Below are 72089 nucleotides of genomic sequence, written 5' to 3' on the forward strand. Positions count from 1 at the left end.
GTTTTCCGTCTGTCACAGTTCTCAGAGGTGGGCTGGAGTGCAGCGACGCTCAGAAGAACATGGTGAAATTGATGGGCCGGCAGTACAGCAGCTCAGTGTAGCCCCCCACCCCCCAGCACTGCCACCCTGCGAACTGTCTGCTCACACCTCCATCAGTTTGGAGATTTCTGCACTGGGTCTAACCTTAGTGTTGCGATCATCAGACCAGACTATGTCTCACTCGTCAGAACACCACGAGAGCCCCGACGCGGTGCCGGCCACGAGGGTGAGGGTCACCGTCGGCTGTAACACCTTCACCGGGATGGCCGAGCTGTGCTGCGCAGTGGGGTGCCGGTCATTGGTCCGTTTCTTGTTCTGCGCAGCGACAGATTTCACATAGTCGGAAAAGCGCTGGGATCTGTATCGATCACTTGAGAGCTGATTTATTTCTCCAGCTCCGATCACTGTTTACACTCTGCTGGGTGATGGGCTGTCGCTCACAGGGGAAGGGCTCAGACAGACAGGGCCTGACCTGGACTCTGGGGTCAGCAGCACCACACAAACGCTCTCTATCTCTCTTTCACACTCCCACACACTCAAACACACAGACACACACACTCACTCGCTCTCTCTCTCACAAAAACACACCAGCTACACAGAGAGGAGGATATAGATATAGATCATGTGTAATAAATACACGTATAGATATACACCCAGATATAGATATAGATCACTTGTTTTGTAACTGTAAATATAGATACAATGTATACATTCAGCTACTATCTAGAAAAGGCATTAGATATAGATATTTGTGAGTGCTCACCTAGTCTCTTAAAACGTTTCCTTAGCCTCCTCAGTTTGATTCCTGATTCCACACAAGCGTCTCAGGACTCACTACAGGGAAACTATTGAGCTATCAAGTGCAACACGTATACACCTTCACAGTTTAAATGGATTGAAATGGTAATTCAGCTGTTGCAACATTTAAAGTTTGTTCTGCCTCTTAAGTAAACGTTAAATAGTAAGTAATTTATGGACCTCATACAATCAACACGAGCACTTCCTTAAAGGATGAATGAAATGACCGGGACCGAGTCCGCAGGGCTGTGCGGGAAAGCGACGCTCGAATCAATTAATCAATCAACAGATGTCGCTCCACCTGAACGGGACAAACGCGCGGACCACTGCGACGCTGCCACGTCCATGCACTGTGATTACAATGAACCTGTCATTATTTCAGCTTCATGCAGCTCGACATTAATGCGCCCTGATACACAGTGACGATGTTGTCATGCCGGCGCTGAGCATTACTGTGATTGATAGAGAGAGAGAGAGAGAGAGAGAGAGAGAGAGAGATAGAGAGATCCTTGTACGGCTGGACGCTGCGTTTCTGAGACCCGGGATGGAGTCGCCCCTAAAGGATGCTCAATAATGGGTCCCCACAGAAATATGACAGTGGCGAGAGCCCGGTGGGTCAGGGGGGGAACAGGAGGGATGCTGCCCGCAGGAAACGCGAGCCGAGTCCGCCTCTGTCCGCAGTGCAGCCCCGGGGAAAGCGCAGGAAATGGAGCCGTGAAGACAGGAGAGGAGAGGAGAGAGATGCTGTCAGCCTGTGAGGCGGCAGGCAGCCCCATCCTCCGCGCAGACAAAAGGCTTACCTAACACCACGGCGGCCACGGTGCTGAGCAGCAGCCAGTTCTTCTTCAAGAAGCTCTTGAAATCGCATCTCTGCTCGGCTCTCTTCCCCATCGCTCGGCTCTTCCGCAGCCAGACGAATAAATAGCAGCGCTAATGGACCGACCCAGACGCGGTGCTGTGGAGGTGTGAGAGCTGCGGGGGCTCCGATGCTGATCCCAGACCGCTGTGCTGTGTGTGTGTGTGCTGTGCTGTGCTGTGTGTGATCTGGTGTGTGTGTGTGTGTGCTGTGTGTGTGTGTGATCTGGTGTGTGTGTGTGCTGTGCTGTGCTGTGTGTGTGTGTGTGTGTGCTGTGCTGTGTGTGTGTGTGTGTGCTGTGCGTGTTGTCTGTGTGCGTCGGTGCTCCGGTGCGACGCGAGTGGCAGGGGAGGGAGCGCCTGGTCGCTGTGCCACTACCTGGCCGCTGGAGTTAATCAATGACGAGCGCCTGTCTCCCGCTCGTCTGCCTCCGCTGCACTTTGGCCCCCAGCTGGATGGGGAAGCTCCCGTTCGGTATTTTTTTAACTCGCGTTAGGCTATATAACAATGAATATAGTCTTGTACATATAAAATACACAGTTCCCTAATTTGACATGTGCGTTGATTTCCTTAGTTTAAAAATGCGTTCAAAACGTGAGCAGTTTATTGTGGATCCCACCTGTAATAGCGTTCACGCTACAGCTCTCCAGCAAAGAGAATTGAATAATTATTATTTGTATTATTATTTGTATTATTATTATTATTATTATTATTATTATTATTATTATTATTATTATTATTATTATTATTATGTATTAGCAGACGCCCTTATCACAGTGCGACTTAAATATAAGAGCATTACAAGAACAATCCGCAAACGGATACTTAAGTAATTATAACGACTATACAAAACAACGGATATCGCACCTTTCATCTGAGCACGCCACAATCCTGTACAAATATAATGATATCAGCCCTGAAACAGCACAGAGGCAGCAGGGGCATGAGACACGGGGACAGGAGGTGCCACTGCGGGACGCCCTTCAGCCGGCGCTGGGCCACTCAGATCCAGTACTGAGAGATCCTGGACACCAGCGCAAAGCTGTCAGGACAGGAGGCTCCTGATCTCCTGATCAATGATGCTGCAGTACCTTCCGTCTCTGGCAGGCTTTATTATCTACCTGGGCCAGGTGGGTTTGTACCGAGCCTTGTGGAACCCCAGAGCAGACGGGCAGGTACAGAAGGGCATTGACGCCTGTTCACCGGCTGCTGGCTGCCAGTGTCTCTCCTGTGAATCAGAGCCTCCTCCCTCACATTGCGAACCCTGGTCCTGGAGGCCCACAGTGAATAAATGACTAGCTCACCACCTGGACATGGTGCTTAACCATCACTCTGGCAAATGATTGGTTCAGTTCAGGAGCCCTCCAGGACCAGGCCTGCCCCCCACGGTGTCAACTCCCAGAGACTGGCTGCTCAGCCTTCCTCCTGCTGTGACAGCCTGTGAGCTCCTGATGGTCCCCCTCAGAGCTTGGTAAAGTAATCAAACACCCCCTCAAAAATCAAAATAAAAACATCACACACCCCCCTCAGGTGGGCGCAGCTGGGTTTGCCACTGTGTAATGTGCTGTGCTGATTGGACAGGCACTCAGATCTGAAACAGGGGGTCAAATCTGAGTGTGTGTGTGTGGGGGGGGGGGGGCTGACTGCACTCACTACACCTCCAAACAGACAAGATCATCAATAATTCAAGCATTAAGTATTAAACTGTACAGTTAACATCTTTTCAGACTGTACCTGTATTGTATTCCCATGTGTGGCTCAGCTCTCCTGTACAATTGCACTTTATATACCATTTTCATCACACTGCTTGCTTTTACATTACTAGCACTAGTAGTATGTTGTTTTTTCATTTCCCCTATGCCCCCTTCCCCTTAGTGCTTAACTATGGCCGCACATCTTGTGTACACTTGTTAGCTATTACAATCTAGGATGTTTATTATATTATGTTTTGAACTGTACTGCATTATTGCACTTTTGTAGTACTCATATTTTGTAAGGGCGACTGCTAATAAATAAACTAAATACTGATGTGTATTTGGATGGTGTGGAGATCAGAAGTGGAGCTGCTAAACGCCAGGGTGCAGAGCAACATGCTCCCCTCCAGGAGCTTTTCAAGGACGTTTTTCAATTCCAGGCTGAATCATTTAATTTGTCTTCCACAGAAAATCATCTGGGACGTGAGGAGCGTCTCACAGCAGCGACAGCGCGTCTGCAGCGCCCCCTGCTGCCGCCGGAGGGCATGGGAAGTTGGTTATGAAGACATTTCTGTTCGGTCCCCTCCCAATATGGAAGCATATAGTGAACTTAATTAATTATATATCATCATGTATTTATTTCACCCTTTCATTGTCGACCATGCAATCATGCAATAAATAAATCATTCAATTGCTATTGGTTCGTACTGGGTTTTGTCCCGCCCCCCCAGGAGGCAGATTCAAGCATCCCATTGGTCCATCCTTTACCGTGCTGCGCTCGACTGAGACTGCTATCGCCTGCGGGAGGCAATTCAACGATATCAAAAGACCAACTTGCAGGGCCAAGAGCAGTTAGTGAGATCTCCAGGGACGACACTGATGGCCGGACTCTGGCCGCAGGTGATGCGCCTGGCGTGGGGCTGAGTGGACGCCTGCAGTGTATATATATATATATATATCAGTGTATATTTCAGCATTTATGTATTATTAAGTCCACTATATGCTTCCTTACCCCCGGCGCCGCCGCCACACGAGTTCAGTGACCGCTAGGATCCGTGTGACCAGGTGGATGTGCGCATGCGCCGGGAGCAATCACCGCGGTCATTGTCAATAGCGCATGCGCACTGCTGCACACAGCGACAGCAACTATACAAATTGTCTACTGAGAGGTGTGTGTATACATTAGTTGCACTTTAGTTTTCACAACTATCACACACACGTGAAGCCATAACAGAAACTTTGAACTTTAAAGGAGATTATAATGGTCAATTATTTGCCATCTGAATGCACACTCAACCACTTGGAGGGGGGCACTAGCAGTAAAAGTTTGGACATTTTTGGAGAACTGCTTGATTCACAGGGGGGTCACCACATTTTCCAGTGGCTGTAAAAAGAAGAAACTGTGCCCCTTGGAAAAAATGCTGACCCCTTCCTTAGTGACAGCAAATACACACCAGAGTCACAAAAGTGTGAGTGTGCATTCAGATGGCAAATAATTGACCATTATAATCTCCTTTAAAGTTCAAAGTTTCTGTTATTGCTTCACCTGTGTGTGTGATCGTTGTGAAAAGCTGTCAGGAATTAAATGACTAAATAAATAAGTAAATAAATATTTAGAAGATTGTACTGCATTTATGTCGCTGAAGTATGATGTCTGCATACGTTAACAAGTTGTTTTACTTGTGTAGTAATAAGAAATGAATATAAACAAGAGTGTCTCAATGCATTTGTTGTGGTCTGTGAAAAATACATGTACATCGTACAATACATATATTTAATTACCTACATGAATCTGTTGCGTTAGGTTGTCTTTTAATTACCAGAAACCCTTACCCGTTGTCAACTTACACAAAATACATATTTTACAGTAAGTGCAGATCAAATACAAATTAACTTCAGTACTAAGAAGTGCAACCTTAACTATGTCATGATGGAGTAGGCCCATCCCTTTGTTAAAATGTTTGGAAATTAACAAAAAGCCTTCCAAACAACCTTACCTGGGGTGGGGTTGTGGAGCGGCCATCATGGGGAAAGTAGGGGAAGCTTACAGAGGCCATCTTGGGAAGGGACTTTAGAGACCTGGGTCGCTTTATCGCTGACATGGGAGGGGGTTCATACTATTGGTTAGTGTTTACTTATTTTGTTTATAGTTTAGATTGATTTTATCATCATGCATCAACTTTATTATAAGTTTGGTAGACCTATTTTGGAAATATGGAAATATATTTTTGTTTATTTTTGTTTGAAATTACATAGTGACCGAAAGACAATAAATGTCCCTGTTTTTGAAGCCTTGTTTGTAACGTTCTGACTTTGGGACCACCACATATGTATCTAAAGTTTGATAACCTACTGTAAGAGTACATATACTTACATCCTATAGTAAGTGTAACTAATGTATACACTCAATAAACAATTTGTATAGTTGCTGCTGTATTTAAACAATCCATTCAGCTTGCACAATTGCACAGACACCCATGTGCTGCACAGAAGCGCTGAACGTGCTCTGTCTGCAGCAGCGCGCATGCGCTATTGACAATGACGTGCTCCTGCAGGCAGATGCTCGCATGAGAAAGGTGCCATGAAATGTCCACCAAATACATTTAAAACAGAAGGAGATTCAGCAGCCAATAGCAGGGTGGGAATGAGAACCAATCGTAATTCAGTTCCTCACGGCCAATCAGAATGAGCTGATGTTTGAGTCCTGGCAGGGATAGTCTCATGGTACCTTTCTCATGCGAGCCTTCACCGCTTCAGTCACGCATGCGCAGTAGTGACCTCTGCGCTGTGCATGGGTGTCAGTGCCCGCTACTTACTGGCACAAACTTCCACGCGTCTGGTAAGAAATACATCATAATAATAATATTAAGAAAAAACTAACAAAAAAACGAGGACAAAAAAGAGGGGGGACATACAATTCCTCATTGTTATTTAATTGTGATGTGTGTGTAGATAAATCAACAAAACCTTGTAACATATTTAGTTGTGGGCGACACCTGGCAGATGAAATTCAATGTGGACAAGTGCAAGGTAATACATGCAGGTAACAAAAATGTCCACTATAATTACACTATGGGAGGAACAGAACTAGATGAAGTAACGCATGAGAAAGACCTAGGAGTCTATATGGACTCCTCACTTTCTCCATCCAAACAATGTGGGGAAGCAATAAAAAAGGCAAACACAATGCTAGGGTATATTGTCAAAAGTGTAGAATTGAGAACAAGGGCAGTGATGTTTAGACTGTACAATGCACTAGTTAGAGCTCAACTGGATACTGTGGACAGTTCTGGGCTCCAGACTTCAAGAAAGATATCGCTGCGCTAGAGGCAGTTCAGAGGAGAGCAACCAGACTTATTCCAGGTCTGAAGGGAAAGTCCTACTGAGAGACTGAGGACCTGAACCTTTTCACCCTGGAACAGAGGAGACTACGTGGGGACTTGATCCAAGTCTTCAAAATCATGAAAGGCATCGACCACATCAAACCAGAGGAGCTTTTCCAGATCAGCAGGGACACACGCACCCGGGGACACAAATGGAAATTGGGCTTCAAGGCATTCGAGACAGAAAACAGGAGACACTTCTTCACACAGAGAGGCGTCACAATCTGAACAAACTCCCCAGCGATGTGGCTGAAGAGACAATTTGGGAACATTCAAAAACAGACTGGATAGGATCCTTGATCACTTAGTTATTAATGGACACCAAACGAGCACGATGGGGTGAATGGGCTCCTCTCGATTGGACACTTTCTTATGTTTCTTATGTTCATATACATGTATACACACTATAGGCTGTGGTTTAGGGTGGAGATGTTTACAAAGCATTTTAACAATTTCATCTGTGAAATTGATTGTATTTTAGTCATCCATATCAGTTACAATACATGCTGAAAATGGCGTGTGTTTCTGTTCACTTTCACGTGTTCTCTTCACTGATGTGTTGTTTGCCGAGTGTTTGAAATCCATTGAATGCTGGGGCTCTCGGCTCTCTAATGGCATCAATCATTCTCTGATGCGAGAAAAACAAAATCGCTTGGACAGCACCTAGACACCTTCTTAAGGTGATGTGAAACATGACTTTGAAAATTGAAACAATAAAATACAGTTGGGTTTTCTGCACATTATCTTGTGTTATGTGTATTGTGTTACTCCGATAGCATGTGATTCAAATATTTACAAAATTGGGCCAGTCCTTTTAGCAGGCAATTCCAAGTTTTGAATTTCAGTTTAAGAGGTTAACGGTCACTTTTCAACCACAACAGATAAAGATTTTGGTCAATTATGAGTCATATTTGTTGCACTTTTGTAAACAAAAAAAATGAAAGCAAACATTTTATTACTAAGATATGGTACTGCTAATATTTATATACAGTTCTAGTAATATTTAAATGAAGCTCATTCTGCCCCACGTGTCTCTGAGGTCAACGGCCGCTGTTGACCTGTGTGAGATTGTGAGTCAAGCTGAGAAAATAGTTTTCCCCCCACATGAAGAAAGGACCATACGTTATGCACACAACATGCTGCTCCTAATTCACCCGAGATTCCCACTGCCGTATACAGGCCACTGATGCCCACTGGCATATGAAGGGTACAATTTATGATTCTCATGCAGGGAGAAGAAAAACTGTAAAATTTAGTGTATGTAAATCTGTACATATGATATATATTACACCCCATCAGTGACAGAGGATTGCGTTTATATAGTTCTCCCCATCGAGCAGCTGCACCAACTTGGAGAACCAAAGCCTCCTGGGCCACTGAGGGGCCACAAGGAGCACCAACCCACCTTTGGCCCTGACCCTCATTAGGAAGGTCAGAAGTAATCAGCGCAAAGGTAGAGAGAACGCCAGCTGGTGAGCCAGCGTGTCCACTAAGCGTCTGAGGGTCTCATGGATGGAGAATCACAGGGGGCAGCACCTGCCCTGCCCAACCAATCCCAAACACGGGCCACCACTCGCAGGTGGAGCCGCCAGTCTGAAGACAGAGGTCTAGCAACAGACGGAGGGCCCTCCTGGAGCCACCAGGATGCTGTGATGGCGATAGCGCCATGGATGCAGCTGCACCCCAGACTACACTGGGAGAGACTGGAGAGGATTGCAGCAGTCCACACTTCCACGATTCGGCTCCAGACGGCTCTTTCCCCAGCTGACGGTGAGCCGAGACCTAGGAGGCTGTCAAGGCGGCCACCTGCTCCCTCGCCTGGGCACACAGCAGCCAGTCCTCCCAGGAATGGAGGACCCTCTCGCCCAGGAGCCTCAAGGGCACAAAGACCTGACTGGGACTGGGCAGGAATGCTGCAGAGGTGGCATTTATCTCCAGCTGTTTCAGCCTGAGGTTAAACTGGGTCAGACCAGAGTCGCAGTGAAACATCTGCATGTAAAAAAAACAGTTTGTAAAGCAACTTTTCATCAAATACCTGTATTCTCTTTATCCTGTGTAGCTCAGCTCAAGATCCCTTGAGATCCTCCCCCCGGCCACTACAGAGCGATCAGGGTCAACTTCTGTCAGGCATGAGCGCCACTGGTGTGCTTAGAGGGGTTCGTAATCATTAAATGGCTGGTGAGTCTGGTCGGCTGCTCTGTTCTGTCTTGCTGCAGCTGTAATCGGGAGCTCAAACAGCGCTGCTCATGACAGAAGTGCCACCAGGCCCTCACTCACGCCGCGGTGCCCACGTCTCTCAGTAACGATGCTGCTCAAAGCCAAAGCACAGAGAACCACGTGGATTTGAAGATTTACAACATCGCTCACTTCTGTGACAGAGCACTTTTTTATTCTTTATGACTCAGGACATAAAAAGATGTGGAAACTGATTCGGGTGTAATTGTTACATTTTTATTTGATACTGATGATGCTATAAATGTCCATTAAGGGCAAATGTGCAGCAGGTTATTACTGATTCGGAAGTGATATATGTCTGTACGCTAAAGCTGAGATATCTTGGTGTATGAGTCCGACTCATTCGTATCGTCAGCAAAGCCACCGTTGATGTAAATCTTTCTCTCCGATTCCTCCTCATCCATCAGAGCCTCCAGAGAGAAGGGCCTGAATGCGTCCCCACTGAGTTTCTGGTCCATCTGCTCCAGCTCCTTCTTGGAAAGCTTATGCACGATCCCGGCACCGAAGGCGTCTCCCAGCACATTGATCATGGTGCGGAAGCGATCTCTGATTGAACCAGACAGATGGACAGACAGACAGGAGACCACAGCAGTAGAGAGAAGGAGAAAGACAGTTTCCAATTGTCCTCAGTTAATTAAATCCAAAAATCAGCCTTTCGCCAGACAATATTCAACACAAATGAACTCAAGATTTCAAGAATTCCCTTGGTTGAGTTGCTTAATTGATTTAATAACTCCCATGTGATCCCAGTATTTAGAAATTGGTGACTTAAGGTGACCTATCAGATGTGGACTGGGGACCAGGACCAGGGTTGGACACCACTGCTTATATATATATACTAAGTCAATGAGCATCTTCTTCTGTAGGAATGTCTGATTTATTGATAGCAAATGCTGTGCTGAGATTTTGAAATGGAAACCCAAACCAGCTGGAATCCCTCCAGTTTTCTCTCTGGTGCTGAATCAGTGTTCAACAACCTCTGGCAAGATATCACTGATAAATAACTACAGTTCATTGAGAAAGATTTATTACACAGGTCACACACACTTGTTTTTAAATGAAGCCTGCACATTTAACACAGCAGGGGGAACGAACTAGACCTCAGAGAGGAACTTACACCAGCCAGTCGACGGCGAAGAGGACCATGACGTCGTCGTAGGGAAGGCCCACTGCGGACAAGACGATCAGGATGGACACTGGCCCGGCAGAGGGGATTCCTGCTGCTCCGATGCTGACCAGGGTGGACGTTACACTGGAACAAAACACACACGGGCATGACGTTACTCTATCCATTGAAAGGGACTTTACTAAAGAGACGCACACATTCATTGCTGAAACCATATTTGACTCCTGAACATGACATTTACAACAAAATGCTGTTTTTGGCATCACTGTTGTCACTGTTGTATCCCAGACATCCCGCAATTCACAAGCTCACCACCAGAAGTCATCATCACTGGAATACTAAACCCTCACATTCCCCAGCAATCAGCCACTTAACATTCCTCGGCACCATGTGCACTATGTTCTATCAGCACTCTCCTTCACTGCCCTCTGCTCCCTCTGCTACACATATAAACCCAGTGTTCAAATTGAGGGGTGCTGGGAGGGGTCAAGGGGGTCTGGGAATAAATATAAATATAAATTTCACTTTTTGTCTAAATGAATGCCCTGACACTAGATGACTTTGTCAGCTACTTGCAATTGTCATCAGTGTTCCAGATTTGTTTTTATTTTCTTCAGTGACGTTCTAAACACGCGCACGTGGGGAGCGCGTCAATTCGTCCCCGTCATGGACCCGCGCCTGCGCACACTCGCAGTGTTGACTCAGTTACAGCAGCGACTGACACAGCGGGGGCTTCTCGAGTTTTCACCGGCTAAGTAAGTGGAAACATAACATTCTTCTCTGATTTAGGATTGTCTACACTGTGTTACTATAACTATCGAATTGTTCACCCTCGTGCTGAACAGCAGCTCGTTTGTATGGAACCCTATTGCTGCCACGCGAAAAATGAAAAAATACCAGTTTGCCACACAACAACAAAATACATTTTTCTTTTTTTAGGGGGATGGGGGGCGTGTTGTTGCCATGAAAAAAATAAATTAGTCCAAGACCATTTGTAGTTCTTATGGGTAACCTCACGATACGACAGAACTGGATAGGAACTTAATAAACTTACTAACATATTACTTGTGAGACATTCTGACACACTCTTCAGGATCAGTGTGTGAAGAAGGCTTGTTAAGCCTCACAAATCCCTGTTGAATGCATTTAAGGTGCATCATTTTATACCCATGTAGCTTCCCGTGTTTACCTATTTCTGCCATCACAAACAATGCCACTTCAAGTAAAGCGGGCATGTATTTCTATTAAAACCCTTCTGAATTTTACGTGGCTCAAACATTGTAATATTTGTTTACACTGAAGATCAAGGTTAAAGTGGACAATGTCCAACACACTTGCAATTCCTGTTTAACGGCTTCACACTCACCTGTGCTGGAACGACTGCAGTTCAAATCTCGAGCAGGGAACTCCGGCTACACTTTTTTGTTTGGTACATGCTTCTAATTAGTATATTTTGCGGCAGCATTTCTTTTTTGTTTAATGACAACACAATTAAATGTATCTGGCTTTTAACTAAAGAGACGCATTTTTAGAACAATTCGCATGAGCAATACAGTTTCAGTTCCTATCCAGTTCTGTCATATTGCGAGGTTACTGGTAAGAACTACAAATGGTCTTGGACTATTTTTTTTCATGGCAGCAAAATGCCCCCAAAATACAAAAAAAAAAAATACTTGCATTTTCTTTTTGTTTGTTTTTTGTGTGGCAAACTAGTATTTTTTTTTGTCGTGTGGCAACAATACACTTCCGTAAGCTTGTAACGTAGCCGCTACTTATTTTTTTAATCTTATCTTTCGGACAGTTGTAGGTAGTTATGCTAATGTTACTCTGAAAAATGCGGTTACATGGAGCAAACTTTGTCATTCTGAATTAAATGATTCAAGTTATTAATTTCTCCTCATTGTGATTGAAGAGAAAAGAATGCTTGGACAGTTAGACACTAATCTTTAATTTAATATCAGCCTATTTGCATGTTGTCTGTTTGGGCTCTGCAAAGAAATGTGCGAGAGAGACCCATGCCGAGACAAAAAGGCCTCTGTGGGACATGCCCCCCCCAGGATTAGGGGACCCCCATTAGATCTAACCCACTGTATAAACCCCTCTGTGAATTCCATTCACTGCTAAGTCTTGTCTTCGTTCCTGTTGCTTTTCTCAGTATTCCCTTTGTTATTGGTTGCCTGTTTACGACCTCCACGTGTTCAGTTGGAAACCTCTCCTCATACTAGTTAACTCCCACTGCGGTTGCAATCCAGTGATAAACTGCCCCTAGGGTAACCACATTTGCCAAGTGCAATTGAAGGGCACTAAGCCCTCCAATACGGGACATTGCCAAAACAAGAGTGCATGGTTAAATGAGAATCACATTTACTGCCAACGTTTAATCTGTTAAATGACAAAAGATATCTATGTAGCCTGTGTGGTCGGAGCCCCCCCGCTTCTGATTTGAACAACACTTCACAGGCACCCCTCATAAGAACATAAGATAATTTACAACCGAGAGGAGGCCATTCGCCCCATCGTGCTCGTTTGGTGTCCATTAATAACTAAGTGATCAAGGATCCTATCCAGTCTGTTTTTGAATGTTCCCAAATTGTCTCTTCAGACACATCGCTGGGGAGTTTGTTCAGATTGTGACGCCTCTCTGTGTGAAGAAGTGTCTCCTGTTTTCTGTCTTGAATGCCTTGAAGCCCAATTTCCATTTGTGTCCCCGGGTGCGTGTGTCCCTGCTGATCTGGAAAAGCTCCTCTGGTTTGATGTGGTCGATGCCTTTCATGATTTTGAAGACTTGGATCAAGTCCCCACGTAGTCTCCTCTGTTCCAGGTGAAAAGGTTCAGGTCCTCAGTCTCTCAGTAGGACATTCCCTTCAGACCTGGAATAAGTCTGGTTGCTCTCCTCTGAACTGCCTCTTGAGCAGCGATATCTTCCTTGAAGTGTGGAGCCCAGAACTGTCCACAGTATCCAGTTGAGCTCTAACTAGTGCATTGTACAGTCTAAACATCACTGCCCTTGTTCTCAATTCTACACTTTTGACAATATACCCTAGCATTGTGTTTGCCTTTTTTATTGCTTCCCCACACTGTTTGGATGGAGAAAGACCTAGGAGTCTATGTGGACTCCTCACTTTCTCATGCATTACTTAATCTAGTTCTGTTCCTCCCATAGTGTAATTATAGTGGACATTTTTGTTACCTGCATGTATTACCTTGCACTTGTCCACATTGAATTTCATCTGTCAGGTGTCGCCCACAACTGAATATTATCTAAATCCCTCTGAATAGCCTGTGCTGCCAAGATTGTATCTGCTGAGCCACCTATTTTAGTATCATCTGCAAATGTGACAAGTTTGCTAACTATCCCAGAGTCCAGATCATTAATATAGATTAGAAAAAGCACAGGCCCTAGTACTGATCCCTGTGGAACTCCACTAACAACCTCACTCCAGTTAGAAGCAACTCCTCTTATCGACACCCTCTGTTTCCTAGACATCAACCAGTTCATAATCCATCTACTTACATTACCCTGAATGTCTACAGCTTCCAATTAGAGGATCAGTCTTTGGTGTGGAACCTTATCAAAAGCTTTTTGGAAATCTAAGTATATCATATCATATGCTTTCACGTGATCTACAGCTGCAGTTGCATGTTCAAAAAATTCTAATAAATTAGTAAGACATGATCTGCCTCGTCTAAACCCATGTTGACTATCTCCAAGAATATGGTTTTCATTAAGATGCTCCTCTATTTTCTGTCTAATCATTTTCTCCAACATTTTACAGGTGATGCAGGTGAGACTGATTGGTCTGTAATTTCCTGGCTCAGTTTTGTCCCCTTTCTTGTGGATTGGTTTGACATTTACTGTCTTCCAGTCAGTTGGCACATCCCCTGTTCTAAGTGTCATTTGGAATAATTGAGTTAGCGGCCTAAAAATATTTCCCTCATTTCTTTAAGTACTGTTGGAAATATCCCATCTGGCCCAGGTAATTTGTTTGTTTTTAATTCTGCTAGTCCCTTTAGTACCTCCTCCTCATTTATCCTGATCTCTATTAGGGTTTGACTGGACTGATTGTCAACCTGTGGAATGTCATCTGTTTTTTCTTTTGTAAAAACCTCTGTGAAATACTCATTTAGAACATTTGCCACATCTTGTTTGTTTTCCAAGATACTTCCATTTTTGCCCTTTATCTGTTTCACTTCCTCCTTTATGGACCTCTTTCTGTTGTAATATTGAAAAAAGCTCTTTGCATTAGTTTTCCTCCAGAGCTATGTTTCTTTCTATTTCCCTCTTTGCTTTCCTGATCCCTTTCTTAAGATCTCTTTGCAGCTCAACATAGTCTTTGTATTTTGTTTAGTCTCCTTCCCTTTTGTATGCGCTATACAACATTTTCTTTCTCTTGATATTTTTTTGCATACTTCTATTAAACCATTTTACCCAGTGTTTGTTGGTCCTCAATTTGCTATGTTTTGGTACACATTTCTCCTTAAAATATAACCATCCATTTTCTCTGACTCTGTATCCAGTGTGCTCCAGTCTACCTCTTCTAAGTGCCGCCTCATACCTTCAAGGTTTGCTTTTCTAAAATTCTAGACCATTGTTTTAGACTTGGCCCTTGTTTTTTTAAAGAATGCCTCAAAGCTAACCATATTGTGATCACAGTTTGCCATTGGTTCTCTAACTAGTGTCCCCCTGACTCTATCTTGGTCAACCATTTCTATTTCTGCTTCTGTAGTCCCGACTGGGCTTTCCCAGTCTATGTTTTGGAAAATGAAATCACATCCTTGCTACATGCAGTCCTGATTACACTGTACAATGCAACATCTTTCTGAATATCTGAGTTGGGTGGCCTGTAACTCACTCCTACCACTAATCCTTCGGATCTTTCAAAGTTTTAACCCACAGGCACCCCTCCTAAGGGTCCACACCACTGCAGTTCCACTCAGTAGAGCAATAAGCTCACCATGCTAAAAGACCAGGTTTCCAGACACAGGAGGCTTAACACTGTACTGAATTTTTACAGAGGGGCTACGTCACTTGTAATATGCTCATATATATATATATATATATATATACACTCACCTAAAGGATTATTAGGAACACCTGTTCAATTTCTCATTAATGCAATTATCTAACCAACCAATTGCTTCAATGCATTTAGGGGTGTGTTCCTGGTCAAGACAATCTCCTGAACTCCAAACTCCAAACTCCAAACTGAATGTCTGAATGGGAAAGAAAGGTGATTTAAGCAATTTTGAGCGTGGCATGGTTGTTGGTGCCAGACGGGCCGGTCTGAGTATTTCACAATCTGCTCAGTTACTGGGATTTTCACGCAAAACCATTTCTAGGGTTTACAAAGAATGGTGTGAAAAGGGAAAAACATCCAGTATGCGGCAGTCCTGTGGGCGAAAATGCCTTGTTGATGCTAGAGGTCAGAGGAGAATGGGCCGACTGATTCAAGCTGATAGAAGAGCAACTTTGACTGAAATAACCACTCGTTACAACCGAGGTATGCAGCAAAGCATTTGTGAAGCCACAACACGTACAACCTTGAGGCGGATGGGCTACAACAGCAGAAGACCCCACCGGGTACCACTCATCTCCACGACAAATAGGAAAAAGAGGCTACAATTTGCACAAGCTCACCAAAATTGGACAGTTGAAGACTGGAAAAATGTTGCCTGGTCTGATGAGTCTCGATTTCTGTTGAGACATTCAGATGGTAGAGTCAGAATTTGGCGTAAACAGAATGAGAACATGGATCCATCATGCCTTGTTACCACTGTGCATGCTGGTGGTGGTGGTGTAATGGTGTGGGGGATGTTTTCTTGGCACACTTTAGGCCCCTTAGTGCCAATTGGGCATCGTTTAAATGCCACGGCCTACCTGAGCATTGTTTCTGACCATGTCCATCCCTTTATGACCACTATGTACCCATCCTCTGATGGCTACTTCCAGCAGGATAATGCACCATGTCACAAAGGTCGAATCATTTCAAATTGGTTTCTTGAACATGACAATGAGTTCACTGTACTAAACTGGCCCCCACAGTCACCAGATCTCAACCCAATAGAGCATCTTTGGGATGTGGTGGAACGGGAGCTTCGTGCCCTGGATGTGCATCCCACAAATCTCCATCAACTGCAAGATGCTATCCTATCAATATGGGCCAACATTTCCAAAGAATGCTTTCAGCACCTTGTTGAATCAATGCCACGTAGAATTAAGGCAGTTCTGAAGGCGAAAGGGGGTCAAACACAGTATTAGTATGGTGTTCCTAATAATCCTTTAGGTGAGTGTATATACACTGAGGGAAAAAAGTATTTGATCCCCTGCTGATTTTGTACGTTTGCCCACTGACAAAGAAATGATCAGTCTATAATTTTAATAGTAGATGTATTTTAACAGTGAGAGACAGAATAACAACAAAAAAATCCAGAAAAACGCATTTCAAAAAAGTTATAAATTGATTTGCATGTTAATGAGGGAAATAACTATTTGACCCCTTCGACTTAGTACTTGGTGGCAAAAGCCTTGTTGGCAATCACAGAGGTCAGACGTTTCTTGTAGTTGGCCACCAGGTTTGCACACATCTCAGGAGGGATTTTGTCCCACTCCTCTTTGCAGATCCTCTCCAAGTCATTAAGGTTTCGAGGCTGACGTTTGGCAACTCGAACCTTCAGCTCCCTCCACAGATTTTCTATAGGATTAAGGTCTGGAGACTGGCTAGGCCACTCCAGGACCTTAATGTGCTTCTTCTTGAGCCACTCCTTTGTTGCCTTGGCTGTGTGTTTTGGGTCATTGTCATGCTGGTCAATGCATGCTATGCATCTCAACCATTTCTATTTCTGTTTCTGTAGTCCCGACTGGGCTTTCCCAGTCTATGTTTTGGAAAATGAAATCACATCCTTGCTACATGCAGTCCTGATTACACTGGAATACCCATCCACGACCCATTTTCAATGCCCTGGCTGAGGGAAGGAGGTTCTCACCCAAGATTTGACGGTACATGGCCCCATCCATCGTCCCTTTGATGCGGTGCAGTTGTCCTGTCCCCTTAGCAGAAAAACACCCCCAAAGCATAATGTTTCCACCTCCATGTTTGACGGTGGGGATGGTGTTCTTGGGGTCATTCCTCCTCCTCCAAACACGGCGAGTTGAGAGCTTGATTTTGGTCTCATCTGACCACAACACTTTCACCCAGTTCTCCTCTGAATCATTCAGATGTTCATTGGCAAACTTCAGACGGGCCTGTACATGTGCTTTCTTGAGCAGGGGGACCTTGCGGGCGCTGCAGGATTTCAGTCCTTCACGGCGTAGTGTGTTACCAATTGTTTTCTTGGTGACTATGGTCCCAGCTGCCTTGAGATCATTAACAAGATCCTCCCATGTAGTTCTGGGCTGATTCCTCACCGTTCTCATGATCATTGAAACTCCACGAGGTGAGATCTTGCATGGAGCCCCAGACCGAGGGAGACTGACAGTTATTTTGTGTTTCTTCCATTTGCGAATAATCGCACCAACTGTTGACACCTTCTCACCAAGCTGCTTGGCGATGGTCTTGTAGCCCATTCCAGCCTTGTGTTGGTCTACAATCTTGTCCCTGACATCCTTGGACAGCTCTTTGGTCTTGGCCATGGTGGAGAGTTTGGAATCTGATTGATTGATTGCTTCTGTGGACAGGTGTCTTTTATACAGGTAACGAGCTGAGATTAGGAGCGCTCCCTTTAAGAGAGTCTCAGCTCGTTACCTGTATAAAAGACACCTGGGAGCCAGAAATCTTGCTGATCGATAGGGGATCAAATACTTATTTCCCTCATTAACATGCAAATCAATTTATAACTTTTTTGAAATGCGTTTTTCTGATTTTTTTTGTTGTTATTCTGTCTCTCACTGTTAAAATACACCTACCATTAAAATTATAGACTGATCATTTCTTTGTCAGTGGGCAAACGTACAAAATTAGCAGGGGATCAAATACTTTTTTCCCTCACTGTATATATCTACACTCACCTAAAGGATTATTAGGAACACCATACTAATACTGTGTTTGACCCCCTTTCGCCTTCAGAACTGCCTTAATTCTACGTGGCACTGATTCAACAAGGTGCTGAAAGCATTCTTTAGAAATGTTGGCCCATATTGATAGGATAGCATCTTGCAGTTGATGGAGATTTGTGGGATGCACATCCAGGGCACGAAGCTCCCGTTCCACCACATCCCAAAGATGCTCTATTGGGTTGAGATCTGGTGACTGTGGGGGCCAGTTTAGTACAGTGAACTCATTGTCATGTTCAAGAAACCAATTTGAAATGATTCGACCTTTGTGACATGGTGCATTATCCTGCTGGAAGTAGCCATCAGAGGATGGGTACATGGTGGTCATAAAGGGATGGACATGGTCAGAAACAATGCTCAGGTAGGCCGTGGCATTTAAACGATGCCCAATTGGCACTAAGGGGCCTAAAGTGTGCCAAGAAAACATCCCCCACACCATTACACCACCACCACCAGCCTGCACAGTGGTAACAAGGCATGATGGATCCATGTTCTCATTCTGTTTACGCCAAATTCTGACTCTACCATCTGAATGTCTCAACAGAAATCGAGACTCATCAGACCAGGCAACATTTTTCCAGTCTTCAACTGTCCAATTTTGGTGAGCTTGTGCAAATTGTAGCCTCTTTTTCCTATTTGTAGTGGAGATGAGTGGTACCCGGTGGGGTCTTCTGCTGTTGTAGCCCATCCGCCTCAAGGTTGTACGTGTTGTGGCTTCACAAATGCTTTGCTGCATACCTCGGTTGTAACGAGTGGTTATTTCAGTCAAAGTTGCTCTTTTATCAGCTTGAATCAGTCGGCCCATTCTCCTCTGACCTCTAGCATCAACAAGGCATTTTCGCCCACAGGACTGCCGCATACTGGATGTTTTTCCCTTTTCACACCATTCTTTGTAAACCCTAGAAATAGTTGTGCGTGAAAATCCCAGTAACTGAGCAGATTGTGAAATACTCAGACCGGCCTGTCTGGCACCAACAACCATGCCACGCTCAGAATTGCTTAAATCACCTTTCTTTCCCATTCAGACATTCAGTTTGGAGTTCAGGAGATTGTCTTGACCAGGACCACACCCCTAAATGCATTGAAGCAACTGCCATGTGATTGGTTGGTTAGATAATTGCATTAATGAGAAATTGAACAGGTGTTCCTAATAATCCTTTAGGTGAGTGTATATATATATATATATATATATATATATATATATATATATATATATAAAACGAGCCCTGTTATACCTGCAAACACTGTGGAATGTAAGTTTGCGACAGAGAAAGTTTGTTTCTTGTTAGAGAAAATAGCCATCTTATTTAGGCAAGTCACGTATCACCACGTCTGGGAACTAGCTAGCGTGTGCACAATTTAGACTGCCTGCCTGTTTTGCCGTACTGTTTGACACATTTCCGTTAATTAACAATGGCAACTTAACCAACACAGACATAAATGGTGCAAGGTCTAGAATAATTATTATATAATTAATGCAGAAATTTAGAAGACCCTGATATTTTGTTGAGGGAAGTTTGTCCGTAAAATGTCACGGTCATGTTTATGCTTCAACTTCAACACATTGAGTAATTGTTGCAGGACGTGGGTGAAACGCTCAAAATTCAGGACTTTCCCGTGATATGCGGGACTTCTGGTCACTAATTGCCCTGCATTTCTGATTACTCTGGCCAAGATCTGGTAAGCATAACAGTTTAATTGTTCATGAAAGCTCATCTGTTCCATAGAAAGAAATACACAGTTCTTCTCCTGAGCTCCAAGGCCCTGCAATGTCTGGCTCCACCAACACTGATAGTGTCTCTACACTCCCACCCACCACCCTCACCACACCCACTCTCCACATGTCCCTCATGCTCCCCTGCATGATGTGGGGGCTTTTCAATCTAGCTTAAAAAAGGCCTTTTCTAAAGTGCTTGGAGAAGCTTGTAAAAACAACTTATAAAAAGTTGTTCTTATTATTAAGTAAGAATAAAGCTAGTGCTAAACATCATAAACTGGGAGACTTCAGGGACTCACCTGATGGTCACGATCTGGCCAATGTCCAGCGCATAGTTGCCCAGCTGTGCAATGAAGACGGCCGCCACGGCCTCATAGAGGGCAGAGCCGTCCATGTTGATGGTGGCACCGATTGGCAACATGAACTGTGTGATCCTCTTGTCAATTCTGTTGTTCTGCTCTGCGCATCGAATGGTCACTGGCAACGTAGCCGAGCTGGAGATTAAACATCGGGCACTGTCACCATTGTCACCACTGTCGCATTTTAAATATATTTTTCTGTTTCAGACAGAAAATAAATAAACTTTCAATGGAACATCAAATCTTGTGATGTGGGTGACTGCTTTCCATTCTAGTGTATTGCAGTGCATTCTAAGTCACAATTCCTAGGAGGACTGTAGATTTTGCAATGGCAGGATCTTCTAGTGCCTATGTGGTACCAGTTATAATTAAAAGAATAATAATAGTCATAGCCTTATTAATGCGGAGGGGAGGGACAGGATGGGAGGTCTGATCATCACACTACACTTATGCGGACAATGGCAGACACTCATATCAGGGCGTGACCGTGTTTGCTGACAACAGTCCTGCTTCACCCACACACAGGCGCGTCACCCAGGGGCCCCAGCGTACCTGGAGGAGATCATCAGAGCGGTGACCATCGCCTGGGACATCCCCAGTGCAAACTTGTACGGGTTCTTCCTCACGAAGATGAAGTACAACAATGGGAGGACGATAAGAGTATGAATAGCCAGTCTGGGGAGGCAGTGGAAAACACACTGAGTAAACCCACCCTGGGAGCATTCATCCTACACCTTATTAATGTGGGGGGGAGAAGAAGAAAGAAAAAGAAAGAAAGTGCTTTGAGTTTGACAGGTTACCTGTCCTCTGACCGCGCTCTCGTTACCTCCTGTCAGAGCTTCTGTTTCTATAATGTCATGACAGACAGGAAACTACAGACAGACAGGTCAGAGAGGGGGGTCTGCACTGCAAAGTAAAGAAACCACACAGGGCAATGCAAGGTACTGCAAGCAGGGGTACCTGAGGGCCACAGTAGGAATTTGTGGGTTAACTGCCAGCCTTGTACTCATCGATAGAAGTGTTTCTACTGCAACAAACATAAACATCAGGATGTGAATGAAAATCAAAGTGTCGGGTACTTAAGTATGTATGTAAGTAATTACAATTACAATTAACCTTGGCAGCACAATCCATGCAAGGCAAGTTTCAGCTAGGGCTGTGCTGGTAAACAGTATATCGCCTCACTGCGATTAAAAATAGTTTACCTTCAATACTGGCTATTGTAATGATTCAATGAGCAAGCGATTATAACGTTAGGTTATTATCATAACCCTGGTTCCCTGAAAAAGAAAGACAGCCATTACTGAATGGGAAGAGCCCAGGGTGAGCCGCCTGCAGCACTTGAGTGCCCAGCGTAGGGCGCACCTGGTCTGCAACATTCAGGCAGTAGAAGCTTCCGAAAGTTTGTCGACCAGTCCAGGTCGCAGCGTTACACAGTTCCTCCATTTTATGTAATGCCAGGTGTGGAAAGAGCACACCAGAAAAGAACAAATAAAGACTGAATAAGAAGGAAATAAGTAAAGAGGACAGGTAACTGGTGGAACAGAACGTCACCAGGACACAGGTAGTGAGAGCACGGAAACAGAATGAGGGAAGATCACATGACCTGTACCCTGTGCCAGCTACACAGAGCATAAGAGCCACAAGGTCAATAATTTCAGACAGGTGTAAAGTCCACAATAATCCACAGCACACAACTATTTAAAGTGAGAGGACAAATACAAATGCAATAAATAACACAATAACCGAAAATTCAAAATCCTAACAAAAATAATGTTTAAACAAAAAATGTTCCCACCAAAAATAAATAACTGGAGTAACAAAACAAGGTGATCTCAAAACAAAACACATTCAATTTTAGTTTAAATGAAGATTTCAATGTTATTCCCCCCCTAGTTGAGCTCAACATAAACCATTATAATCAGCCATACAAAAGATTAACAGGCTAGCAATAATAAATAATAATAACAAAGTAGTGACAGTTTTCAGACAAGACATACGAAGTTGGGAAATATGAGAAGAACGGATTACACAAATAGAGTATTGATAAGAATGTAGCGAAAAAAGAGGAAAAAATAAAGTAAGCTTCTAGAGTAGAGTAATAAGAAAAGTAGCTGGACTATGGAATACAGACAAATAGAGGAGGAAAACAGTTACAAACAGGTTATAAAGAAAATAGAATGTGCACTATGGAGAGAAACAAGGAAGATGAAAAGAAATAGAAAATAGCAAAAGAGCCCAGCTTCCCAGAAAACTAAACTGTAGAAAACACTGGCTAGAAAATAAACAAGGCAAGAATAGGAACGATAAAGGGATAAATTAATAGCAATAACAATAATAACAGCAAATAATAAACGCTAATGGCAACGAGGTGCAGGGAATGGTAAAGGTAGTCAGAGAAGAAAAATACAAAAAGAAAAAATCAAACCAGTCACCCAATCCTCTTCGAAAGACTAGTAGCAATGCCAACCGCAAGCACCATACGGCAGTCCTCTTCAAAATACTAGTAGCAATGCCAGCTAGCAACATAGAGGCGTCCTCTTCAATCCGTACTCATTATTAAGGTCCTGGTAATAGCCATAACGCACCTCTTAGAAAAGAATGGGAAAAACACTTCAGAAAAAACACTGCAGAAACGCCACCTCGCCTTCTTGCCTGCACATCCATGGACTAAACAGTCCATCTCAGAAAAAGTTCCCTGTCTCCCATCTCCACTGACTTTTAGTTCCTCCTCTCTATTCCTTTGCCCCCGTCCTTTGATTCTTGGTTCTCCCCCCTACCTTCTTATAGGGAAACCCTAGAGGCCAAAAGCAGCGTAGTAGGTACATTTATTAAATAAAAAAGATGGAAAGATTCTCTCTCTACTCCAGACTGTTACACTCCCCCCAATGGAACAAGATGAAACTAGAGGCCAAGACGCACAAGGGTGCCTAGATAGGTAGCTCACTGTCCAAAAATCCTAGAAATTCTTCATCGCTGTCCCCAGCAAAGATGTCTAGCACTTTTTGGCGTTCTTGGGCATCGAGTTTGGCTGCTGAAGGATAACAGGGTTTAATCTGAGAGACATGGATATTCCGTAAATCCTCTCCAGTTTCCTCCATCACCACTTGGTAATTTATGGGACCCAACTGCTGCACAATCCTATATGGGCCTTTCCATTTGGGAGCAAGTTTGGCCGAGAACTTCTCTGAAGCTTTAGACAGGACATGGGATTTGATCCACACACAATCCTTGGTGATAAACTGTACCTCACAGTGTCGCTTGTTGTAATTGTCCTGCTGTCGATTCTGAGCTTTCTCCAGATTGCCGAATTGGCTTAGTGTGGAGAGGAGTTTGTAACTGGAGTTTTTGTGACTCAGGAGGAATACAGTTTCCTTCAAGAATGAGCTCTGCTGGGGTAAAACCGGTAGATTCCTGGACTGCCGAGTTGATGGTGAACCGGAATTCCAGAAGAAACTGATCCCATTTTCGACGTTTCACTCCTACATAGGATGACAGCATGGACTTTAAAGTAAGGTTGACTCTCTCCGTCAAGTTGGTTTGGGGATGATAGGCAGTGGTAGTCTTGTGTGAGACCTGCCATTGGTTACACACCTCCTGGAACACTGAGAATATGAATTGGGACCCTTGATCTGAAAATAGGTAGTCCAGGGTGCCCCATTGAGTGATCATTTCTTGAACCAAGATCCATGCAATGACAGCAGCAGAGGCCTTCCATAGAGGGTAAAGTTCAACCCACTGGGTAAAGGAGTCAATGAAAACGAGAAGATGGATGTTCTGGTGTGAGCTGTGAGGCAAAGGGCCCATCAAATCCAAGCCCACCATTTCCCAGTGTCTGTGAAAGATAGTTTGCTGTAGCTTTCCTGCAGGTTTTTTGGTTTCAGGTTTATGGACCTGGCACACCGTGCAACACTTAACATACCGTTGGACCTCCTTCAACATTCCTGGCCAGTAGGCAACAGCTTGGACATGTTTAAGGGTCTTGTCTCTTCCAAAGTGACCACTTAGAGGATCGTTGTGATAAGCTACCAGGACCTGCTTGTGCAAGGAGTGAGGAACATAGATTTGGTAGTGTGTCCTGTTCACCTGCTGGGTTTTCCAAAATACCTTAAGAACATAAGAAGAACATAAGAAAGTTTACAAACGAGAGGAGGCCATTCGACCCATCGTGCTCGTTTGGTGTCCATTAATATCTAAGTGATCCAAGGATCCTATCCAGTCTGTTTTTAAATGTTCCCAAACTTTCAGCTTCTACCATATTGCTGGGTAGTTTATTCCAGATTGTGACGCCTCTCTGTGTAAAGAAGTGTCTCCTGTTTTCCGTTTTGAATGCCTTGAAACCCAATTTCCATTTGTGTCCCTGGGTGCGTGTGTCCCTGCTGATCTGGAAAAGCTCCTCTGGTTTGATGTGGTCGATGCCTTTCATGATTTTGAAGACTTGGATCAAGTCCCCACGTAGTCTCCTCTGTTCCAGGGTGAAAAGGTTCAGGTCCTCAGTCTCTCAGTAGGACATTCCCTTCAGACCTGGAATAAGTCTGGTTGCTCTCCTCTGAACTGCCTCTAGAGCAGCGATATCTTTCTTGAAGTGTGGAGCCCAGAACTGTCCACAGTATCCAGATGAGCTCTAACTAGTGCATTGTACAGTCTGAAGATCACTGCCCTTGTTCTCAATTCTACACTTTTGACAATATACCCTAGCATTGTGTTTGTCTTTTTTATTGCTTCCCCACATTGTTTGGATGGAGAAAGTGAGGAGTCCACATAGACTCCTAGGTCTTTCTCATGCATTACTTCATCTAGTTCTGTTCCTCCCATAGTGTAATTATAGTGGACATTTTTGTTACCTGCATGTATTACCTTGCACTTGTCCACATTGAATTTAATCTGTCAGGTGGCGAGATGAGGTAGAGTGTGATGGTGAACAATGTATTCCAGCTCAATCCAACCAAGAGGGTAGGTCGCCTCTCCATTCGCTAAAAACAATGGTCCTCCTGTCCAGGTCTTCAATGTCTCCTCAGGTTGCTTTAACTGAAGCCAGAGCTGCATATGTAACAGTGTGTATGTTGATCCGGTGTCTAAGATTGCTTTTCCAGACCAGTCACGGTGTAGTAGGCCTGTAGCTGTTGCATTGTCCCCCGTAACTCTGCTCTAAACTGGGCAGATTGAGTTTGTGCTTGGGAAGTTATTGTTCTGATCATAGCAGTTTTAACATTCTCATATGCTGTAGTTGCCATTTCCTGCAGCTGGTCCAAAGCAGAAGTGCTGAGCTTGACACTGTCTTCCTCTTCAGGTGTCAGTGTCCATGGCTTGGGTAACTTGCACATCTGTGAGGGCATCATTAATGCAGAAAGATATGTATACATTTTGGAGCAACATATGCTGCCATCCAGACGTCGTCTTTTCTAGGGTCATCCCTGCATTTTCTAGCAGGACAATGCCAAACCACATTCTGCTAGGATTACAAGCGCATGGTTGCGTAGGCAGAGAGTGCGGGTGCCAGCATGGCCTGCTTGCAGTCCTGACCTGTCTCCCTTTGACAATGTGTGGCACATTATGAAGCGCAAAATAAGGCAACGAAAGCCCTGTACAGTTGCGCTGCTGAAGAAATGCATAATGGATGAATGGGGGGAAATTCCGCTTGCTAAATTTAACCAACTGGTGTCTCCAGTGCCCAAACGCTTAATAAGTGTAATTAAAAGAAAAGGTGATGTTACACAGTGGTAAACAGTCGACTGTCCTAACTTTTTTGGAGTGTGTTGCAGTCATCAGATTTGAAATGGTCAAATAATGTGTTAATAATGTGTTTTCAATATAATAAGTTGAATTGAACTTTCAAAAGACTTTTTGTTTGTTTTTTTGCATTTTTCATACTGTCCTAACTTTTTCAGAATTGGGGTTGTATAAATAACGCAAACAGAAACAAGAGTGTGTAAGCATGCACCAAGAACAATGACAAGTGAGTAAATCAGAACTATGAAAGAGAGCCCACAATGTGAACCCTTACATTTTCACAGGTGAGACGGATTGCGTGGTAGACCCATAGAAAAACAAACAGCTGGTCGGAGCTGCGAAAGTGCCCAGTCCTCTCCATATAACACCTCAATGAATGACTCTAGGATGATAGGTTGATTGATGTGAAAAACCGACACAACCTTGTGTAGGAAGGCTGGGTTCGTCCTAAGTGTGTCCCTGTCGTTGCTTCCCAAAAGATCAAATAGGCTTTATCCACAGACAAGGCAGGGATATCACTGATCTCCTTGCCGAAGTTATCGCTAAAAGGAAGGAAACCTTAAGCGAGAGAAAGCGGAGCTCCATTGTGGAAATGGGCTCAAAGGGAGCTCCGCTAAGCCCCTGAAGAACTAGTTCCAAGTCCCAGGCTGTTCGTAGGAAACAGCAGCCGCTAGGCACTGTCAGATCCCCTTTCCTTCCTTTGTTTAGAAGTTTCTGAAAAAATTTACATAAGAAGGTAATAATCACACAGTAGATCTCTGTAGAGGAGCTGAAGCCTGCTCTATACGTGAGACTGTACTACTGTACAACTTACCTCCTTGGAGAAATAAAATGAGAATGTATTCTCGACCCAACCCGCTGTTGGAAGCTCGTGCTTTAGAAGATTTCTCAGAGAGATTTCCAAACCGCCTGTTCACTTGCAGTGAAAGAAGAAATGGCAGACTGCAGCTGGCAGGTGGAGACTTTTCACAGACGCCGGTGAGGGACTCCCTCCTGCCAGCAGGGCTCTTATAGGGCAGCTTTCAAGGTACGAGGTTTCACATGATTGGCAGGTCAGAAGGCTCTTCTCATTTGGTAATGGCTGTCTTTCGACTTGAAAGGGAACCTATCATTAACCTGTCATTCTAAGTTAGACTCCTCACCATACCATATTAAATGGGAAAATAAACTTGTGCATTTTTTCCAATTATAGTCATATAGTTTTCTATTTGTATATCCCAAATGCGCTGTCACTGAGATCTGACACCACCAGCACATTTCCACTGTCCAAGCCCATTGACCAGCAGGGCAGCCACTCACCCACTCAGCACGGTCAGCAGGTAGAGCCCGAGCTGGCGGAAGATGTCCCAGTCCTTTACTTCGATCAACTTGCCGGCAATGAGGAACATTATTCCAATGGGCATATAACTGCAACCCACAGACAGAGCCATCAGCCACGAGACAGAGAGAGAGAGAGAGAGAGGGAGAGAGGGAGAGAGAGAGAGAGATCTGGTTACTCTGATTCTGCACAGACACTATGACACTGAGCACATAACTCATCATTGTATAAACACAACCCAGCACTGTATGAATACATATTGGAGGTATTTTCTCTGCTATTAAACAAGTGTATTACATATCCAAGCTGACAACTATAACTGCACAGTCAGCTTCTCTGTATTTAAGAAGTACATAGATCTATATGCTGAGTAGGATATTGTCCTGACCGTTACCGAGCTTCACACATACCACATGACGATATACACGATCTTCATGGTGGCTTCGTTCAGCACGTTGAAGAACTCCATCAGGATGCGTCCCCTCTCGCCCATCTGGCCGATGACCAGCCCGAAGACCAGGCAGAACACGATGAGGCCCAGCATGTTGATGCCGTCCGAATACTGGCCCACGATCTTGTAGTCCTTGGTCACGTTCTGACAAGTGAGAACAAACGGGGACACTACAGACTGGCAGTGCGTTCACTCTGATGTTAGCACTTCTATCTGTGTTTGTTTGTGTAAAATACATGACTGTCACCCAGGATTACAGGTTTTTATAAAAGATTGGGCTAAAATATTCTGTTATTTAGGTCATCAGCTGGCACAGGGCTCAGTTAACCCCTGGGGCGCCGCACAAAGCAGCAGTGGCCGCCAGAGTTGAAACGAGGCGCGCTGTGTGAAGCTGCCCTGGTGCCCAGAGCTGCAGGCATCTCCAGAGCCCGACGCTGAAGAGCCCCAGAGAGCCACTCACCTCCAGCGCTGCGGTTGTCATGATGGTGGTCACAGCGGCAGCGGCGGTGCTGTTCCCCTCAGGTCTGCTGGGCGGCTTCAGCTCTGAGCGCTTGGTCTTGTACTGAAACGCAAAAGGAGCCGGACTCTCACACTTCAAAACAAGCTTAATGTCCAGCTGAGTCAGTTACCATAGGAGAGCCTGACTGAAATTATCGGATTAACTGAATCCGGCTGAGCCGTCTGAATTAGTTAAACCAGGTACTAGGAAAGGGGCCCAGGTCTGATGTCACACACACTAAATAAAGGTGTGGGGTCTAGTATCTGAGAGTCTCTTACCGATTGGAAACAAGCCTGGACGAGATTCTCAGGAAACATGTTCCTGAGGACGAGCAAAGACAAAACACAGATTGAGACGCTGGTTCACTGCTGCGGTTTGATTATACTTTAACATTTCGTAAGTCAATCCCTGTTTGTCCATGCAGCGGTGAATAAACACACACAGCCTATGCACTGTTCTACACTACACAGTACCACATTTACTGCACTACAGCACGCTGCACTGGACCACACTATACTGAACCGACCTACACTGCACTGCACTGAGCTAAAGTATACTAAACAGCACTGAGCTACACTACACTGAGTTACACTGGACTAAACTGCAGCACACCGCACTGAGCTAAAGTATACCACACTGCACTACACTACACTGCACTGTACTAAACTGAACTACACTTCATCAAAAGCCAGGTTTCCACATTTTACAAGTCCTCAACAATGATGCGCCCCGCTGCGTTGGAGTTAGATGGTGTTGTCTGTGTGTCTGCAGGACTCAGTGGAGAAGCGAAGTGTTTGGGTACCTGAGGAGGTCCAGCATGGAGTCCACTATGCTGACCCTGATGACGGAGTGTGTCCTGTCGATGTCCTCAGTGCTCTGAGACACGCCAGGCTGGATGGTCATCACCAGCATGATGCCTGAACGGCACAAGACAGAACTGCTACTGCACATCACTGACCGACACTGCGCATTAATGTCCGACACACTGCGCATCACTGACTGCCACACTGTGCCACACTAATGCCCCTTTTCCACTGCCACACCCGACCCTTAACCAATCAAAAGCGATGAGAGAACAAGTCAAAAAAGTTAACGTTGGAAGGTAAAGATTTAAGTTACAGATGAAGAATCATTCAAAACGCCCTGTAACAAATTATTTTATTTAAACTCTTTGTGTAGATCAATCCTACATTTTGTTTCCAGAATATAAATAGCAGTAGTAGTTTAAGTATTTGTAATATATTTAAACCTAGTAATTGGGTAGACTGATGATACGTGATAACGAGTTCAGTTAAGTCCTCAACTCACGGCCAGGTTCAGGGTCTGCTTCACAAAGTTGCCAGTGGGTAACATGCCACACTGCACCAGCCTGGTTCCAGCTCAGATATGCCAGTGGAGAAGGGGTATAACTGATTGACACACTGCCCCTCACTGCCTCACTGCCTGAATACTGCCCCTCATTGAATAATCACTGTTCTTCACTTCTCCTATAAATGCAGTCAGATGTGACATCGTGTGTTTAAAGGTGTGGTGGACATACATTGAGTCCTACCCCTTCATTTTCCAGAATCATTTATCCTTGACTTGTTCTCACACTGGTGCGTCTCCAGAGGAATACACCATGTCCTCAGCGACAGACCGAGCACAGAGTGGGGGCTCACTGTAATACTCACCCAGGACGGCAGCCAAAACAGTCGTTGATAAATAATATATGCTCGTGCGCAACCCAATCCGGCCAGACATCCCCGAGTCCAGGCTGGCCACTCCTGTGAAGCAGAGCGGTGTTTTGGTCGTCAGCATCCACAGAATGAAGCAGCCTTATCTCTTACACAAGCCGTGGCAGTAGCCGTCCCTCAGTGATCAAGAGAAGTGTTTCCTCTCTGAACGAGGAGAAGGGTGTACCCCCAGGGGCATTGATAACTCTTGCTTTGTCACTTTCCCTTTATTTGCACTGGACACAACACAGTGCACTCCCGTGTAGCTTAATACTGCATATTTTAATAATATAATCAAATGAAATCTGTGTCACATTAAATCTGTCCCGAATAAATGATTATTGCCCACTTCTCATTTGCCATGTTTTCCCTCAGAATAGATTGTTACAGAGATGATGGTTGAGTTTCAGTAAAACTGTAGATGAAAATCACACGTGAAAAATTCCTCTGACACCAGTATTTTGCATTTTATTTATGTACAGTTACTTCTGGCTTAGGACTGAATTGAGGATTTGGTAGCAGCGCTACAGTGTTCAAGTCATCAGTGACACACTACTGTACCTGAGATCATGCTCGAAATAATGAGCGGCAGGACTATGAGTTTGAGCATTCGCATCAGGATCTCCCCGGGAAAGCCGAAGTAGTACTTGTCCAGCTGAGAGAGGGAGCCGTACTCGCGCACCAGAACGCCCAGCCCGATACCTGAGGGGGGTGCAAGACAGGAAGTGAGCAGCGTGCCGGGCCGGGACACCAGCTTCCCGAGACCCACACAGGCCACAACTCTCTCTGGGGATTGTGCATACTGCTGAAGGGAGTGGAAAGCAAATCCAAAAGAAGCACGTTTCTCCACCCCATCCCCCATCTAGCATCTCTTCCTGTCAGTCTGCCATTTCACTCTCCCCCTCTTCTTCCACTAAAAATCTAGGAGTCACTGCTTACTTCTACATTGCAAGATCTCCTGTTGTTCACTGTGATGTATCCTCTGCCCCCCTTTAGCTCGTACCCAGAACTTTACTGCATCATCTCTGCACTAGTCACCTCTTTGAACTAGGATGTGTGCTTTGTCTTTTATATTAACTGCACTTTTTTAATTTTTAAAGTGTACTCTGTATTGATGCTAAATTTCAGTTTTGTTTTGGATTCTATTGCACTTTTGTAATGCTTGTGTAAACTGGCAGTCACCCTGAATATGGGCATCTGCCTCACAATAAATACATAAGAAATTAAGGATAATAATCATCCTAATCATAATCATAATGATAATAAAGCTTTAAGCCCACTGAAACTCCAAGATTCCTTCAGAAAAAGTAAAAAAAATTAACTAGGGTTATACTGTATGAGTAAAGCCTGGTTAGCAATCTATGAGTATAGTTAACTTAGCAATTGAGGCTTTGCCATAAATCCTCCACTGTGGGAATCAAGGACAGAGATGCAGTGCCTCCAACTCGTCAAGGGTCTCTCCAATGGCAAGGGGCTTTCCTAAGGGGTGGCCTGCCACGCAGGATGCTGTGAGGTATCACTTCTACTCTAACCACAATCCAAACTCACATCCACAGGAGCTGTAGTTTTACTTCTGCAAAGCTTAGAGCTGAATGCTCCATCTGCTAAATTAAGCATTTAGCTTTTTGTTTTGGGGGTGTAATTAGCAAAAGTCCTCTTGAATGCCAGACCCAGGTTTTTAAGACAATTGGGGTGCAGATCTCTGGCTGCCACATTGCTCAACACGTTATACATGGAGGAGGGTCAGTTACCAGGGCCCTGAAAAAACAGGTGAAGTATGATGAGTGCAGAGTATGGCCAACAGATTAGGCAAAGTTTAACTAGAAAGTGAAACAAGCAATACATGCAAGGGGGGGGGGGGTGGTGTTAGCCATTATCACCAGACATTATCACCGTTCTCCACAACCAACCATGTGAAAACACGTCTTTGGCTTTGATGCTAACTGCTCGCCTTAATTATTGATCAATACTATCATTGGAATGTGAACTGAATTACTCACTAGACTACTGATATTATCTCAGTCTATAACAGCAAGTCCCATTGTCTCCAACTGATTAACCAAGACATCCATCACTGTAAGTCTGAACATTATGTACATTTTTACTGTTTGAAAGATGAGCTAAACTGCAACTCATGCTTACAGATAGTTTCATATCTAACGTGTTAGAATGTGGGATGAACCCTTTTCTTGTTTGTTTTTATTGCGTCTGTATGGACTGGCAATGTTGCTGAAATGTTTGGTTGTATTTCTGCTATTGCTGTGTGGCAACATGTTGCACACTATTTCTCGTTCCATTTACTCGTCATGGTATGGTCGACATTTTTAGTCGATGCTACAAATCAGCATTTGTGGTGATTGGACAATGTGGCTCTGTTCGGTGTTACTGAATTTATATGAAATACTAGTTAACGAATTGCTTTAATAAGTTAATAATTTGGGGAAATAGTAGCCTATACTGACACGTTTTCATCTATTCTTCATTCGCATTATTCTGTCTTACCCAAGCCCACCCCAATCGATTGATTAATAAGGCAATTAACAATTAAGTAAACTGGTGACGGATATCGGGCAAGAGGGGGGGAACAGGGAGACTGGGATGAAGAATTTGGAGAACTCAGACCACACTCACGTCACTAAACCTCCCTTCTGACCATGCCACCCCGGTTTTATTGATGTGAGGGCGGGGGCCTCACTAACAACTACTTCCCCCTACAGGTTTGATGCTTGAGGCACCCAACACAGAGACAACAGCAGCTATCTTTTCAAAATTTATTTCGAGCCATCAGTTACATAATTTATTACTCAAACTAGTAAACCTTTAATAAAAACCCGGGCTATCTAAACTATGAAACTAAATTAAAACCAGTACATATCATGAGGGAAACCTGCCACGAGGCTCCCCTGTAGAAGTCCCTCAGGCTGCAGTCTTCGCTCTCGGCTGCAGGTTTCGCTCTTAGTGTCAGAGGCTCTTCTAGGGTACACAAGGGTGGACTGGGTGGCTACCCAGGCAAGGGGAACACAGAGCACAGGAACCGGGCCTGCAGTGTGGGGTACCCAGCACCGCTTCACCCTACCTGGATGAACAGTCATGGGCACAACGCTGGTGCACCCGGCTCTTCCACTCACCGGCCGGGTGGGCGCTAGGTTTCTCATCCCTCTTCCTCAACTGCCTTGCCTCCTTCTCTACATTTCCATCCCACTGCCCGGCCACGCACTCGCACTGAGCCAGCCGTCGTGTGCACCATGCGCCCCCTGCACAGACTATCCCTCACAACCTTCTCTCATCTCGCCCTATCTCTAATCTGATTCAGCCTTTTTTCTGTCCTTTTCAGCCCCCTCTCTTATATGGCTCTCCTTTCATTCTAGCAACAGATGGGCCAATGATTTAGCTTGATAAATGGGCAATGCCCTATCTAGCACAGTGTAATCACTTCAGCATCTGGCTCAAAGACCTAACCCGTGCGTAAAAGCAATTTGTGAATCAAAACAATCATAAAGGATAAGTGATACACAAGTGAATAAAATTAAGCAAAAGACAATTTAATTAACTAATTAATAATAAAAGCCTTATCCCATCTGTGACACCTTTTACCAAGTACTGGTCTCTGTATTACACCCAGACCTCAGACTAAAGGTGGTGGAGGACGTTACACACATAAAGCATATGCAACATGCACACCGTATTCAATAATATGGAGAATCTGCAAAGCACGAGTACTTCAGGTAATATGTATCAAAATGACTAAAATCCGTAATGATGACTATATTATGAATGAATGCATGGTCTTATACATACATTAGACTTTGTTTCTTGCCTAACGCTGTGTCCACCAGACTTCACCTATTGCTACCTACAGACTCCTGTTTTCAAACATTCCTCCAAGACCTCTCTGGTCCTCCTGTGCCAGAAGACTCTCTGTAGCTGCTCTGTGCTCTCCTTCCTTGCCCACAAGGTGAACCGATCTCCCCCTCAGGTCAGAAGTGCACAGTCCCTGACCACCTGGCGTCTGCCCAAGACATCTGTTTAGCCCAATCCCCTGGACAGCTCGACACTCTTGATCTTCTGCACTTTCTTATTAAACTACCCCCCCATGCTCCTCATATTTTGTGTACAAAATTTTACTGTAACATAACCTATGCCTGCCCCATCCCTTGGCACATACCAGGGACAGAACTTATGTTTGTACTTGTTAGCTCATTTTTCTCGGTTGTTTGCTTATTGTATTTATTGCTCTTTGTAATGTTTTCAAAATGTTTCTTGTTAAAACATGAAATTATGTCTGTGCAGCCTTTTAGGCAGGTATAATTAAGTTTGACTGTTTTGCTCTCATGCATCTAAAGAAAGAAAGAGAAACATTGCAATATCCTTCTTTACATGTATTTTAAACTAAACTGTTGGATGACAAGAGTCCACCTTTCATGCACTCATGTTGTGAAAAGAAAGGGATGACTTACCCAACACCACAGCACTCAGGGTGGAGACCAGAAGCCAGTTACTCATGACAAAGCTCCTGAAACCACACATTGCTTTCTTCCACATGCTGAGCTCTTAATTGATTAAAGGAATGCACTGAAAAGCAATGCAAACAGACACAGTGCTTCAGGTTGGAGGCTCTGGCAGAGATGGTGAGGTTAATGGCGAGGTGTGCGTCAGTCCTGCTCGCTCCCTTGTGCTGCACTAATGGGTGCGACACCTGGAGCCGCAGTCCTGGGAAAGTGTCAATCTTAATAACTGTCCATGTCCAGGTTAATCATACCTCAGCCCATGGACCGCAGTAAGTAATAGTTAGACATGTCTCTTGTTAATTATTTACATTTTGTTTAGTGAGCTTATTTGCATCAATCAAGAAGGAAAGAACTTATTTTCTGTCTTGTAAAAAAAGACAAAAAAACTAATGTAACTTGGTAACTTGAAATGTGGAGGCTGTCTGAGGGAACTTACCCCGTCAGGCTCCCCTGCAGCTGCCAGAATAAAGAATCAACCTTCTACCACACACATTGCTTTGTGCTGTTTTCTGCAACTCTTCAATCATATCCAAATGCAAGATAATGCCATGCAGTACGATCAGAAAATATTTTATGTTAGATAGGTAGGTATGGGCAGACAAGATGGCAGATGTCTTTACATTTTTAACTCTCCCTGCTTCGGTCTGTAGTCCCCAAATGTTTTAAGAAGACCACCGTCATCCCTATCCCCCCAAAATCTAGTTATTTGACTGAATGACTACAGCCCTATAGCACTAATGTCTCTCCTTATGAAGTACTCTGAGTGGTAATTCAAATCACACATCACCACCTCCCTACCTGACACCAAACAGGTCCACAGACGACGCCATCACCCTTACCCTCCACACTGCCCTCCCCCACCTGGACCAGAGGAGCACATATGTGAGAATTCCATTGTGCTTCCCAAGCTCGTCGCCAATCTCAGGGATCTGGGCCTCAACATTTCCCTGGTTAGCTGGATCCTGGACTTCCTGATGGGCAGACCCTAGTTGGTGTGGATAGGCAACACCACCTATGCCATACTGACTCTCAGCACTGGAGCCCCTCAGGCCTGCGTGCTCAGCCCCGTCCTGTACTCCCTGGTTTGATTGCGTGGCCACACATAGCTCTAATACCTTTGTTAAGTTTGCTGACGACACCACTGTCATTGGTCTGATCACTGACAACGATGAGACGGCCTACAGAGAGGAGACGGTAACACTTCAAAATACTGTTACATGAATATGCATTTATAAATATTTTATAAGCTATTAATAAACCATGAATAACTGCTTACAAAAGCATTATTAATGCATGTATTAACTATTTCCATTGAGAAAATGGGCGAATTTGTGTCTTTTCGTTCACATAGTCAGAAAAAAACAACATATGAATCCAATGAACATGTATTTATACTAAAGTAATACAAAAACAGCAGTCAAAACAGCAGAGTCCTTGACCTCATTCCGGCGCTTACTCAAGACGCATCTTTTCCCCACTTGATAGCATCAAAGGAAGCAATCTGGTTTCCACATCCCACACCTCCCCCCCAGGAAGACAACCACAAACATTACAAAGGCCAGAGACCTGACCTCAAAGCTACACTTCTTGGGAGCATGTGACTGGACCCTGCCCACAGAACCATGTCATGCTTTTTTACATAAAAAGCTACACTTGTGTTTGTAAAGTTACGTCTCACTGAGGGAACGGGCCTGATGTGACACTTCCAAGCTCGCTTGATTAAAGTTCTATTTGTGTTATCTCAACACCTTTTCCAGTTATTTCCAAGAAGGGTTCAACAGGGCCTTCCAGGCTGGGCATATTAAATAAATACATTATTCTCTGTGCTTCAAAGATTAAATTCTTTACTGGGTTCTACAAGGTCTGCAGTGGAGACAGCAGCTTCAGGTTCCTCTGGGTCAAAATCAGCGAGGCCCTGACCTGGTCTCACCACACCAGTACCATCATCAAGGTAGCAAGACATTCACTCTTCTTTCTCCGCCGTCTGAGGAGGTTCAGCATGGACTCCAGGATACTCACCAACTTTTACAGGTGTACTGTCGAGAATATCCTGACCTGTATCCTGTATCACTGCCTGGTATGGTAGTTGCACCACCCTCAATCACAACCACTCCAGAGGGTGGTTAAGACAGTGCAGCCCATCACCAGGACTGATCTGCCAGCTGTGCAGGACCTCTATTATAATAATAATAATAATAATAATAATAATAATAATAATAATAATATTTATTTATTTATTTATTTATTAATTTATTATTATTATTATTATTATTATTATTATTATTATTATTATTATTATTATTATTTCTTGGCAGATGGCCTCATCCAGGGCGACTTACAACATAAGTGCAAAACAAAGTGCAAAAAATACAGTTAGGTAAAGGCATCAATCATTACAAATTCAATTTACATAAAACATAGCAATTCAAAATATAATAAATTTTACAACTTCCAATTTACACCGGCAAGTACAGTAAGTGAGGTCCTACATCCTGGATGGTAAAAGCTAAGTGCTGTCAAGATGTAGGGTCACAGTCAGGGGTTATGGGAAAGGGAGCAAGGAGGAAAACAATCAAAAGCGCAAGAAGCATAATAAAAACTGTGAAGTGCTATCTGATGTGGGTAAAAGGACTAATATTTAATATAAGTACTGTCTGAAAAGATGCGTCTTGCGTAAGCGCCGGAAGGAGGTCAAGGACTCTTTGACTTCGGTGGGCAGGTCGTTCCACCACTTAGGGTTCAGGGATCAGAAGGAGCGGCTCTGGAGGAAGGAGAGTGGAGAGGAGGCAGAGTTAGTCTTCTGGCACTGGAGGAGCGCAGTGGTCTGGAAGGGATGTATGGAGAGACGAGGGTCTGAAGGTAGCTTGGTGCAGTGTGGTCGAGACAGTGAGGAGAGGTTGGGGGGTGGATGATGAGCCTCGCCATGTCACTTGGTAAGACCGGTCGCTGAGGTAGGAGGAGAACCAGGTGAGAGCAGACCCAGAGATTCCAAGGTCAGCGAGGCAGGAGAGGAGGATGGAGTGATCAACGGTGTCAAATGCTGCGGAGAGATCAAGGAGGATGAGGACTGAGGAGAGGGAGGCCGCCCGAGCACAGCTGAGGGAGTTAGTGACTGCCAGGAGAGCCGTCTCAGAGGCGTAGGAAGAAGGCTCAGTGGATCATCAGGGACCACAGCCAGCCTAGCTATGAACTGTTCAACCTGTTACTGTCTGGCGAATGGTATAGGAGCGTCCGGACTAGAACCAATAGATTTCAGGACAGCTTCTTTCCCCTGGCCATAAGGCTGTTGAACTGTTGATCCCCCCCCCCACCCCGTGATTCATGCTATTCTGTTTACCTACACTTAATCACTTTATACTATGATGATAATAAAATAGGTGGCCCAGCACAGGCTATTCAAAGGGACTTATTCAGTTGTGGGCCGACACCTGGCAAATGAAATTCAATGTGGACAAGTGCAAGGTATTACATGCAGGTAACAAAAATGTCCACTATAATTACACTGTGGGAGGAACAGAACTAGATGAAGTAACGCATGAGAAAGACCTAGGAGTCTATGTGGACTCCTCACTTTCTCCATCCAAACAATGTGGGGAAGCATATATGACGTGATTGATTAGGATGTACTTCTTGAAAGTGGGACTAATGCTGCATTCACATCATGTGGGAAGCATGGTACAAACGTCAGCTTCCAGGTTGTTAATATTACTCACTAACTCTTTGGAGATGTACCCCGATTTCTCCCCCTTCAAGAATGCTGACGTCACGAACTTGGAAATCTTACTAAACAACGGGACACTTGAATTTGGTTGTAAAGTGTAATAAAACACAAATAATGTATGTATTCAATCATTTTTGCCTACTTGAACAGCATGAATATTCATATAATGATTCTGAACTGCTTTTTTCACCTAAAGTGTCATTGGCCATCACTCAGCCACCAGAAATATTACAAATTGTATGGCATGAAAGAGTTTACATTTAGGTAAGGTAAAGGAATTTCAAAGTATGTTGTATGTATGTTTTGACATACACATTTAGCAGTAAAGTCTCAAGTTGAGTCGAGTCGAGTCAAGTCACTGAAGTTGTCGGGTCGAATCACCTATCTGACTCGAGTCACTTTGAGTCATTACTTCTGATTGATTCTGATCTTGATTTAATCAGATATTTTATTACAGTTAATCTGCAATATGTATATATATATATATATATATACACATATCTGTACTCAATTGGGTTGGATGTAGTATAATAATACATGACAAATATTTTCTCACTTTTTCTCAAGTGACAATACCCTATTCATTTTTCACTCAAACATCTTCTTCATCATGACCTTTTTTATGTACAAGACTGTCGGTGTGTGTGTCTGTTAATGTTACCATTAATACAATTTAAAAATTAAACATTTACAGGTTCAAAAGTACAGAAGTGCAAAGATAAATATACAGTTAATATAAAATATGTCCTACATCCTAGTTTTAATAGTTAACAAGATGTTCTGAATAAGTACTTATATGAGTGTGTTGTCAGTATGATCAGTATGTGTGAGTGTGTGTGTATACCAGAATGTCTGTGTGTCTGTTAATATGTGTGTGTATGTGTGCGCACGGGTGTAGGTTTGGTTTAATAACTGGAGGGACATGCATTTCCACGGGTTGTGTGTATGTGGGGGGGGTGTTTTTTGTGGGGGGGGTGCATAGTTATCGAGTAGGTATTGAGGGGGCATGTGCAGTGGGGGAAAAAAGTATTTGATCCCCTGCTGATTTTGTACGTTTGCCCACTGACAAAGAAATGATCAGTCTATAATTTTAATGGTAGGTGTATTTTAACAGTGAGAGACAGAATAACAACAGAAAAATCCAGAAAAACGCATTTCAAAAAAGTTATAAATTGATTTGCATGTTAATGAGGGAAATAAGTATTTGACCCCTTCGACTTAGTACTTGGTGGCAAAACCCTTGTTGGCAATCGCAGAGGTCAGACGTTTCTTGTAGTTGGCCACCAGGTTTGCACACATCTCAGGAGGGATTTTGTCCCACTCCTCTTTGCAGATCCTCTCCAAGTCATTAAGGTTTCGAGGCTGACGTATGGCAACTCGAACCTTCAGCTCCCTCCACAGATTTTCTATGGGATTAAGGTCTGGAGAGTGGCTAGGCCACTCCAGGACCTTAATGTGCTTCTTCTTGAGCCACTCCTTTGTTGCCTGGCTGTGTGTTTTGGGTCATTGTCATGCTGGAATACCCATCCACGACCCATTTTCAATGCCCTGGCTGAGGGAAGGAGGTTCTCACCCAAGATTTGACGGTACATGGCCCCGTCCATCGTCCCTTTGATGCAGTGCAGTTGTCCTGTCCCCTTAGCAGAAAAACACCCCCAAAGCATAATGTTTCCACCTCCATGTTTGACGGTGGGGATGGTGTTCTTGGGGTCATTCCTCCTCCTCCAAACACGGCGAGTTGAGAGCTTGATTTTGGTCTCATCTGACCACAACACTTTCACCCAGTTCTCCTCTGAATCATTCAGATGTTGGCAAACTTCAGACGGGCCTGTACATGTGCTTTCTTGAGCAGGGGGACCTTGCGGGCGCTGCAGGATTTCAGTCCTTCACGGCGTAGTGTGTTACCAATTGTTTTCTTGGTGACTATGGTACCAGCTGCCTTTCATTAACAAGATCCTCCCATGTAGTTCTGGGCTGATTCCTCACCGTTCTCATGATCATTGAAACTCCACGAGGTGAGATCTTGCATGGAGCCCCAGACCGAGGGAGACTGACAGTTATTTTGTGTTTCTTCCATTTGCGAATAATCGCACCAACTGTTGACACCTTCTCACCAAGCTGCTTGGCGATGGTCTTGTAGCCCATTCCAGCCTTGTGTAGGTCTACAATCTTGTCCCTGACATCCTTGGACAGCTCTTTGGTCTTGGTCATGGTGGAGAGTTTGGAATCTGATTGATTGATTGCTTCTGTGGACAGGTGTCTTTTATACAGGTAACGAGCTGAGATTAGGAGAGTCCCTTTAAGAGAGTGCTCCTAATCTCAGCTCGTTACCTGTATAGAAGACACCTGGGAGCCAGAAATCTTGCTGATTGATAGGGGATCAAATACTTATTTCCCTCATTAACATGCAAATCAATGTATAACTTTTTTGAAATGCGTTTTTCTGATTTTTTTTGTTGTTATTCTGTCTCTCACTGTTAAAATACACCTACCATTAAAATTATAGACTGATCATTTCTTTGTCAGTGGGCAAACGTACAAAATCAGCAGTAGTTGTCAAGTGGCATTAGGCAGCATTATTTAGGCAGCACTGTGGGGTAGTGGTTAGGGCTCTGGAGCCGGCAACCATTTTTGGGGGGCAATTTAACGTTTTCTCAACATTTAATAAATTATGTGTGTGTCTTACTGTGCATATCAGTATGTGTGTGCTAGCACATCTAACCTGAAGAAACACACACACACACACACACACACACACACACACACACACACACACACACACACACACACACACACACACACACACACACACACACACACACACACACACACACACACACACACACACACACACACACACACACACACACACACACAACACTGTCGGGAGGCACTATCCAAGTCCTTGGTGGTCTAGTGGTTAGGATTTGGCGCTCTTACCGCCACGGCCCGGGTTTGATTCGTGGTCAGGGGAACCTGCCAATACTCCTTACATAGGTCCAAGGTGGTGATGAAGTTGGCCTGGCCGATCCTTTCCAACAGATCATTGATACGCGGCATTGGATAGGCATTGAACTGGGAGATGGCATTAAGCTTTCGGAAGTCCATACACACCCTGAGGGACCCATCCTTCTTTGGAACAATCACAATCGGGCTACTCCATTCACTTAATGATGGCTCAATCACGCCATCCATCCTCAATCCATCCTCAGTGCCTCCACCGGTCTCTCTTATACCCAACAAGGCCGCTGCTGGATAGGTGTGGGGTCCTTCAGGTGAACGGTGTGCTGCAACAGTTGGGTCTTTCCTGGCTCCTGCTGAAACAAGGCTGAACTCACTGAAGACCTTCTGCAGTGCTGCTTTCTGTCCTCCATCCAGATGCTCCATGCTCACCATGGACTGCTTTCTCATCACCTCCATGTCACACTCCCTCTCCTCATCATCCTCCACCTTCCTCATCATCATTGATGTGGCCTTCCATTCCTTGACAAGATTGTCATGGTAGGTTTGCTTCTCTCTGACCGTATCGGTATGGTGGACTTCATAGATGACGGGCCCCATCTTGTGGAGGATAGTATAATTAAAAAAATAATAATAATTAAAGCTGTTATACACTTAAATGGTTAGATTATGCCTTAACTTAGATATGTGCAATACCAAAAAAACTAAAAAATTGTTACTTTAACCCTAATAAATATGTCTTCTTAGGCACCAAAAACGTGTATTATTTTATCAAATCCGCCATTTTGGATTTTCTTTACCCTGCATCATTAAAACGATGTTTTAAAACTTAATAATTGTACAAATATTAATAACCACCACATTTACTATAGTACAAGACTCTTGTATTATGTTTGGATGTGATAGTTGATTCATTTTTATCGATTTGTGTGAACTACATCCCAAAACATTGTCAAATGGTACGAGTCCAGCGTTTTCATATACCACTAACAAAACAATGATATCAGTGTTTTATAAATACCACATTGATTGTAAATAGCTTGCAATGTAATGGCAAACAGTTCAGAAAATAATGTTAATCACAAAGACATACATTAAAAACAGCAAGAACTTCTTCCCAGAAAATACAAATCAACCATGGAAACTTTTAATTTAATCAACACTTTATTTCATTTTTTCTGAAAGATGAATAACAAACATCACATTTGTGAAAGTTAATGTAGCTCTACCTTCATGTAATTTGACCACTTTTTGTCAAATTACAAAATAAGCAATATTTCCGAACATTTCCTGTCACTCTGGTCTTCTCTCTCAACAACCGGTCAAAAATCCCCAAATCCCTCTCACAGCTGGCATTGGTATTTGGAACGGACTGCAGCTTACTGTGCAGCTCTGCTGATACCTCAGCAGACCACCCATGCTCTAGGTCAGTGGTTCCCAAACCGGTCCTGAGGTGATCAGCTAACATCCTGTAGCACACTTTATCAAGACTTGCTAGAATTAACTCTACTACCTGCACAGTCATGCTGTCAAAATCTGCAGTTGATCCTCCGTACATTTCTGAAGGACAGGCTACACACTCACTTCTACATCACTGAACAATTGAACATCTCCTCTAACAAAACTCTGACTGCCATGCCTTCAGTTTGCGGACAAGTTCCTGATACCTGTCAATCATCTCAAGGACATGCTCCTTCCGTGACAAAACTCTCAAAAGAGGCTCTGTCACAAATTTACAAATTAATCCAAGTGCCCTACATCCTGCCAAGTACTGTCTAACATTTAGATCAGCAAAAACAGCTCCACCAATTTGTTTTCATGCTGAATTTCTCTACTGAATTCCAGGAAATCAGAGTTCAGGTAAAAAACCCAGCTGCACTGAAAAACGTAACGTTGATTCTGTTACCTTTGAATGGTACCAGTGGCACAGATTCAGATGTATCCTTGCCTAACAGAATGTCTTGAATTGCACTGTAAACATTTTACATGATCTAGAATAAAGTGAGTGAACATTTAAGTAAATAAACCATTTAGGCATGGAGGAGATAAAAACAAAAAAACTCCTATGGATGGCATGTAGGAGAAAATGAATCTCTGGGGGTCCACGGTTTAGGGTCCAGGCCTAATGGTAGTACAGCAGCAAGGAGATCAGAAAGTTATTTTATAAGCTGCCACTGGGATCACAGAGTAAAGTTTCACTATCAGTAGGTGAGTACAGTTTGATTTAAGATATTTGATATATTTCTGCATAGACATGCAGAGACACTGTGGGGCTATTAGATAATTGAAACATTTAAATATTATAGATGTATACACTCACCTAAAGGATTATTAGGAACACCTGTTCAATTTCTCATTAATGCAATTATCTAACCAACCAATTACATGGCAGTTGCTTCAATGCATTTAGGGGTGTGGTCCTGGTCAAGACAATCTCCTGAACTCCAAACTGAATGTCTGAATGGGAAAGAAAGGTGATTTAAGCAATTTTGAGCGTGGCATGGTTGTTGGTGCCAGACGGGCCGGTCTGAGTATTTCACAATCTGCTCAGTTACTGGGATTTTCACGCACAACCATTTCTAGGGTTTACAAAGAATGGTGTGAAAAGGGAAAAACATCCAGTATGCGGCAGTCCTGTGGGCGAAAATGCCTTGTTGATGCTAGAGGTCAGAGGAGAATGGGCCGACTGATTCAAGCTGATAGAAGAGCAACTTTGACTGAAATAACCACTCGTTACAACCGAGGTATGCAGCAAAGCATTTGTGAAGCCACAACACGTACAACCTTGAGGCGGATTGGCTACAACAGCAGAAGACCCCACCGGGTACCACTCATCTCCACTACAAATAGGAAAAAGAGGCTACAATTTGCACAAGCTCACCGAAATTGGACAGTTGAAGACTGGAAAAATGTTGCCTGGTCTGATGAGTCTCGATTTCTGTTGAGACATTCAGATGGTAGAGTCAGAATTTGGCGTAAACAGAATGAGAACATGGATCCATCATGCCTTGTTACCACTGTGCAGGCTGGTGGTGGTGGTGTAATGGTGTGGGGGATGTTTTCTTGGCACACTTTAGGCCCCTTAGTGCCAATTGGGCATCGTTTAAATGCCACGGCCTACCTGAGCATTGTTTCTGACCATGTCCATCCCTTTATGACCACCATGTACCCATCCTCTGATGGCTACTTCCAGCAGGATAATGCACCATGTCACAAAGGTCGAATCATTTCAAATTGGTTTCTTGAACATGACAATGAGTTCACTGTACTAAACTGGCCCCCACAGTCACCAGATCTCAACCCAATAGAGCATCTTTGGGATGTGGTGGAACGGGAGCTTCGTGCCCTGGATGTGCATCCCACGAATCTCCATCAACTGCAAGATGCTATCCTATCAATATGGGCCAACATTTCTAAAGAATGCTTTCAGCACCTTGTTGAATCAATGCCACGTAGAATTAAGGCAGTTCTGAAGGCGAAAGGGGGTCAAACACAGTATTAGTATGGTGTTCCTAATAATCCTTTAGGTGAGTGTACATACATACATACATACACTACCAGTCAAAAGTTTTAGAACACCCCCATTTGTCCAGTTTTTATTGAAATGTAAGCAGTTCAAGTCCAGTGAATAACCTGAAATGGTACAAAGTTAAGCGGTAAACTGACAGAGGTTAAAAATAAAGTTTAGGCTACCAGAAACTGAGAAATAAATGTACATTTCAGAGTTATATACTGTGTTACTACACCCTCTTAAGCATTGTTTGGCAGTGTGACATGCAGCTCCTGTGCATAGAAGTGGCAACTGTATTCCTACAATGCGCACATCGTTTGAAAGCTTATTATCTCGGCTGCCAGTCAAAGACATCCAATTGACAGTTTCTGCGCCACAGATCACTCAGTTCTGATCTGATTTCTTTGCAAATAGGCTTGTTTTGTTCAAAACGACCTAACGCTTAATCCAGTATATGTTATTTGATGTTCTACCAAACACAGAAGTTCAGATCCAGTGACGTAAAATCATTGTGTATCAGTACACTGTGAACAGAGTTTTCCATCCTGACATGTTGAGCTCTCTACGTGTGTGTGTTGCTTCTACCAAGACGTGGATGGTCTTCTTCTGATCAGTAGACTGTCTGGTTCCAGAATATCTCATAATTGTCAATATTTTCTAAGATTTTGTATTCCTACTCAGACCAAGTATCCCCCCACCCCACATTTCAGAATGAGGAGGGGATATAAAAACATTTTTCACATCAGAGACTGCTTCACATCGCTAGAAAGTAGAGTCTCAGCTTTCATGGGATACCAAACACTTTGCAAACAACACAGCAGTGAAGAGTACACATGGGATTAAAGAGAAGCACACAGATTTGGTGCCTTTTAAGGGTCCCAGAGGGGTTTGTCAGGGGTTAAATTTTGTTAAACAAAACGATTCCATGATTTCTTTACCTCCAATTGTTTTTGTTGTATGCTTTAATTTCAGAGTACATTGAGAAATTAAACTGCGTACATTTCAGTAAAAACTGGAAAAATGGAGGTGTTCTAAAACTTTTGACCATTTTTTTTTTCTATTTATTAGCTGCTTTTCAAGAACAACAAATAAAACATTTTCATCAATTACATGTGAATAAGACATGGTACTGCTAATATTTATATATAGTTCTAGTAATATTTAAATGAAGCTCATCCCGCCCCAGGTGTCTCTGAGGTCACCGGCTGTGACTGGCTGTTGACCTGTGTGAGATTGTGAAACACATGAAGAATGTGAAGTGACCGTACGTTATGCACACAACATGCTGCTCCTAGTGAAGACGGTTCACCCAAGATGTCCACTGCCATATACAGGCCGTTGATGCCCACTGGCATATGAAGGGTACTTTTTTTTTTTTGTGATCAAATGTTTTTATTGTGGTAAATCAACAACGACAGCAACAATATAGTCTTTATTACTTTTTATCCCCCCCCACACACACACCTCCCCCTCCCTAGAAGAAAAAGGGTACAATGTATGATTCTCATGCAAGGAACTGAAAATGTGGTGTATGTAAATCTGTACATATGATATACATTGCACCCCAGTCTGCACTCGTGCTGTTGTCTGTGTCGTCCCAGTGCTGGAGGGGTCACTACTTGTCCTAGTACAGCAGTGTAGCTGTGGTGTAGAACAGTGCCAGTTTACATATAACACATCTGGACAGAAGGATAAGCATTCATCCAAAACTGTTTTAAAATATGAACTTGACAAGACTACAAAGGAATATTTTATCAGTGAAGGAGGATTGCATTTTTATAGATCTCGCCATAGAGCAGCTGTACCAACATGGAGAACCAACCCTCATCAGGAAGGCCGGAAGAAGCATAATCAGTGGAAAGGAATAGAGAATGTCACACAGCCACGGGTGAGCCAGTGTGTCCACTCCCAGCAGGGTGAAGGTCTCATGGATGGAGAATCACAGTTGGCAGCACCTGCCCGGCCCAACTAATGCCAAACATGGGCCACCACTCGCGGGTGGAACCGCCAGTTTGAAGACAGAGGTCTAGCAACAGACAGAGGGCCCTCCTGGAGTCACCAGGATGCTGTGATGCTGATAGTGCCATGGATGCGGATGCACCCCAGACTAAACTGGGAGAGACAGGAGAGGATTGCAGCAGTCCACACTACCAGAAGGGAAGTTTTCTTGGACACAGTCTTGCAGCAGACCCAGGAAACCCGGCCATTGATGCAGCTCCTGACGGCTTCATCCCCAGCTGTAGGCGGCCACCTGCTCCCTCGCCTGGGCACACAGCAGCCAGTCCTCTGAGGAATGGAGGACCCTCTCGCCCAGGAGCCTCAAGGGCACAAAGACCTGACTGGGACTGGGCAGGAATGATGCAGAGGTGGCATTTATCTCCAGATGTTTCAGCCTGAAACATCTGGCTGAGGTTAAACTGGGTCAGACCAGAGTCGCAGTGAAACATCTGCATGTAAAAAAAAAACAGTTTGTAAAGCAACTTTTCATCAAATACCTGTATTCTCTTTATCCTGTGTAGCTCAGCTCAAGATCCCTTGAGATCCTCCCCCAGGCCACTAGAGGGCGATCAGGGTCAACTTCTGTCAGGCATGAGCGCCACTGGTGTGCTTAGAGGGGTTCGTAATCATTAAATGGCTGGTGAGTCTGGTCGGCTGCTCTGTTCTGTCTTGCTGCAGCTGTAATCGGGAGCTCAAACAGCGCTGCTCATGACAGAAGTGCCACCAGGCCCTCACTCACGCCGCGGTGCCCACGTCTCTCAGTAACGATGCTGCTCAGAGCCAAAGCACAGAGAACCACGTGGATTTGAAGATTTACAACATCGCTCACTTCTGTGACACAGAGCACTTTTTTTCTTTATAAGTGACTCAAGACGTGAAAAGATGTGGAAACTGACTCGGGTGTAATTTTTACATTTTTATTTGATACTGATGATGCTATAAATGTCCATTAAGGGCAAATGTGCAGCAGGTTATTACTGATTCGGAAGTGATATATATCTGTACACTAAAGCTGAGATATCTTGGTGTATGAGTCCGACTCATTCATATCCTCAACAAAGCCGCCGTTGTCATAAATCTTTTTCTCTGACTCCTCCTCATCCATTGGAGCCTCCAGAGAGAAGGGCCTGAATGCATCCCTACTGAGTTCCTGGTCCATCTGCCCCATCTGCTCCAGCTCCTTCTCAGAGAGCTTATGCACGATCCCGGCCCCGAAGGCGTCTCCCAGCACATTGATCATGGTGCGGAAACGATCACTGATTGAACCGGACAGACGGACAGACAGACAGGAGACCACAGCAGTGATAGAGAAGGAGAAAGACAGTGTCCGTTCATTAATCCAAAACTCAGCCTTTTACCAGACAATATTCAGCCCAAATTAACTCTCTGTAGTCAAAGATCCACAGGCAGGACATGAAAGAACAGCCAGTCAGGGAAATTGATGATGATTCTTGATGATCTGATGTAAGTGCTCTTGCAACAGAGACTTTACCTATTATTCCATATTCTATACTATATATCAGTGGTCTTCAACCCTGGTCCTGGAGAGCCCCTCTCCAGCAGGTTTTGGAAGTTACCCTTCTATCACCAATTTATAAACACCTGAAAGTATTTATTTCAAAACAATAAGCAGGGGGTTTGGTAAATTTCAGTCATTTAGAAACCATTGGAACAATCCTCTGAATACCTCCAGATTTAAGAATTCCCTTGGTTGAGTTGCTTAATTGATTAATAACTCCCATGTGATCCTAATATTTAGAAATTGGTGATTTAAGGTGACCTACCAGATGAAGTGCTGAATCAGTGTTCAACAACCTCTGGCAAGATATCACTGATAAATAACTACAGTTCAGTGAGAAAGATTTATTACACAGGTCACACACACTTGTTTTTAAATGAAGCCTGCACATTTAACACAGCAGGGGGAACGAACTAGACCTCAGAGAGGAACTTACACCAGCCAGTCGACGGCGAAGAGGACCATGACGTCGTCGTAGGGAAGGCCCACTGCGGACAGGACGATCAGGATGGACACTGGCCCGGCAGAGGGGATTCCTGCTGCTCCGATGCTGACCAGGGTGGACGTTACACTGGAACAAAACACGGGCACTTGTTACTCTGTGCATTGAAAGGGAATTTGCTAAAGAGATGCACACATTCATTGCTGAAACCGGGTTTGACTGCTGAACGTTGAATCCACAACAAAGCGCTGTTTTTGGCAGCACTGTGAGTTTCTGACTGGGACCGTAGTAACTCATGTCACCAGAAGCAGGGCCCTTAATCAATCGCACAGATCAATACATAACTATGACACCAGCAGACACGGCAGAGGTACTGTCCAAGGGCACAGCTTCACAACAGCAGGGTGCGGGGGTGCGCTGACTCTACATTCGCTACGCCAGCCTTGAAAATGCCCACTGGCTGTGGGGAGATAACATGCCCTGTTTGTATGATTTTTCAGTTGGAAACCGTTCGTCCTACTGTCTACCTGCCACTATGGTTATAATTCAATGTTTCATTGCCCCTCCTTTTTAACTACTCTGGCCAAGATCTGGCGAGCATAAAAGCCAAATAGTTCAGGAAAGCTCAGTTGCTCCAAAAAGTAAATAGTCCGACAGAAATCTGTGGACGTTTTTCTTAAACTCTGCAATTTAATAATGTGTTTTCTGAGGAATCCTGTGGCAGTGATTAAGATCAGAAAAAAATGTTTGTGTTATTAAATGAACAATTAAAAGACATGAACAGAGACAATGATGGCTGTTTAAACTTGTATACAATTTAACTCAAAATGAACATATAACACATGTAATAAATGAGGAGGAAGTACTAAAGGGACTAGCAGAATTAAAAACAAACAAATCACCTGGGCCAGATGGGATATTTCCATCAGTAAGAAATGAGGGAAATTAATTATAGGCTGCTAACTCAATTATTCCAAATGACACTTAGAACAGGGGATGTGCCGACTGACTGGAAGACAGCAAATGTCAAACCAATCCACAAGAAAAGGGACAAAACTGAGCCAGGAAATTACAGACCAATCAGTCTCACCTGCATCACCTGTAAAATGTTGGAAAAAATTAAAACCGTATTCTTGGAGATAGTCAACATGGGTTTAGACGAGGCAGATCATGTCTTACTAATTTATTAGAAAGTTTTGAACATGCAACTGCAGCTGTGGATCATGTGAAAGCATATGATATGATATACTTAGATTTCCAAAAAGCTTTTGATAAGGTTCCACACCAAAGACTGATCCTCAAATTGGAAGCTGTAGACATTCAGGGTAATGTAAGTAGATGGATTATGAACTGGTTGATGTATAGGAAACAGAGGGTGTCAATTAGAGGAGTCGCTTCTAACTGGAGTGAGGTTGTTAGTGGAGTTCCACAGGGATCAGTACTAGGGCCTGTGCTTTTTCTAATCTATATTAATGATCTGGACTCTGGGATAGTTACCAAACTTGTCACATTTGCAGATGATACTAAAATAGGTGGCTCAGCAGACACAATCTCGGCAGCACAGGCTATTCAAAGGGACTTACGTCAATGTACAATTAAAGTAGAAATTGAGATAAAAATGGAGAGTGTATGTGTGAAAAGTACATTTGTCAGGTAACAGCTCCGTTAACATCTTTTGAAGGATGTAGAGGAATTAATGTAACAAGTTTAAGAGACTTTTGTAGCTCACTCCAGTCATTGGCTGCAGAGAACTGGAAAGAGTGTCGGCCAAAGGAAGTGCAAGTTTTGGGAATGACCAATTTTATATAGCTACCAGAGCGCAGGTTGCTGTTGATGGTATACATATTGAGGAGTGAGCTGAGGTAAAGAGGGGACTTGCCTGTGAGGGACTAAATTGATGCCAGTTAATGTGGCGATGTGTATGCAATTAGGGTTGACCAGTTGACAATGGTATAAAGATCACAGTGATGAGTGTTAAACAGGGCACCAGTAACAAAGCAGATGGCAGTGTGTTAGATCACATTGAGGGAGTCTTTAGGGGCAATCCTATAAACTGTCACCATAGTCCAGAATTGGCAGGTGAAAGCAGAGCCCTGTGCTTAGCAGAGTGGGTGAAAGATGCTTTGTTACGATACAGGAAACCAATTCTAGATTTAACTTTAGATTGAAGATGGGTTTCTCTGAGTTTTGTGAGCATTATGTTTGAAAATGCCGGTGTGAATTTCTTTAGATGAGACATAAAACTTTACATGTCTACACAGCAATTCTTGGAATTTTAAATATTTAGCACCAACTGTAACACATAACAAACTGATATAGATTTAGCTAAATTAAGCTATAGGAAGCAATGGGTTTGCATGTTAACGTTAGGTAGCAGTGTATGTGTGCGTACACAGGGCACATTATCTACCTTTTCTCACGATACACCATCGTTTGATGTATGGTTGTTGTCAAGGTCCTCTGGCGTTTGAAAATTAGTTCAGGCTGGGAGGAATCAGTGCTACAGGACGTCTGCTCTGTGTGCTGTTTTGATTAGAGATGATCATCAATTGTTGATTTCTTTGTGTGGTCAAGGACTTTGGTACAGACTGTACAATATAACTTGCCCTCATCCTCCTGGAGATCTGTGTACTCTTTAGCTGATACATTTCCAACTTTACATTTTGAACTAATGCTATTTGGTCTAAAAATCTCTACATTTTAAACCTGCCTTTATGGGTAACTGATTTTGTTGGCAAAGTTAAGATATTTAGTTTTGTCCCTATATTTATTTTTTTATTTTTCCCTGTCTATCATTCAAAAAGTGACTTATTCTGCGGAATTCTGCACAAGGAAGAGAATTCTGTATGAAAAGGCAAATTCCGTGATCGCATAATCGCGTATTTCTGGAGAGACTAAACAAATACACATTTCTTCTCCTGAGCTAAAAGGCCCTTCAGAGACTGGCTCCACCTTGCCTAACTGATATTGTGTTTCTACATTCCCACCAGCCACCCTCGCCACGCTGACTCTGCACGTGTCCTTCATGCTGACCTGCACGGTGTGTGGGCTTTTAAATCTACCTTAAAGGCATCTTCTAAAGTGCTTGAAGGCTAATTGCTTGGAAAGGCAACTTATCAAACAGGTTGTTGCTCTTATTATTAAGTAAGAATAAAGCTAGTGCTGAACATCAGAAACTGGGAGACTTCAGGGACTCACCTGATGGTCACGATCTGGCCAATGTCCAGCGCATAGTTGCCCAGCTGTGCAATGAAGACGGCCGCCACGGCCTCATAGAGGGCAGAGCCGTCCATGTTGATGGTGGCGCCGATTGGCAACATGAACTGTGTGATCCTCTTGTCAATTCTGTTGTTCTGCTCTGCGCATCGAATGGTCACCGGCAACGTAGCCGAGCTGGAGATTAAACATTCGGCACTGTCACCATTGTCACCACTGTCGCATTTTAAATATATTTTTCTGTTCAGACAGAAAATAAATAAACTTTCAATAGAACATCAAATCTTGTGATGTGGGTGACTGCTTTCCATTCTAGTGTATTGCAGTGCATTCTAAGTCACAATTCCTAGGAAGACTGTAGCTTTTGCAATGGCAGGATCTTCTAGTGTCTACGTGGCACCAGTTATAATAAAAAGCTACAGTTACGCGGACAATGGCAGACACTCATATCAGAGCGTGACCGTGTTTGCTGACAACAGTCCTGCTTCACCCACACACAGGGACGTCACCCAGGGGCCCCAGCGTACCTGGAGGAGATCATCAGAGCGGTGACCATCGCCTGGGACATCCCCAGTGCAAACTTGTACGGGTTCTTCCTCACGAAGATGAAGTACAACAATGGGAGGACGATAAGAGTATGAATAGCCAGTCTGGGGAGGCAGTGGAAAACACACTGAGTAAACCCACCCTAGGAGCATTCATCCTACACCTTATTAATGTGGGGGGGAGAAGAAGAAGAAGAAAGAAAAAGAAAGAAAGTAGGTTGAGTTTGACAGCTTACCCGTCCTCTGACCGCGCTCTCGTGACTTCCTGTCAGAGCTTCTGTTTCTATAATGTCATGAAAGACAGGAAACTACAGACAGACAGGTCAGAGAGGGGGGGCTGCACTGCAACATAAAGAAACCACACAGGGCAATGCAAGGTACTGCAAGCAGGGGTACCTGAGGGCCACAGTAGGAATTTGTGGGTTAACTGCCAGCATTGTACTCAGTCATAGGCAGAAGTGTTTCAGCTTCTACAAATATAAACATCGGGATGTGAATGTAAATCGAATTGTCGGGTACAACACCAGAGTTTTATTCAGGCACCTCGAGCCAGGCACTAGTGATGCCAAAACTGTGAATTCAAAGACTGCAGACTCATCACAACAAGCTATAATAAGACGGCTGCCAAGTACATATTTGTGAATGCGCTTTCGTGTAAACAAGCCTCCAGGTAACCTAGGCAGCACAATCCACACGGGAAACTTCAGCTTTTGTTGTGCTTTTGCGACACATCCAGTCTTCAGCACAGGGCTTGTTTATGATGAGATTAATTGTTGTTGCATTCAGCCACCTGGTGTGGTGTTGTTCTGTGGGGCCGGACGCAGCGCTGGGCCCAGAGTTATCTACCTGTGATGGTGCAGGATTAAAACATATTTTTATTTGGTATTTAAATCATGAAAACAATACCCATATACAGCAGCCTATCTTTCCTAAAGACAGACTTACTTCAATTTCCAGGGTCAAAACAGTCCAGATGACTCCAGTGACAATATTTACTACCTTTTATAGGTGCTGTTACATTGTTTCAAGGACCAAGGATCATTACAGGAGAGTCTCCTCAGCCAAACTGCCGTCTCAGGCGCACCTCCAAGCGTCTGACCTGCACAGTCCAAACTAGCTTCACAAACAGGGTATGGGTGTGTGTGTGTGTGTGGCATGGGCTCAATGCTGTGTTGAGTCTGTGTACTGAGACTTGGCACAGCATTGAGAGATCAGAGTTGAGGAGGCTGTCCCGTAGTGATCCTTGGCCCTTGAAACAATGTAACAGCACCTATAAAAGGTAGTAAATATTGTCACTGGAGTCATTTGGACTGTTTTAACCCTGGAAATTGAAGTAAGTCTGTCTTTATGAAAGATAGGCTGCTGTATATGCATATTGTTTTCATGATTTAAATACCAAATACAAATATGTTTTAATCCTGCACCATCACAGGTAGATAACTCTGGGCCCTGCGCTGCGTCCGGCCCCACAGAACAACACCACACCAGGTGGCTGAATGCAACAAAGGGGCTCAATGCTGTGTGTGAGTGTGTGTTCGGGTGTGTGTGTGGCAGGGTGCTTAATGGAACTGAAATGGGTTACAGGTCCCGTGGTGTGTGAGCTCGTTATGGTACCAACACCCCTCTCTGAGTTTGGAGGAGCTTCAAAACCCGCTGGTGCCAGGGCTCTAGTCTGACCACACACCCTAACCTTGCTCCCATCCCTTGTGTGCAATCCTTCCCAGACACCATGTGACCTGTGACACCACATCTGTTCCCCTCTGTAGGGCCCTGCATAGATCTGTGGATCCCAAATCAATGCAAGCTCTGACACCACCAGCAAATTTCCACTGTCCAAGCCCATTGACCAGCAGTGCAGCCACTCACCCGCTCAGCACGGTCAGCATGTAGAGCCCGAGCTGGCGGAAGATGTCCCAGTCATCCACTTCGATGATCTTCCCAGCGATGAGGAACAAGATTCCAATGGGCATGTAACTGCAACCCACAGACAGAGCCATCAGCCACGAGAGAGAGAGAGAGAGGGAGAGAGGGAGGGAGAGAGAGATCTGGTTACTCTGATTCTGCACAGACGCTATGACACTGAGCACATAACTCATCATTGTATAAACACAACCCAGCACTGTATGAATACATATTGGAGGTATTTTCTTTGCTATTAAAGAAGTGTATTACTTATCCAAGCTGACAACTATAACTGCACAGTCAGCTTCTCTGTATTTAAGATGCATGCCCAGTCTGCCCGGTAGTGCACCTTCTCGACGTTTACCGAGCTTCACACCCGGGCGGCCCTTACCACATGACGATATACACGATCTTCATGGTGGCTTCGTTCAGCACGTTGAAGAACTCCACCAGGATGCGTCCCCTCTCGCCCATCTGGCCGATGACCAGCCCGAAGACCAGGCAGAACACGATGAGGCCCAGCATGTTGATGCCGTCCGAATACTGGCCCACGATCTTGTAGTCCTTGGTCACGTTCTGACAAGTGAGAACAAACGGGGACACTACAGACTGGCAGTGCGTTCACTCTGATGTTAGCACTTCTATCTGTGTTTTTTTGTGTAAAGTACATGACTGTCACCCAGGATTACAGGTTTTTATAAAAGATTGGGCTAAAATATTCTGTTATTTAGGTCATCAGCTGGCACAGGGCTCAGTTAACCCCTGGGGCGCCGCACAAAGCAGCAGTGGCCGCCAGAGTTGAAACGAGGCGCGCTGTGTGAAGCTGCCCTGGTGCCCAGAGCTGCAGGCATCTCCAGAGCCCGACGCTGAAGAGCCCCAGAGAGCCACTCACCTCCAGCGCTGCGGTTGTCATGATGGTGGTCACAGCGGCAGCGGCGGTGCTGTTCCCCTCAGGTCTGCTGGGCGGCTTCAGCTCTGAGCGCTTGGTCTTGTACTGAAACGCAAAAGGAGCCGGACTCTCACACTTCAAAACAAGCTTAATGTCCAGCTGAGTCAGTTACCATAGGAGAGCCTGACTGAAATTATCGGATTAACTGAATCCGGCTGAGCCGTCTGAATTAGTTAAACCAGGTACTAGGAAAGGGGCCCAGGTCTGATGTCACACACACTAAATAAAGGTGTGGGGTCTAGTATCTGAGAGTCTCTTACCGATTGGAAACAAGCCTGGACGAGATTCTCAGGAAACATGTTCCTGAGGACGAGCAAAGACAAAACACAGATTGAGACGCTGGTTCACTGCTGCGGTTTGATTATACTTTAACATTTCGTAAGTCAATCCCTGTTTGTCCATGCAGCGGTGAATAAACACACACAGCCTATGCACTGTTCTACACTACACAGTACCACATTTACTGCACTACGGCACGCTGCACTGGACCACACTATACTGAACCGACCTACACTGCACTGCACTGAGCTAAAGTATACTAAACAGCACTGAGCTACACTACACTGAGTTACACTGGACTAAACTGCAGCACACTGCACTGAGCTAAAGTATACCACACTGCACTACACTACACTGCACTGTACTAAGCTGCACTACACTTCACCAACAGACTGGTCTCCTGTCACAGTGGGTTTCCACATTTTCCAAGTCCTCAACAATGATATGACCTTAGAAGAGAGCGCCCCACTGGGTTGTCTGTGTGTCTACAGGGAGTCTGTAGAGGAGCAGCGACGGCAGAGTGGCCGAGTACCTGAGGAGGTCCAGCATGGAGTCCACTGTGCTGACCCTTGTGGCAGAGTGGGTCCTGTCGATGTCCTCAGTGCTCTGAGACACACCGGGCTGGATGGTCATCACCAGCACGATGCCTGAATGGTACAAGACAGAACTGCTACTGCACATCACTGACCGACACTCTACAGTCCACTGACCATCACTGAGCGACACACTGCGCCATACTAATGCCCCTTTTCCACTGGCACATCCGAATTGACAGTAACTTTTCAACTCACAGCCTGGTTCAGGGTCGGCTCGACAAAATTGACAGTGGGTAACGTGCCACACCATGCCACCCTGGTTCCGGCTCGGGTCAGATATGCCAGTGGAGAAGGGGTATAACTGACTAACACACTGCCTCTCACTGATTCACATACTGCCTGAATACTGCCCCTCATTGAATAATCACTGTTCTTCACTTCTTCTGTATATGCAGTCAGATGTGACATTGTGTTTAAAGGTGTGGTGGAAACTGAGACCTACCCCTTCCTTTGACAGAATAATTTAGTCTTCAGTTGTTCTCAGACAGAGCACAGAGTGGGGGTTCACTGTAATACTCACCCAGGATGGCAGCCAAAACGGTCGTTGATAAGTAATACACGACTGCACGCAACCCAATCCGGCCAGACATCCCCGAGTCCAGGCTGGCCACTCCTGTGAAGCAGAGCGGCGTTTCAGTCGTCAGCATCCAGAGAACAAAGCAGCGAAGACAGTTCTTAATCAGCTTTGGTTTTGACAATCTGCGCCACTTGCAACGGTGCACCCGATATGACTGTCATCATCAGTGCATTGATGGGACAAAATCAAGACCAATCAGCACGCTGGAATGATGCAGTTTGGTCCCCCATAGCTGCACATGTGGTGGTTTGATGCGTATGAACACATTGAATGGCGTTCACTCAGCATCCATGTAACGGGTAATAAGTGACGTAACCCTCCACATCTGTAGATCCGACTTCACACTCTGCTGAGTGGAGCACTTGGAGGAGCGTCTGGTGCGAATACCGAGCGGGAGCTGCGACCGCACTGTACTTGATCAGTTTATATTGTATGCGCAAACTTTTTTTAAATCCTTTTATAATTTTTAGCGGTATTTTGTTGTAATTGTATTATTCATTTTAACTTCTCAGCGATTTCTTGTGATTGTGCCTTTTTCGTGTTAGACTCTGATATAAATTAGTTATTTATTTATTTTCTCATCTCTTAGGCTACCTGAGTTGTTAATTAAGCATACTGTATTTCTGCCGGATTGGGGAAACATTAAGACTTTTTTTCTGTAGTCCTACCAACAAAGATACCCGAACGTATTTTATGTAATACATGTGTTAGCCTGTTGATGATCACTATTCAGAATTATTGTAGAAAAACACACATTGGAACAATAAAAATACAATAGAAATGTAATACGTAAAATTGTAAATTTGAATTTGTAATGATTGATGCCTTTATTGAACTGTATTCTTGCACTTTGTATTGCACTTATGTTGTAAGTCGCCCTGGATAAGGGCGTCTGCCAAGAAATAATAATAATAATAATAATAATAATAATAATAATAATAATAATAATAATAATAATAATAATGCCAGTATTTATTCTATGCAAAATGTAAATATATAAAATGGTACATTTTACTTAAATAAGACAATCTTACAGTCAATTGCCTTCTTCCTCAACGTTTCCAAACTTCAGTATTTACTTCTTTTTTTTTTTTATTATTATAACCTGTCAAAGGCTCTCTGGACTGTCACTCTGCTTAGTCCTGCCTTCAAACAGAAGTAAATGACCCAATCAGTGAAGCGAGGTTTTGAAAACCTACTCTGTTAGTACAGGACTGTTCCGGGGGGCAGAATGTATATGATGCATTCATATAAATGCATTCACGAAATGTGTGGTCTGATTGGTTACTTTCCTTTAGGAGGCGGGACATACATGATGCAAGATTTGAAAGGTTGGAGAATTGGAGACACACATCTTGCTGCCCTGTGCAGTTGCACACACTTGCTCAATGGGTGAGCCAGCCCTGGCAGTGACATGCTACCGTACCTGAGATCATGCTCGAGATGATGAGTGGCAGGACGATGAGTTTGAGCATCCGCATCAGGATCTCCCCGGGAAAGCCGAAGTAGTACTTGTCCAGCTGAGAGAGGGAGCCATACTCGCGCACCAGAACGCCCAGCCCGATACCTGAGGGAGGAGAAAGACAGGAAGTGAGCAGCACTGGGCTGGGACACCATCTCCCCCAGAGGAGAACTGGAACAGAGGAGACTACGTGGGGACTTGATCCAAGTCTTCACAATCATGAAAGGCATCGACCACATCAAACCAGAGGAGCTTTTCCAGATCAGCAGGGACACACGCACCCGGGACACAAATGGAAATTGGGCTTCAAGGCATTCAAGACAGAAAACATTCAAGGAACATTCAAAAATAGACTGGATAGGATCATTGGATCACTCAGTTATTAATGGACACCAAACAAGCACGATGGGGTGAATGGCCTCCTCTCTTTCTAAACTATCTTATGTTCTTATGATGCCCAGATCTTCCTGTCTTTGACTCAAGATACATCTGTTCAGACTGTACCTGTAATACAACAGCCTGGGCTGTTTTTCACTTTATATAACCATACCCAGAACTTTACTGCATCATCTCGGCACTTGTCACCTGTTTGAACTAGGATGTCTGCATTACCTGTACTTCTGAACTTTTGTAATTTTTAAATTGTACTTTGTATTAAAGATAAATTAGAATATTGTATTGAATTGTATTACAGGGGGTCCTCGAAAATCGTTTACATATAATTTGTACTGTTAGTAAAATAATATATGTTATAGAGTAAAAACAAAAGTTGATTAACTGCACAGGATCACTGTTCACAGGCTGAGAACACGACATTGTGGGATGATGGGAGTGTAAGTTTAGCAACAGTTACGATATTAAGATTTAGTGGCTGTGGTTGAAGCTGAAAGTTTGGGAACATTCAAAAACAGACTGGATAGGATCCTTGATCACTTAGTTATTAATGGACACCAAACAAGCACGATGGCGAATGGGCTCCTCTCGATTGTTCTACTGTAAAATACTTATTTTGTTCCTTCACAGTCTCTGTAGTTGGAGAAAGTAATAATGGGAAGAGACAAAGTAGGAGGAGTTTAGAGATGGAGAAGTAGTGAGGGGCAGCTCCGTTTTTTCTTTTATTATTTTCATAGTGTAATCAAATAAATGTATAATATCTGCTGGCCACCATCCTAGGCCGATACTTGTAACGCCAACTCCAAAACCCAGTGACGACTCCTATATTCACTAGCGGCGACTATGAAACAACGAACAAAGTACTGCACATTTGTAATGTCTGAGTAAACTGTAAGTCACCCTGGATAAGGGCATCTGCCTCACAATACTGTTTAATTGAGTGAGTTTTTTTACATTACATTATAAAAACAATACAAAATTTTAATTATCATGATTAAAAAAATGTAAATTCATTTCTAAAATTCATTTTAAAATGATCAACTAAATCTCAACAAAACAGAACAAGAACAAATCCAAGTGAACTAATGCATGTAAATCAATCAGTGCATATAACTAAATCAATGAACTTCTCAAATGAACATTCAAAACCAATCTGATGCATTATTATAATTAACGGTGAATGCATTAAACAAATAAAAAGAACAAAGTTTGTTTCCAACAAAACCAAAAGAAAACAGAATGCAGTCTTATATCTTTTCTCAATGGTTAACGCATCAGACAAATAAAAAAAACATAAACTCATTAAACAATAAATAAAAATAAAAAAATGTTTTAAAACTGTTTTAAAAACAGGGATATTAATAGAGGCTTGTATGAGCTGAAGAGAAGCCAGAGTTAATAACTGCTGACAGACAGGATGTGGGCCAGCTCCATGCCATTCACATTAGAAACTCATGGTTTGACTTTCAGAGTAAGGGGGACTGTTGTTTAAAACACACAGCATGTGTTTATTGTTAGAATGCAATGTCATAAAGCCTATCTTTTAAGATATTTAGTTTTGGAGAATAACATCTTAAATGTTGGCAGTGGTGCAGTCTGGGACATATATGCATATTACACATAACTAATTCTCTATAGGAGGGCCCCTAATATAAGACCACATAAAAGAAGGGAATATGAAATAAGGTGGTGTGACCTGGAAAAGAGATGCTGTACATCTGAACAAGTGGGAGCATCTTGGGGAGGACCAATGTTTTTTGTGTGTATGGATACTGCACACTACAGTATATTCAACTGAGATGTTACTGCACGCTGTTATTTGCACTGATTAACCTTCCCCAAATCCTGAAAACTCATCTGAATAATAATGTTGTTCTGTTCTGTCAAGGCAGTTTGTGGGTGGTAAGCGGCAGCAAACGCAACAAACAACTCCATCCAAAATGCAGATAACATCTCGATCCCCTTGGAATCCACCACACTCTCTCCTTCTTCTTCCGCTAATAATCTAGGAGTCACCCTCGATCCCGCGCTCTCCTACACCCAGCACATCACCACGCTGACGCGCACCTGCAGATTCTTCCTGAGCAACATACGCCGGATCCGTCCCTTTCTCACCGACTACTCAACTCAGCTACTCGTCCAGTCACTGGTCCTCTCCCGCCTGGATACTGCAACTCCCTCCTGGCCGGCCTGCCTGCATCTACTACCCGCCGCTCCAGCTCATCCAGAACTCTGCGGCTCGTCTGGTGTCTCTCTGCCCCGATTCACACGCTACTCCACTGCTCCGCTCCCTCCACTGGCTCCCGATAGCGGCACGCATTCAGTTCAAGACATTGACCCTCACCTACCGCTGTCTGGACCACAGGGCACCAAGATACCTTCTGTCACTTGTCTCTCCATACATCCCCTCCAGACCACTGCGCTCCTCCAGTGCCAGAAGACTAACTCTGCCTCCTCTCCACTCTCCTTCCTCCAGAGCCGCTCCTTCTCATCCCTGGACCCTAAGTGGTGGAAAGACCTGCCCACCAAAGTCAAAACAGCAGAGTCCCTGACCTCATTCCGGCGCTTACTCAAGACTCATCTTTTCAGACAGAACTTGTAATGTAGTAATTTACTCTCCTGCACTTATTCAACATTTTGTCATACTGCTTGCCTTTGCATTACAAGTACTTGTATTATTTCTTTTGATTTCCCCTTTGCTCCCTTTCCCTCGGCCATTGACTGTGACCTAACATCTTGTCTGCACTCAGCGTTTACAATCTAGGATGTAAGACCCCATATATTGTTTACTTGAGCTGCACTGCACTGTATTATTGCACTTTGTATTGCTCTTATATTTTGTAAGTCGCCCTGGACAAGGGCGTCTGCTAAGAAAGAAATAATAACAATCTTTACAATTCATTTATAATTTCTATTATAATTATAATAAGACCTGGTTTTAAACCTTTGTTTAAGCATTTCCCAAAAATATCTACTAATTACAACATGATTGAAAGCAACTGTTTGAGGATAGTGCTAAACCAGGGGTTCCCAATGTCTGGTGATGGAGGGCCAATTTCTGGAGGTTGCATGGGGCCGCAGTAGAAAATGAACCACCGATGAAAACAAAATATGTCCCAAATCATACCTTTTTATTTCCTATACATTTCTGTTAGAGAACATTTATTAACTTTTTCTTTTTTTTAATTTCCCCCAAATGACGTGCAATTTGTAACAGAAATATTTCAGAAAGTGTAAAAATATAGTAAAAGTTCAGAAAAGGGATGGTTGAAAATTGGCTTTGGGGGGCCGCACCAATCATCATCGAGGGCCACCTTTGGCCCCCTGGCCGCACATTAGGAACCCCTGTTCTAAACCATCTAACAAACCTTTAAGGGGATATCTTGATGGTTGTTTGTGGTTTGGGTATGGGGGTGCTGGTGTGGCTAAAATGCCAGGGCTGAATTTTGGTCCCAGTCCCAGGTATCACTTCTGCTCTGGCCACAATCCAAACTCACGTCCACAGGAGCTGTAGTTTTACTTCTGAGAAGCTGAGAGCTGAATGCTCCATCTGCTAAATGAAGTGTTTACTTTTTGTTTTGGGGGCGTCACTAATTAGCAAAAGTCCTCTGGAATGGCAAATCCAGATTTTCAGGTTTTTTAGACAATTGGGATGGAGATCTCTGTCCGACACGTTGCTCAACACGCTATACACGGAGGAGGGGCCGGTGGGGTGAGTTACCAGGGCCCTGAAAAAACAGGTAAAGTAGGATGATCATGTGACAACAGTCACCGCACACAAAGAAAAGTATTGTCTGGGGACAAGTGTCAGAACGGGCAGAGTTCATGGATTGCAGTGTACAGTCTAGGCAGTGGGGGGGCATACAAAGTAACTATATCTCAACCTGGGACTTGTGAAGAGTCTCTTAAAATGATATATAATACACTAAATACTACGATAGATTCAGATAGTATGAAACAGAAATTAGAAGAAAGAAAAGGGATGTAACTAGAAAGTATGCTTTGTATTTAAAATTAACTATAATCTACATTTTTACTTCTGCATTTCTGTATTTCTTAAACTGATCTTGTATTGTGCTTCATTTGAATGTTGTACTGTATGATTGCACTCTTGTGTTGGTCGTGTCACCTGTAAGTCACCCGGGATGAGGGTGTCTGACAATAAATAAATAAGAAGAAGAAAGAAAGAAGGAAGACACAAGCTGTTGAAGCTTTGATGGGAAATATGTGAATTACAGGAGAAAGATCAAACTCCATTAATCTGAGAGGGAGGATGATGGGATGGCAAAGAGATTGGCTAGGTGGCAAAGGTTGTTTCTGTCATAAAATAACAAATCCGTGTTCAGGATGTACATTGGCAGCGTTTGATGTGAATGTGGTGAGTCCAGCGGCTCGCTGTTTATTATTCCTTGCAGGTGGTCCTCACAATTTGTTCATTGTTTCAGAATCGTAGGACGTTTTTTTGTCAATTGTCGTTTTTCGTCACCTGTCCTCACAGAGTTGTCTTCGGCTTTTGACGTCAGCACTATAAAGTCCCTCTGTATCGGCCCCAGGATGGTGGACAGGAGATTTTATAAACTGATGTGCATGGACAATACATCAGCCACTCATAGTGAGCCGTCTGGAAATTCAAGTGGATCCTAAATCCTAAAAAATATTGTAACCTATTCAAGAGAAGTAAGGTATTAATGTCAACAAGTGATAATATACACCGATCAACCTTAACATTATGATCGCTGACAGGTGTAGTGAGTAACACTGATAATCTCGTTATCATGGCACCTGTCAGTGGGTGGGATATATTAGGCAGCAAGTGAACATTTTGTCCTCAAAGTTAATGTGTTAGAAGCAGGAAAAATGGGCAGCGTAAGGATCTGAGCGACTTTGACAAGGACCACATTGTGATGGCTAGACGACTGGGTCAGAGCATCTCCAAAACTGCAGCTCTTGGGTGTTCCCGGTCTGCAGTGGTCAGTACCTATCAAAAGTGGACCAAGGAAGGAAAGGCGGTGAACCGGCGACAGGGTCATGGGCGGCCAAGGCTCACTGATGCACGTGGGGAGCGAAGGCTGGCCTGTGTGGTCCGATCCAACAGACGAGCTACTGTAGCTCAAATTGCTGAAAAAGTGAATGCTGGTTCTGATAGAAAGGTGTCAGAACACACAGTGCATCGCAGTTTGATGCGTATGGGGCTGCGTAGCCGCAGACCAGTCAGGGTGCCCATGCTGACCCTTGTCCACTGCAGAAAGCACCTACAATGGGCACGTGAGCATCAGAACTGGACCACAGAGCAATGGAAGAAGGTGACCTGGTCTGATGAATCACGTGGATGGCCGGGTGCGTGTGCGTCGCTTACCTGGAGAACACATGGCACCAGGATGCACTATGGGAAGAAGGCAAGCCAGCGGAGGCAGTGTGATGCTTTGGGCAATGTTCTGCTGGGAAACCTTGGGTCCTACCATTCATGTGGATGTTACTTAGACACGTACCACCTACCTAAGCATTGTTGCAGACCATGTACACCCTTTCATGGACACGGTATTCCCTGATGGCATTGGCCTCTTTCAGCAGAATAATGCACCCTGCCACAAAGCAAAAATGGTTCAGGAATGGTTTGAGGAATACAACAACAAGTTCAAGGTGTTGACTTGGCCTCCAAATTCCCCAGATCTCAATCCAATCGAGCATCTGTGGGATGTGCTGGACAAACAAGTCCGATCCATGGAGGCCCCACCTCACAACTTAAAGGACTTAAAGGATCTGCTGCTGACGTCTTGGTACCAGATACCACAGCACACCTTCAGAGCTCTAGTGGAGTCCATGCCTCGACGGGTCAGGGCTGTTTTGTCGGCAAAAGTGGGACCTACACAATATTAGGCAGGTGGTCATATTATTATGGCTGATCGGTGTAGGTCAGTACAATGCCTAATAATGATATTCCTCTATTTTCGTTTTAATACATTTTCTATTACCCAATCAGTCAAGTCATATGTCCAGCCTCCTAAAGGCCAGTAACCAATCAAACGTCAGAAAGCTTGTGATTATAAACAAGAAACCCCGAATATCCTGGAGTTCAGAAACGTTAAGCAAGCAGGATCGGCTGTAAGATCTTCATAATGAAATGAAAGTAAGATACAGTTTTATTTTATATATTTACATTTAGCATTGAATAAATACTGGCATTAACAACCGTGCACATTTCCATTGTGTTTTGATCGTTAACACGTAGGTGTCATGGTCTCCTAGTGCTCCCCCTCTATCCCCGCCAGGGGGCGCCATTTCCCTGCCTTCTCCCTGCTTTCTTCACTCTGTCAATTAACACCCATGTGCACTCTTGGTCCATCCCTCTGTTCCTATTCGCCCTGCACCTCCTAAGCCTGGTTCCTGCTCCCCTTTATAATCCCCTCAGTTGGGGCGAAGTTTTGTCAGTTCCATCTGCAATCCTGAGCATTGTCCCAGTTCCAGTCTTGTTCCCCGTAGCCCTGTATTCCTCGTGCCTTGGATATCCCGTGTTCCCTTGACCTCCTGCCTGTCTTCCTGTTTACGACTCTGTCTCGCCTTTGCCTGTCTGTCTGTCTGATCCCACGACCACGTCCCTGTCTAGTCTCCTTTGCCCTGATCCGCCAGCACTCGACCCGCGCCTGTCTCACCACGCTCTGCATTTGGGTCCCCTGTTCCCGAGCCCCCGAGGGAATCGTGACAGTAGGCTACATACAGATTCACACATATATTAAAAAGCATGATCATGTCTTTGTTGGTAGGGTTGCAGAAAAAAGTATTTAACATTTCCCCAATCCAGCAAACACGCAGTTCAGACTTAACTCTGGTAGAGAGATGGAAAACAAAAATAAATAATAATAATGCACATGCAATAATGTATGCGCTAATATTATGCTACGTGCATATCTATCACAATAATATCATATTTTCTGTGTATCTTGCATTTGAATATGATTATTAAAAAATACATAAGGAAATAATTGCCCTGTTTACAAATTATTTTTAATGTCTTCATATTACAATGTGATGTGATGATTTGGAGATGGGCTCAGTAAAAAGTGTTGGCGCTTAGAAATGGCACAATACTGTCTTAGGTTCATTCACTGAGGTCGCACAGTAATGGTTACACATTTATTTTAGTGTAGGAATCGTTGTAATGAATTATGGTGTTTGAAAGATATTTGGATGGGTAATTTTTTATTTTATTTTGGGTTGTTGGAACATATCTAGGGCTGTTCCCATTATTTCGTATGGATTTTCGAGGACCCCCTTTACTCAAGAAGTGCACTCTTCTTCCTTTCAGCTCGTCTTCCTCTCTCTCCCTCATCTCTCTCTGCCTCCTTGCCAATGTTTATTGCTCTCTCTCTCTCTCTCTCTCTCTCTCTCTGTCTGTCTAATTAAAAACAAACTTTATTGGCATTACGTTTACACAGGTATTGCCAAAGCATTTATGATACGATCAAAATAACATAACATCCAAGGGTTGAAAAGCATTTCACACAATAAAAATATGAAACCTCTCTCTCTCTCAACTCTTCTCTGCAATAAAATATAAGCAATCATTAGCACAACCACAGATAATATAATTTATAATATAACTACAAATGACAGACAAGGTGTCCATTAAACACTCACACAAATTAAATCCTTAGTAAAGATGGGATACATAAATACATATAATTTGGGTGAAATGTACTACTCTTCACATTAACAAAATATCAAGCTCTCTCAAATCTAATCGTGTTAATAATGGGGATAAATTACATAATTAAAAAAAACTTTATTTTAATCCCCACCCCAGCCCACACGTTCAACAACCTCTTCTTATTTGTAAGATAGTAAATGTGCACATAATCTCAATTTTTTTTAAAAAGCCCTGTTTTTCATATAAACACATGGGTAGATGTGCTCCTGCAGGCTCTGTTCAGCCCCATTCCCTTGACCTGAGTTAATCACAGGAGGACCAGGAGACTCGCTCTGTGCTCTCCTTCCTTGCCCACAAGGTGGACCGATCCCCCCCGGGGTCAGAAGTGCACAGTCCCTGACCACCTGGCCTGGACAGCTCGACACTCCTGATCTTCTGCACTTTCTTATTAAACTACCCCCCACACACACACACACTCAATGCTCCTCATTACTTATTTTATATTACGCATTTTGTGCACTTCCATAACTTTACTGTAACGTCTCCTATGCCTGACCCATCCCTTGGCCCATACAGGGACAGAACTTATGTTTGTACTTGTTAGCTCATTTTACTGCGATGTGTGCTTGCTGTATTTGCTGCTCTTTGTAATGTTAAAACACGAAAGACGTCTGTAAATCAGTTTCTGAATAAATGATGCGTGCAGCCGGTGCGGGGGGCATCAGTAGGCTGGACTGTTCTGCCCCTCGCATCTTTTAATAGCTATGTTTTTGTACAACAATTGTAAAAAAATAAAGAAAACGAAAAACATACACTCCACGATCCTCCTTTACGTATATTTTGAACTATCTGGCGGATGACAGCGAGCCACCTTTCTTGCACTCTGTTGTGAAAAGGAAGGGCTGACTTACCCAGCAGCACAGCACTCACGGTGGAGACCAGCAGCCAGTTCCTCCCGACGAAGATCCTGAAGCCGCGCATCGCCTTCTTCATCATCATACCGAGCTCTTGAGTCATTCAATGAATACAGTGAACAGCACCGCAGACAGGCAGGCAGGCAGACAGGCAGGCAGACAGACAGACAGACAGGCAGGCAGGCAGACAGGCAGACAGGCAGGCAGGCAGGCAGACAGGCAGACAGGCAGGCAGACAGACAGACAGACAGGCAGACAGGCAGACAGGCAGGCAGACAGACAGACAGGCAGACAGACAGACAGGCAGGCAGACAGACAGGCAGACAGGCGCTGCAGGTGAGGCTCGGTGCGCGTCAGTCCTGCCTGCGCTGCGCTGATGGTGCTGGGAGGACAGCAGTGTAACTGACCGTGGCCACGTTAATCATACCTCATACATGACATACTGGGAAAGGAAACTCAGATAAGAAGAGCACGGCTTGCAGGGGCTGGTGTGTGCCGGGCGTGAAGCGCTCTCTCGCTGCGCCGCTTGTCACGGGTGTCAGTCTGCCGTCTTTTCTCGTCTCGGCGCCTCGTCTATGTACTGAGCATGCACATTGTTCACCTGCTGCACGCCTGCGCATTGGCCCGTCCTGTCTGTGAGGTGTGGTGCTAAAAGAAGCTGTGATGAAATACATCCCATGGTGTCCAAACTGGCACCTGCGTCGTCCACACAACGCCAGGTCATTATTTCTTATAATGGGGCAGCATACCTAGCAGTGTCGCTAACCCGTATTTATTGCATTGTGAGGCCAGATGAAAACGAGCTGTTAACTACCATTTACTGACAAGTGCACAGAGCCTTCCTGTACGTCAGAGCCCGCACATGTGTGTGAGTAACATGCATGACATTGTGTTCCATCAAACGTAGCTGAAGGGATGATCATATTTTCATCGTAAAATGCTGGTGAAATCACCTTTAATGAGGTTAACGTCCTTATTTGTCTGTTGGTAAAACATTGGGTTAAACCAACTGAAAGAAACAAACACAAAAAGAAAAGAGGATGAAATGGATGTATAGGAGGAGTGACTCGTGTCTCAGTGTCGGCTACGTCTTTAAAATCAATTAAAATACTAAGAGTTTGAAATGGATTAAAATACACAGAATAACAAGACACAAAAATATCACTCTTCAATTGCATTTCAAGATACCTTATTTAAATATATATTTCAAAAATGTACAGGTATCTCTAACTTGAGATATCCCATTTAACTCCATTTACCCATATCTGAAATTAATTTAAAGATATCTTGAATACATTTTAAGATGTCTTTATTTCATGTCAAGATATCTTTACATTATTTGCTGTATTTTGGTTGAGATTATCACTTCATTCAGTTACATAGAAATAAATGAAAAGGTGAACGGGAAGTGATAGTCTTGGGCTACAAACAGGAAGTCATTTGGAGATATCTCGAAATGAACAAATGTCATTTACAGATATCTTAAAATGATTTGCAGATATCTAGCAATGTATTTCAGATATCTCTAATTCATTTAAAGATATGTTTACATATAGAGATATCTGTAAACCACTCTTAAATAAATGGTTTGTGAACACGAGCACTATGGGACCCTGTGTGGGCTGCTGCATTGACCAGCTGGCGTCTGTGTGTCGATGTCGGGCTGTTTCTGTCCTCGTAGTTCCTCCCTCAGTGTCGCTGATGGTTTATTTATTGCTATTTGGGGTAGTGCAATATTAAGGAGAATTGTTTTTAACTTGTTTCTTTTAATAAACTTATTTTATATTGGAATAGATACTTTTAGCACAACAGACTATTTTAAACATGATATTTTATCTCTAAAGATCATCCTGTTTAGTGTCGGGGGCTGGCATTGCAGCTTTCTATAAATTCATATTCATATTCATATTATTTTATTTATGTGTATTTGTTATCGACTATTTATTGTTCATAGGGTTTTACTTTGTTATTCTAAGTGTATAGTTCTACTGCGTTTGTCTTGTGTGTGATATTGGAGTGGTATAGGAGTTTATTTGGGGTTGTGTGTTTGGGAGAGCACAGCCACACCCCCAGCCCTCCAGCTGTTGCATGGTTGTGATTTGTAACCATTAAAGAAGGTTTCTGTAATTGTCTGTCTTGGGTTTTATTGTGAGGAAATTGTGAACACCAATCGGTTCAAAAGATCCTGTGAGTGTGTGTGTGTAGAACACATATAGGGAACTTCCACAGCTCTGACCTTCGGGTTGAGATGTTACACTTCTGTCTGTGTAACTGCAGAATACAGTACATGTAAAGTCTCCCCCCTCCTGCTTCTATGACAATAGGCTTAAGCGCCTTTAAAACAGAGGAGATTGCGCGGCGCTCGCCTACAGTACTGCCTCTGGGTAAGAAAATACACACTTTCCATATCTATATTTTGCAAAAGTCTGCTTCGCATACAAACCATGTGCATTTAAACAGACTAAAAACTGTTTAGATCTGACTGTCCTCGTAACACACACACACACACACATTAAAGGCGTTACTGTTTTTTTGGGTTTCAGTTTTAAACATGGGATGATGGCTCAAGCCCGTTCATCACAGCCAGTCTGGCAACTACTGACCAGGTCTTGAATGGACACTAGGGATGAAACAGCTGCGCAGGCCCCTGACAGGAACAGAGACAGTGAAGAGATGAGGCTCCAGTCTGTAGGTCAGGGCATTACAGTCATGCATTTCCTCACAATATTTAGTGTCAGACAGTTACAATGGCTGCCCATGTTCATGTTGTGTTTCTCTTGAGGCAAATGTGTCGCCACATGTACTGATATACATGGATGAAGTGATTCAATTTGCCTAGAGAGAGCAGACATGGGAGGAGCTCACCGGTCACAGAGCAACAGTCTGTGTTCAGGCCAGAGAGGTGGATATTGCCATGTGTGCAGCATCTCAAGACAGGGTGTTCGTTCCCTCATCCCCACTGTTAGACCACACAATACAGCACACCTAAATGATTGATTTATATTTACTGTAATTTCCAGCATCATTCAATTTATCAGGAGCATTACTGTAACTGAGTCAAATCTTTCCACTTTGGTCTTGATATGAGTCACTCAGAGAGTATGAGTTCAGCTCTTGCTGGGGTGAAATGTTTACTGATCATTTACCCTGTATTTTACACACAAGCAGAAGAGAGAGAGAGCAGTACAGGGCTGACGTGTCATATTGATGCTCATAGTTCGTATTTATTGTGCCAGTGTGAAGTGGCTGATGGAAATAACTTATCATTAGATGACAAATCGTACTGTATTGATGGACTGATATTATTTTGTGATGTGTATTTGCTGTTTTGAGAGTATGAGTTTATTTTAATTAATTAATTAAATGTGTTGTTTTGGTCAGACGTGTTCCAGTTTGGGCTGTGTTCATTGTTTTGGAAAGGTGAATTCTGTTCGGACAAATGTGCTCAAGCAATCGAGAAAAACTGTAATAGTGTTTGCACCTTGAGGACAGTGTGTTAATAGTGTTCAGTTTTAATGACTGGAGTTTTGTAGATTGAATGGTGTGTGTGTATGTGTGATAGAGTGTTTATGCTAGTGTGTGAAAGTGTGTGTGTGTGTGTGTATGTGATACAATGTGTAAGTGTGTGTGTTAGTGGGGAGGTTGCTAATCAATAGCCACTTTCCCATCGAGCATCAAAGACCCCACTGCACTCTAACCTGTAGCTCCGACCCAGAGCTCGTTTACAGTCTGTTAGTACTGTAGTCGCAGCCTGAGAGATAATATTTCCTGAGCTAATGGCATTATTATATAACGGTGAATGGTCAAGCAAGCAAATAAATGTTTCTATATTCTTCCACTAGAGGGCGTCTGCTGTCTCAGTTTTAAGAGTGGCCTCTCAGGTTGTGCGATTCAGAAAAGCCATTTCATTTACTTTATCGTCTCCCTGCTGCTTTATTCTACTCAGTGGACATTCCCACATTCCCACCATATCCAGGATAACCCGATTCATCATATTGAACCCCTTCTACTGTGTCTCATGTCTGTATGTTTCAGTTTTTGGTAACCTAAACCTTTTTTTTAACCTCTGGCAGTTCGGCCACTGGCACTGGACTTGAACTGCTTACATTTCAATACAAACTGGACAAAAGGGGGTGTTCTACAACTTTTGACTGGTGGTGTAAGTTGCATCTGTTTTCTGCTATGGGTAGAGAAAGAAAGAGAGTCTCTGAAGGTCTCTAATAGGAGACCAAAAGAGGTCAAGTGAAGACAGAACTAAGACCAGGCTGCCCAGGAAGTCCTAAGGAAAACGTGGCTTCAAGGATGGGAAGTCGTCTGTCTGTGTTTTCCTCCCATGTGAAGCATAAATGACCAAATTCAGGTTGTAGAGTTTTGCAGCCCAGAGACATTGGGTAGGTGCTCACAACTGTCTACACAATACAGACTCTCACACACGTCTGATCCCAAGAGCTCCGCGGTCGTGACCTCAGACAGGTGATTAGTGGTTTTGTGTTTCATGGTGTGTCTTTGAAAGCCCCAGCTGCCAGAGTGAGAACGTCAGTGTGGCCTCAGATTGGATGACTGTATGAATCTGCGGCCAGGATGGGGCAGCCTGGTGCCGGGGGGTCAGGGGCTGAATCACGCTGTCGCTGTACAGACCTTGCTGGGGTGACCGTGCACTTTATTCACTGTACTGTTAAGCACGTCTCGCCACTGGACTCCAGTGCTGCTCTTTAAAGTCTTACCGAAGCATGTGTGTTATAAGCCTTCTTATAAGCCTTCTGAGTTGACATGGATAAATAGGACATCTTATTACAAACTATTAAAATGGAGGAAAAGAAAAATAAGAACTTAAGAAAGTGTCCAATTGAGAGGAGCCCATTCGCCCCATCGTGCTCGTTTGGTGTCCATTAATAACTGAGTGATCAAGGATCCTATCCAGTCTGTTTTTGAATGTTCCCAAATTGTCTCTTCAGCCACATCGCTGGGGAGTTTGTTCAGA

General features: G+C 43.9%; 3 protein-coding genes across 6 annotated transcripts in view; all 3 read right to left on the minus strand.

Moving 5' to 3' along the window:
- LOC136766919 (excitatory amino acid transporter 3) overlaps nucleotides 1–2002 on the minus strand; it is a 12878-nt gene extending 10876 nt beyond the window's left edge. The window contains exon 1 of the mRNA XM_066720805.1: nucleotides 1638–2002. Coding sequence (XP_066576902.1) covers nucleotides 1638–1728 — 91 coding nt within the window. The 5' untranslated portion in view covers nucleotides 1729–2002. The remainder of the gene's footprint in view (nucleotides 1–1637) is intronic.
- Nucleotides 2003–9198: 7196 nt separating this feature from the next.
- Nucleotides 9199–34665, minus strand: LOC136766921 (excitatory amino acid transporter 3-like). Of its 2 annotated transcripts, XM_066720810.1 has the most exons (12): nucleotides 34428–34664; nucleotides 30532–30672; nucleotides 29929–30021; nucleotides 29058–29172; nucleotides 28534–28576; nucleotides 28217–28318; nucleotides 27716–27900; nucleotides 27287–27394; nucleotides 20810–20932; nucleotides 20198–20392; nucleotides 10123–10257; nucleotides 9199–9551 (listed from the first exon to the last, which is right to left on the minus strand). In XM_066720810.1, exons 1-12 carry the CDS (start codon nucleotides 34510–34512, stop codon nucleotides 9311–9313), a joined length of 1566 nt encoding a protein of 521 aa, XP_066576907.1. In that variant the 5' UTR covers nucleotides 34513–34664; the 3' UTR covers nucleotides 9199–9310. The 2 variants fall into 2 exon arrangements, with proteins under 2 accessions (XP_066576907.1, XP_066576908.1); XM_066720811.1 differs by lacking the exon at nucleotides 20810–20932 and having other exon boundaries at nucleotides 34428–34665.
- Nucleotides 34666–46136: 11471 nt separating this feature from the next.
- On the minus strand, nucleotides 46137–67692 carry LOC136766920 (excitatory amino acid transporter 3). Of its 3 annotated transcripts, XM_066720808.1 has the most exons (13): nucleotides 67536–67691; nucleotides 67106–67201; nucleotides 58121–58261; nucleotides 56638–56730; nucleotides 56054–56168; nucleotides 55503–55545; nucleotides 55186–55287; nucleotides 54685–54869; nucleotides 54258–54365; nucleotides 52374–52496; nucleotides 51829–52023; nucleotides 48625–48759; nucleotides 47573–47925 (listed from the first exon to the last, which is right to left on the minus strand). In XM_066720808.1, exons 2-13 carry the CDS (start codon nucleotides 67191–67193, stop codon nucleotides 47676–47678), a joined length of 1578 nt encoding a protein of 525 aa, XP_066576905.1. In that variant the 5' UTR covers nucleotides 67194–67201; nucleotides 67536–67691; the 3' UTR covers nucleotides 47573–47675. The 3 variants fall into 3 exon arrangements, with proteins under 3 accessions (XP_066576906.1, XP_066576905.1, XP_066576904.1); XM_066720809.1 differs by lacking the exon at nucleotides 47573–47925 and adding an exon at nucleotides 46137–47118 and having other exon boundaries at nucleotides 67106–67690; XM_066720807.1 differs by having other exon boundaries at nucleotides 67106–67692.
- Nucleotides 67693–72089: the final 4397 nt, after the last annotated feature.

This window comes from Amia ocellicauda, chromosome 13 (assembly GCF_036373705.1).
Source record: "Amia ocellicauda isolate fAmiCal2 chromosome 13, fAmiCal2.hap1, whole genome shotgun sequence".
Classification (NCBI taxonomy): Eukaryota; Metazoa; Chordata; class Actinopteri; order Amiiformes; family Amiidae; genus Amia; species Amia ocellicauda.

Excerpts from the sequence above, each read along its gene's own strand:
- LOC136766921 (XM_066720810.1), bottom strand. The coding sequence starts at position 34,512 with ATGTGGAAGAAAGCAATGTGTGGTTTCAGGAGCTTTGTCATGAGTAAC. Across the intron at positions 28,577-29,057 it reads TCCATGCTGGACCTCCTCAG|GAACATGTTTCCTGAGAATC; the intron begins GTACCCAAACAC and ends GCTCGTCCTCAG. Across the intron at positions 10,258-20,197 it reads GGCCAGATCGTGACCATCAG|TGTAACGTCCACCCTGGTCA; the intron begins GTGAGTCCCTGA and ends GTTTTGTTCCAG.
- LOC136766920 (XM_066720807.1), bottom strand. The coding sequence starts at position 67,211 with ATGACTCAAGAGCTCGGTATGATGATGAAGAAGGCGATGCGCGGCTTC. Across the intron at positions 56,731-58,120 it reads CATCTCGAGCATGATCTCAG|GAGTGGCCAGCCTGGACTCG; the intron begins GTACGGTAGCAT and ends TCTGCTTCACAG. Across the intron at positions 52,497-54,257 it reads ATGCTGACCGTGCTGAGCGG|ACTGGCTATTCATACTCTTA; the intron begins GTGAGTGGCTGC and ends CTGCCTCCCCAG.